The 72,089-nt window shown below is 35.2% G+C and overlaps 3 protein-coding genes and 2 non-coding genes across 5 annotated transcripts; 2 read left to right on the top strand and 3 right to left on the bottom strand.

Annotated features, from left to right (window-relative positions):
* Nucleotides 1-15,758: 15,758 nt before the first annotated feature.
* On the bottom strand, nucleotides 15,759-15,840 carry TRNAS-AGA (transfer RNA serine (anticodon AGA)). Its single transcript has one exon. It is a non-coding gene; the product is annotated as a tRNA-Ser (tRNA).
* Nucleotides 15,841-16,855: 1,015 nt separating this feature from the next.
* LOC127094978 (uncharacterized) lies at nucleotides 16,856-17,263 on the top strand. The gene has a single exon (XM_051033734.1). The coding sequence runs from the start codon at nucleotides 16,856-16,858 to the stop codon at nucleotides 17,261-17,263; it is 408 nt and encodes a 135-aa protein (XP_050889691.1).
* A 21,126-nt stretch (nucleotides 17,264-38,389) lies between these two features.
* Nucleotides 38,390-39,145, bottom strand: LOC127094977 (uncharacterized). The gene has a single exon (XM_051033733.1). The coding sequence runs from the start codon at nucleotides 39,143-39,145 to the stop codon at nucleotides 38,390-38,392; it is 756 nt and encodes a 251-aa protein (XP_050889690.1).
* Nucleotides 39,146-65,450: 26,305 nt separating this feature from the next.
* Nucleotides 65,451-65,532, bottom strand: TRNAS-AGA (transfer RNA serine (anticodon AGA)). Its single transcript has one exon. It is a non-coding gene; the product is annotated as a tRNA-Ser (tRNA).
* Nucleotides 65,533-66,854: 1,322 nt separating this feature from the next.
* LOC127094976 (uncharacterized) lies at nucleotides 66,855-67,262 on the top strand. Its single transcript, XM_051033732.1, has one exon. The coding sequence runs from the start codon at nucleotides 66,855-66,857 to the stop codon at nucleotides 67,260-67,262; it is 408 nt and encodes a 135-aa protein (XP_050889689.1).
* Nucleotides 67,263-72,089: the final 4,827 nt, after the last annotated feature.

Raw genomic sequence — 72,089 nt, 5'->3', positions numbered from 1 at the left:
AATATTTGCTTGGTTTTTCAGGATCAAAAGCATAATGTACATGGAGAATGATACAAGTTGATTTTAATTGATGTTGTGGATGTTTGTACACTAACATAACATTGTTTTGTAGGTGTTGGAGCTTGGGCTTAAGCCTTGAGCTTGCTTTGTGTTGTATTGTTTAAACTGTTTGATTGTTTGCTGTATAGTTTGTCTGATTGAGTACTAACTGTGTTTGACTGTTTCCAGGTACTTTAGTTGCTCAGTTCCTTGTGAACTATTGCTTTGCTTTGCTTAAGCAATTGGCATTGAGGTAAGTCTTTTTGACTTCATGTAGTCTGGAGACCCGGCTGTTACCGGGCCGGGCAAATAAATGTCTGAAGTCCTCCTTAAGAGGCAATGCTTGTGTATGTTTATTTTTAAGCCCAAGCAGGAAAAGTCCTTCAAGTAAGGCAATTGGTGGAAGGTAGGGACAAGCAACCTGTCCCCCACTATTCAGTTGAGTCTTCTCCTTGCTCCCATTACATGGTTGTAGCATTGAGATCAAAAGCCCAAGATCTGTTGTGTCAGAGTCATCGAGTATAGAAGGGTTCCCCTATTCTGGACCCATGCTCATTTGTCAGCTCTCCCTGGTTAGGGATAAGAGCTGTGAGGTCTGATCCTCACTTCATCCTTTCATCTGCTTCACCTTAGCCTCGTAATGGCAAGGTTAAGAGCAAAACCAGCCTGTACAGACGATTGCTTAGGCAGTCAAACCTGATTGATTGAGCCCCTTGTTTGGCTATAGTGCGTGTTATGTGGATATCTGATTGACATGCTTGTTTGAGATACCTGTTCTCATTTGATGATATATGATTGTATGCTTGTGTGCTAGCTTCTTTCCTGGTTAGGTTAGTTTGCTTATGCAAGTAGGATAGAAAACCGAACTTAGGGTGACTTTGCATGACAACATTAGGCTCGAGTCTCAGCTCCCTAGTGTCGTGTTTTCCCCTCGGTTTCTGGTTAGCAATTTAGTCCCTTTCAGGGGAACTACATCGCCCTGATCCTCGTGCCAGACGAGGTATGTAGGCAGGTGGTCGTGCGAGACCACTCCGGGCAACCTTTTTCTTTTTTGCGTGCGTTTACTTGTTATCTGACTGTACTGTTTGGTGTTTTGGTTCGGATGCCGACGTAAGGCCAGTGATTGGCTGTCGGGCTCCAAGTTTGCCGTTTTGTGCGTGTTTTGGTTCGGATGCCGACATAATTCCATCAAGTGGTTGTCGGGCTCCATGTTTGCCACCCTTGCTTGTTTGTATGTGTTGTGTTGTTTGGCGTGCGTAAGCCGAACTACAGTGGCTCTGATTCTTGTTCCAGACAAGATATGTAGGCATAAGGTGCGATACCTTATCGAGCCCGTTCCTCTTAATCCCACCTGCGTTCCCCGTGTGTGTGTGTGATGTTTAGCAACCTTTTCTTTATTCTAGGACGTGGATCCCGTCGAGTACGACGGACGTGAGGGGTGCTAATACCTTCCCCTCGCGTAACCGACTCCCGAACCTTTTCTCTCTGGTCGCGAGACCATGTCTTTCCAGGTTTCTCTGAGCGTTTCCTTTCCCTATCTTGGGATAAATAACGTTTAGTGGCGGCTCTGTGTGTTTTTATTTTTAGGCTCGCCGGTTGATTTTTCGCAGGATGCGACAGGTGGCAAACGGGCATGCCCACCCCGTTTAGGCCCGCCCCGCAAAAGCCCGCAAAAAAACGGGGCGGGGCGGGACGGTCATAGTTGAGGATGTGGGCCTAAAACTTAGACCCGCCCCGCAAAAAAGTGAGGGCGGGGCGGGGAAAGCCCGCGGGCACTGCACTATTTAAGCCTAAAAACGCAAAAATTTATGTAAATACACGTGCCCGCAAAAGCCCGCGAAAGAAACGGGGTGGGGCGGGGCAGACCCATTTGAGGGTGAGGGTCTAAATCCTTGGCCCGCCCCGCACAAAAGTGCGGGCAAAACGGGCATGCCCCGCGGGCCGAGCCTGTTTTGCCACCCCTAGTTATGCGCCGTCGGCTGTTTGAAGAGATAATGGAAGTGGTTTCATGTTTATCCACGGTCTGAGTCATATGTGGGCCTTGGGCCCAACCTTCTAGTAGCTATTTCCACACTCCCTTATCCCAGTCTGCACCCCCTCCCTGTGTGGGTTTGGCTTGATTAGGCCCATGTTGATGGACCATTTGGATTAATAGGATAATTAGGAGTAATTTCAGTAGTTAGACTTCAATTGTGGTTAATTAGGATAGTTGATGGTAATTAGTGATATTTTTTTAGAGTTAATCGTTTAGAACTAATTGTTTTAGAATTAACTTTTGATAATAGTTGTAGAATTATTTTGATAATTGTTTAATTCTAAAATTTAATTTTTGTTAATTGTTTACTTTAGACATTTGTTTAGATTTAATATTTGATTGCAATTCTCTTATTATTTCTCTTTTGATCTTGATTAACATCTAACATCTAATTCTTTACAATTCTGCATCTAACTCTAACTTCTAACTTTTAAATTCCACACCTAACTCCTAACCTTTAATTTTTGTCATTTACTTTACATTGCTTTATTTTGATTTATATCATATCATCCATTATCATTCACCTTCATCTTAAAATGAACTTAAAAATGGTAAAGACTTAAAAAATGCAAAAATACAATAACTCTCAAGCATGGAATGGACATTGGACAATGGACTTAGGGACTTCTATTAGGACCCTTGCATTGGGACTTGGACTTGTGTGATTGACCTATGCAACCTGGAGTTTTCGAGAACTTGTAATCTTTTATTGCAAGAATGGAGAGCATTAATGGCACTACCTTAGGGATACATGCTTTGTATTTCCATTATCCGATTGTTAGTTTAGGACACAATTACACACACAGGGTTTTCTCTTGGGCCACCTGACAACGAGACCTTTTATTTCATGCAATCCCTTGTACTTTTCATGTACCCCCTCCCCTTTCAGATGTATGTTTTTACTCGCTTTCTTTATTATTGCTTGTTACCTATTCGTTAGGCATTAGGAACGATCACTATTTTAAAATCAATAAACAAACCCTTGATCCAACGTCAAGCGGTCCTTTTTAAATCAAACTCAAAAACACTATAAGATACAATTAGGATTGTATGTCACGAGCCTTAAGTGGTAAAGAAGGGATGAGAATGGAGTTTTCCTACACTCGTTTTGAATGCTTCGAACATAAGACGTTTGACTTGGTAGTTCGAGGTATTCACCTTTATACATAGTCTTTAGTGCAATCCAAAATCAATAACACTTTCTCAAAACTTAAAAACAACTTCAACTCATTCAAACCTTTTGTTTGAGCCTTAGGGCGACACAATCGAAAACCCTTCTTCAAGGTAATAAAATCAAACAAACAAGCAACACTTTATACCCACGAACTACGGGGCTCTGATTTCTCACTTCAACAAGTGAGCATACGTAGGCACGAGGACCCAATCCTTGGCGAGCATACTAATTTAAAATCTACCTCCATCCCGCAAACTTTAAGCAAGCAAACATTTGATAAACAACATTCATTCAAGCGCAAACATCCTAGATGGTTCCCATGGAGCACCATGGATGTGAGGGGTGCTAATACCTTCCCCTTGCATAACCGACTTCCGAACCTGTTCGTGGTTGCGATGACCATTCTTTGGGGTTTTCTCGATATTTTCCCTTTCCTTTGGAATAAAAAAAACTGATGGCGATTCTGTATTTTTCGCATAGTGACAATAGGTTAGGATGACGGACTCATCAACCCATAGTATTCTCAAGAGAAACTCGTATGAGTGTAGTATCGCGTAACAACTGTTATCAAGTCTACACCTGAACAGTCTCCGTCATACATCCTAAATAGGCCAAGTTGGGTTAAATGTTCTATGGTCCTCAGCTTCTCGGACCCTAAATCATAGAAAGTAATGCTTATCCACGACTTACTCGTGTGACATTAGTAACTCCAAAGAGGTATCCACTGAGTGGGGGATATCATGTCAACTCTTTCAAGACTACTCCTTCAAAGCCAACATGACTATATCACCCTCCTATCTTAGATTGCACTCAAGTTCAGCTTAGAACTTATCTCACCACACAGAAATCACCAAGCACAACAAACAGAAAGTATCACACGTACAATATATACAAACATCAATAATCAACAAATATATACACAAAAAGTAGGCTAAACCCACCGAGGACTACTCCCTAGTAGAGTCGCCATTTTATTTCTGTAGCGGTAAATTCATGACCATCGAGCTATTGGTTCGCTCATCATCAATAAAACCAGAGTCGCCACCGCACTTTTTTTGTTTCCAAAGGAAAAAGGAAAAGTACGAACAAAACTCAAAGATAAGAAGTTTTCAAATCAAAACTAATAAAATGTCAGAGATTACAGGTAAGGGGGTTGGTTACACAGAGGGAAGATATTAGCACCCCTAGTGTCCTAGGTACTCCTAGGGAGCCCTTTTTGTGTGTAAGTGTTTTAGTTGAAAATGATGTTTAATAAAAAAGGAATGAGGGCATGAGGAAAGAATTCAATTATTTACAATTTTTGTGTTTGACAAGACCTTCGGTCTTATGCTTATGTACCAACATAAAAATGAGGGATCAAAACCTCATAGTTCGTGGTAAAAGTTTCAAAGAAATTGGTGGGTTGATTTTAGTAAAAGCTTAAAGATCTTTTGTTATCAGAGGGAGAATACTCAACCAAACATCCACTGATAATGAGGGCTTTACAACATTTAAGAGGGAGGGGCCCAACTTGGATTCAATCAACAGGCATGCCACTAACCCCTAATAAATGGAAAGACTTATAATCAAAACATCATGGAAATGGGAGAATTATATCTCAACCAAAGATAAGTCAAATCTAAATACTCTCTTTTGAAAAGTTTAAAATAAAAAGGCACAAAGTGGCCAAAAGAATTAGATGAGGTTGTTAGTTTTTTTTGTCCTTTTGAAAATAAAGTCAATATGGTTAAATTCATTTACAAGTTTGATTTAAGAAAATATTTTGAAAATTCAATGGCATGAGGCCAAGGTTTTTACTCATTAAAACATGTCTAAGTTTGAAATCACAAGCAAAGAAGATTTTGCAATGAGGGAGAGATTTTGAAATTAAAGAAGTGGGAGGAGATGAAGGGAATATCCTAGACAAGATTTAAAAGTTTATAGTTGAAAAGATCTAACCAATGGGAAGCAATCCATAAGACACGAATGTCAGATAAAAACCTATTTTCTTTGGACTTTTAAGCAAGCAATAAGCATAATCATCCAAGCAATTAATATGAAGAAAAAAATGGCATCAAATAAAGATAGTCAAAACATCCAAGTAAGCCCTCTAAAAGCAAGCAGTCTTCAATGTCTTCAAATATATCAGATGAATATTCCTTGACACAAACTCATAGAGACAAGCATCAGGTATAAACAAAAAGATCATAATAACAACTTGAGAACATAGACAAAGTGTAATAGATAAACCAATGGAGTTGTTCTTGTCTTGTATCAGATGAATCGCATTGGCCAAGTCCTTCAAAGCATAAGGGTGTTGCCTATTCTAAGTCAAAAAGTTCAGATCAACTCTCAAATAGAGGTCCAACAGTCCACCAATGTATTTTTTAGGGTTTTTGTTGTTATTAAGTATTTTAGGGTCCTAAGACCACAAACAAATAAAAATCACAAGGACAATATAATACAAACATAAAGTATGGCTCAAGTGAGCAAAGAGAAAATGACTGAAACATAAACAAGTTGCATGAAATATAAATGATAATGAATGATAAAGTGCATAATTTTAAATTGCATTAAAATAAAGTCAATACAAAAGATGTTAGTCAATGTTAGTGGAAATAGAAAATTGTTTTAAGTCATTCTTTGGAGAACACTCAACCATCCACTCACAAGCATGAAGATGTGACCCAAGACATCATCCATGAGAAGGGCTCCAACTTGGATAAATTAAAAAGTATGCCACTAGCTCTTACAAATGGAAAAAAAGGTTAAACCTTCACACAATACCATGAGGAATAGGAGACTTACAATCTCACTTACAAAAATGCTATGCCTTTGGGACAAATTTAGCTCTATGTTAAGCAATCGTAACTGAAATTATGTAGAAGTCACAACTATCTGAGGTCGGGCAATAAAAATATTGGTGTTAATGCATGCTAGAGACAAGGTATAATGAACAAGCTCCTAAAGAATACCACACACAAAAAATAAAAAAGGATGGACCTATCTCAATCAGGCTCATGTTGATTCATTTGACACAAGGTCATTGATGAATCAACTAGCATTTGAATATTTGAGAAGTCATTGGTCAATGAAGGATTGGGGAAGAAGGAGATGAAGATGAGAAGATGAAGTGAAAAGAAATCCCAAATTGATCAAGGGATGAACTTCATTTGATCAATACCATCCATTCATTTTGGGGGATGAAGTTCAAACTTCATCACCCCCAAAATCCAATGGTTTTGATCAAACTAATGTCCAATTCAACCAAGATCAAGGCCAAATAGAAGATGAGTCAACACAAAGTCAATCAAATAGCTCAACATAATTTTATGCACTTAAACAATTTAATTTTAATTTTTAAATGAATAAAAATGCATTTAAAAAAATGAAAAACCTCAAGTCCCTTCAAATCACCAAAGAAATGGCCAAGGGATTTATCATAGGTCAAACAAAGTCAAAGGACCTTTGACTAATTTTTTTGGGAATTTTTCAAAGTCATAAGTATTTAAAATCAATTAAAACAAGTTAAAAATCATTTAATTCACTAAAAATATCAAATCTAATCCAAAAAATAATTTTAGTTCAGAAAATGGAAGAGGGAATAATTTAAATGTTTTGGTGAAAGTCTCATATTTTTTGGATTAAAATTGGGTTTATACTGAATTAAATAAGAAAATGATAATTAAAGTATTAAAACAGAAAATCAGTTAATTAAAAAAAACGGGGGCCCCCAGATCTCCCTCATTAATTGAGGTGACATATCTGATGGTCACGCGCATCATGTCCATGGTGTTCCAAAGTCAGCGCGTGTGTACATGTGGTAATCAGATTGAATGGATGAGATTAGAACATAAGAACCAGATCAGATGGCTTGGACATTGCCAACGCACCATCGAAGCCCTAGCTTCGGTCATCTTCTCCGGTCACCCTCGCCGGGCTGGTCCAACCACAACGTTCATAGAAATGAAAGATCCATACACTATTTTGAAGAGAAAAATGCCAGGAGTTTGAATCTGACCTCCATTTTCTCCAATTCTCACTATTCAGAAAGATATGTGGAATTGAAAAATGGGGTATGCAAACTGAGTTGCTTCGATTTGGCCTCAAAGCAACTCAATCTTGTTGTCTACATTGGTAGGACTTCAGCCAACCATAAATCAAGCAAAATTATGGAGAAATGAGAGAGAATCAAAGACTTGAAGTTTGAGAAATTTCACCTTCGGGTGATGAATTTGAGCTAGATCTTGATGCAAATTCAATTGTCCTTGCTTCCTCTTACTTGCAGGAGATGTTTAAGATGAAAATGGTTGTGAATCCTTGGAGTTTTAGCTAAAAAACAGACGGTGAACTAAAACTCGATTTTAAAGAAATCTCCGAGGTTGTTCTATCAATGGAAGTTAAGGGATTTGCAGATCAAAGCTTGGGCAAGGGTCCTCCAATTCTGAGGCAATGGACATGTACTTATATGCTTATGAATTCATTTCCAGACCAATTCAAAGTTTAGCCAAAAATAGCAATGTTGTACATGAGCACATGGGCATGGAATTAGACCCAAACAATAATGTAATCCACTTCCAATTCGTGTACAAAAGTTGTTGAAGTCATTACATAGAAGCATGCAAAAGGAATTATCACTTGAGTGCAAAGATTGCCAAACCAAAACAAACAAAGGAACCATGTGAAAGTCCCTCAATATTTGTCCAAATGCAATGATCTTGGATTCTTTGGAAATCTAGCATGAAGAGGAACAACTTTAATGTTGGAAAATTTTCCATTTGAAGCTTGGAACTTGATAAATTTTGGTGTTGAAGTTGGAGGAATCAAACATACTTGAAAATTTTCTAAGTTAAAAGTCAAATGATCCATTTTTCCAACTTGAATAACTTTTTCTATGAGCTTCAAATGACTTTGGTTCCTTCTACAAAGTTGTATCTCTTCCAATCATCTTAAATTTGGTCACAAATTTGACACCGTTTGGATCTTGCATGATGGAGTTATGGAATTAAGAAGCATTAGGAAAAATGTTTGTTCAATGATGATGACCCAAAATGACCTATAATGTTTCCTCATGGCACATGTCCTTGGAAGTGGAATTTGACATTTCTCAAACAAGAAAATTTGGAGAAGACATCTTGAAATTTATCATGAAACTTAGATCATATTCATATCATAAAAATTGATCAAGTTATGGTTCTTGGAAGTTGACCTTCTATCTAGGGCACAGACGAAATGACCTTTAATCTTTCACCATAAACAAACTTTGACATTCCAAAATCAATGTCTGTATATATATAAACAAGTTGATGATACTTATAAATTAACCATTTAAATTTTTTTAAGTACACTAAAACTCTTTTGCTTTCTATTTTTCTTTTTTCTTTATCAAGTCAGACATTATTTCTCACCATTTATTTTTCTTAATGAGGTACCATAGAATATTTTTCCTAAAGTATACTGTGGTCGATGAGAATATATATTTTTTTAACTTATATAATATATTATTCTTTATCTGGATAAGTTTAAATTAATTAGTATATGATAACTATATATAAATATTTTCTCAATCCATCTTATATATATATATATATATATATATATATATATATATATATATATATATATATATATATATATATATATATATATATATATATATATATATATATATATATATATATATATATATATATATATATATATATATATATATATATATATATATATATATAATCTAGTTTATAAATATGTATATGTTATTTATATTATTTAGTGTAAATACAAAAATGAATATTGTTTTATATATTATATTGTATATAAATTTGTAAAATTAGTTTTAAAAACATATTATATATTTTTATAAAAGAATAGATTTTAAAAAACAAATTATATATTAGTATACCCTTTTTATTTAGAAAGTATGTAATATATTTTAGTAATATATTCATAAAAGTATATAATTTGTAAGTTCAAATATATTTAGAAATGATATAAATTTGTAAGAAAAAAAATATATTTATTTTGAAAACATTAAATTTATATTAAATATATGTATTAAAAAATATAGAATTTTTTTAGGAAAAATATATTTTAATTAAAATAATAATTAAATTTAGTAAAAAATATATAACAGAAAAGTATACTCTATTCTTATTATTTTATCTCTAATAACAAAATAATTAACCCATAACATAATCTACACAATCTACACAATCTCAAATCACAATATATCAGTTACATTCTCACACCAACTCATCAATCACAACTCATTCATAGTATATCTCATCACAATCTCACATCCAAAATCATTAATCAATCACAACTCAACATTTATGTAGATAACTCATTATACAATGCCACTCGACTATGCAACTCTATACATATGCATGTGGTACCAACTCAACATTTGGTTCTCTCTAGAACCGGGTACCCTCTAGAACCGGGTCCCCTCTTCTGAACCCCTGAGCCCCATCTTTTGAGCTCCAAGCCCCCTCTCTGAGCTTGAGACAAGCCACTAGTACCTTCTTTTGAACGAACGAACATGCCTCTCGACACAACTCTTATGATTCATGACCACATCATCAATATCAATGCGTTAAGACCCCTCTTAAATCCTAACATAAATGCATTGACAACTCAAGTAATCCCCTATTTGGATTACATCACACCAAAATCTCAAAATGCACATTATCAATCAACAGTGCAACACAAACATGCTAATAATTCATCTCAACAAAATTATATTTCAAACAACACATTAATTTAATCAACTCATTATGCAAACATAATGATCATAATAATTAATCATACAATGTTCCATAAATAACATCGAAACATAAATAACATATAACAACATAGTCAGTGGCGGAGCCAGATAAAAAATATTGGGATGGCCGCTAACGTAAAATAAAGATTATAAATAAAATGTAAATAGTATTTTAAATAAAACATTAAAGTTAAAATAAATACAAAGTTAATTACTAAAAATTTAAATTACATGACTTAAAACTACCTTAAAGTAATGCTTTACGCGTTCCGAGTGACATGAAATCGTCAATAATTGACTCCGAACGAATGCTTGCACTAATCTCCGTTTCAATATATACTGCCATGCTATCTCCAAGAAACCCATCATCCATCTTGTTTCTCAACTTAGTCTTAATAATTTTCATTGCTGAAAAAGACCTCTTAGTTGTGGCCGTAGGAACGGGAAGAGTAATGATAAGACGAAGTAGTCTATCAATCAAGAAGTAAGTTTCAGCCTGTCCAGATGCAACCAAACATGAACATAGTTCTTGAATAGTTGATAAATTATTCAAGTTTGATGCTTGACGAGCCACAAATAGAAAATGTTGGAGTTGAAATTGCAAATTATTCTTCTCTAGATCACTAAAATCCATAGGATAATATTTTTCAACTAAAGAATAAATAGTATCAATGCTAAAAGCTTTATATTCATCCTTAGGAGATAAAGAACAAGAAAGAGTTAACAAATCCATTGCCTGCTCACTGAATCTGCTATTCAACTCTTGTAACTGTTTGTCAATGGTAGTGAAAAAGATTTCAACTTTAAAGTAATGTTGAATTGTGACTTGATTCTCTTCAAGACGGGAGCGTCCAAATCTTGTTGTTGAATGAACATCATTAAGATCAGGAATCTCAATACCATGCTTCTCACAAAAAGATACCACTTTAGTAAACAATATATCTCAACCATTTTCTCTCAAACCTTGAATAAGATGTTTTGTTGAACGAACCAAGTTCATAGCATTAACTACATCTTGATTTTTTTTTGTAAGACTTGACAAAGCATATCTGTTATTCCCATGATTTCTTTCATCAAGTGTAAAATAAATATAAAATCAAATGCCTTCAAGTAATTGTAACAACTATCTGCATCCCCACGTGTAGCATAACTCCCTCTATCTTTTGCAAAAAAAAAATTAAAACTAAACAAGTTGCTTCATACATGTTTATCAAGCTAGAAATTGAATCGTAATGTGATCCCCAACGAGTATCGCCAGCTCGTTTCAATGTACCAACTTGATTTGCACCTTTACCAGTTACAATCTCATCAATCTCTAACAAATAAGCAATTTCTTCTAATTGGGCAGCTTGTAACTCATCATGACGCTTTGTAGAAGAACAAACAACATTCACAACAAAGATCAGCTTCTCAAAAAATTTATGAACAGGTTTGACTTCTCTTGATGATGTAACTAATGCAAGTTGAAATCGATGAGCAAAACAATGAACATAGTATGCATAAGGACAATCCTTCATAAAGAGGGCTTGTAAACCATTCCATTCTCCTCTCATATTGCTAGCACCATCATACCCTTGGTCAAGAATGTTAGAAACATCAAGGTTATGTCGAGAAAGTATATCACATATTGCTTCCTTAAGAGTTAAAGATGTAGTGTCTTTAACATGTGCCACATCAAAAAATCTCTCTTGTATTAAACCAACTTTATCAACAAATCTTAATACAAGAGCCATTTGTTCCTTTTTTGACTCATCACGAGCTTCATCAACAACGATACAAAATTTGGAATCACCAATTTCCTCACGAATACTCTTTTTCACCCTACTAGAAAGAATTTGCAAGAGCTCTTTTTGAATTTGATATGAAGTATACTTGCAATTTTGTGGAGTATTTTCCAACGCAACTTTTGCAACTTCGTCATTGTAGGATGCTAAAAGTTTCAATAACTCAAGAAAGTTACCTTGATTTCTTGATTTGCTACTTTCGTCGTGACCCCTAAAAGCACAAGCTTGTAGTGTTAACCAACGAACAGTGTCAATTGAAGTCTTGAGTCGTAACCGATTATTCATTCTTTGACTTGAACTTTGCACTTGAATAACATTTCTAATATGACCATCTTGATTCAACAAGTCTTGACAAGCTTTCATTGCATTGTTATGTGGTGAGCAGGGATCCTTCCCTATGTGTTTAAGAAAGGAACAATGTTTTCCATTCCTAACTTTCTTCCAATTTCTAAAACCCATAGAAATAAAGACAAGTGATCTGGGATGTCCACTTAGTTTTTTGCTAAAAAGGTAACATGGTAAGCAATATGCGGCATCTTCAGATGGTGCATATTCTAACCATGATGGAAATATGCTAAACCAAGTATGTTGAAACCTTCTCGGATGATCCTCGTTATCGGACAAAGGATAGTTTTCTAAATGAATTTGATATGGACCCTATTTTAGATAAGCTCTTCGTATTGCATCCACTTGATTTGGTGGATATTGCCAAATCGGAGGACGCTTTCCAGGATCGCGTTCCAAAGAATTTTCAAAACCATGATGCTCTTCAATTGTCGGATTCTCAAGAACTGTTTCAGATTCGGATGTCGGGATTATAATTTCTTCATCTCTCTCTTCTCTTTCAATTTCACATGCTTTCCTTTTGAAAAAAGAATCAATTTTCCTATTATTCATCTTTACTCTTCCTATAATATCATATCAGATCCAAAAATCAATTTAAAGAACATAAAAATTACAAGAGAAAAAAATTAATAAACTTAATTAATAAACTTTAATCCGTTTTCAAATACCGGTAACTTCACTATTAGAAATTAGCAGCAACAATGATTAAATAAACCTTATTACAGTGTATAACTATATTTGTAAATTACAGTGTTATGAATTGGCTTAATAAACCTCATATAGATTATTTTAACACATCAAGAAAGAAGAACCCTAAAAATCTCAAAAACACAAATCAAGCAATCACTTTAATTTGTTACTTTTTATAAAAGAAGAATGAATACAATTTTTTACCTGTTAGATGCCGATCACTTTAATATGTTCCAATTCCGGTGCCGGTAGCAAACCCATATGAGAAAGAAAGGAAAGGTATGAGCTTTTTACCTTATCTGTATTTTAACCTAACTTTGAATGAAAAAGAAAAAATAAAAATTAATTTTAATTTAAAATAAGGATGTTTTAGTAATTTAATATATATGAATTAAAAAAAATAAAAAGTTGAGGGGTGGCCGAGGCCTTCCCACGTCCCCCCTCAGTTCCGCCACTGAACATAGTTCTCCCTTCGAACTACCACCACCACAGCAACAATTATGCATGTCCACATACAAGCATCACACAAATTAAATATTCATACACCATATATAACCAAATTTATGCATATAAAACATCATCTTTCGTTAATCACATAACAACACCATGGATCTCAATTTATGATATTTTTCATTAGGCATGGCGGAAGTCATTAGGGTTGACGGACGTCACCCAGAACTGAGTTTTTTCTCACTGTCAGTTCGTCGCTAAGTCCCAGAATTCGTGGATAAATACACAAAATTTACTTTTCTGCATTTTCCACCATAGAAGCCCTTCCAGACCTCCGATTTCATTTCCGTAAAAAGCTTTGATCTCAGAATTCGACGTACTACAGTTATATAATGATTAAAACACAAATTTAACGCATATATTTCTCAATTTTCTCGAAAACACATTAACCCCAAAGCTCCAAACATTCGACAATGGTGGATAATATTAACAACTTCAAAACAGTAATGGTCTGTTCTGTTCTTGGTTCTCCTCTCCTTTTATGCTAGCTCTACTGAAACCTTCGACAATGGTGGAAAATATTAACCCCTCATGCATAATCCCTATTGAAAGCTATTCTCCCTCCTTACCTTGTTCTCCTAGCAACAATGGTTGGTTTTATTCTCGGTTCTCCTCTCCTTCTATGCTAGCTCTCCTCTTGCTCTTCTCTTTTCCCTAGCTCTTTCACTTTTCTAATTCACTTATTATCAAAAACTCTAACTCTCTAACTTTATTTTTATAATAACAAAACTCCTAAATTTTGGATTTACCTTTCTATCCTCACTTACTCACAAAAACCCAACAATGCCCTTCCTATTTTATTTCCTATATTTAATTACTCTATTCTTATTACTTTATCTCTAATAACAAAATAATTAAATTCACAAAAAATGCTACTACTCATATGATTTCATATAATAATCAAAGCACTATTATTTAAATAATAGAATCAAAACATTATTTCAATTAATAAAATAATTCTAAGTTATCCTATCTTTCTCTAATTACTCTCCACACTCTACTACAAGGTCAATCACCATCTCTCACACTCATATTCATTTATCCACCCATCCACAATAATAAAATAAATTAACAAATAAATATTAAATTAAAATAAAATAATTTATTAAAATTGGGGTGTCACAGGGTTGTTGGGCGACTGATGTCTTTACGTCTTAACTTACGACTGTTCCGGGTGACTGTTCTCAATATGAACTTACGAGCGATCTATTAAGTTGTTTATTCCTTTACACAAGCCCGAGTGTAAGTTATGTTTTTTCCATCATCTTATCCCGAGGTTAATATAGTAGATGTATGCCCGTAGCATACATGAAGTACATTTTCGTGTATTTACCTTCTCTGAAGTTCAATCGATGGTGTGTTCGAAGAGGGGGGGGGGGGGAATCTAACTTCATGAATCTGGATGGACTAGCCTCAAATTCGATTACATGGAAATCGATGCTGACAAGTGATAATAGTTTTTAATGCGACATTTCCAACACGTCATGCCTCTATTCGAAGGAAGGAGGTGCTCCAGTGACAACTTTATGTTTAATGTTGCCATGGTACGAATCTCATCGATGATCGATAATTGAGGTGAGACGGAATCAGAAGATTTAATTGAGCTCTTTGGTGTGATGTAGGGGGTGATTGTCTCCATCTCTAAGTGATTTCGGTAGATATCTGACTTTGGATCGAAGATGATATATCCGGGTAATTTCGTGGAAATTAGGAGTGAATTCCATAGGTGGTGCTACTGTTCTATTGCGGAACCAAAATTGGTGTTGATTGACGATGTATGACTCTATGATTAATCATGTTGATATCCGATAGGGTGGTGTAGGATGGACCTACAAGGTAAGCACTCAAACATCCAAGTCAGTTCATAGTTCAAGATGCATATAGTGAAAAATGGAGATCAAAAAGTGTTTCTTAAATCTTAAGTGTGTTGACTTTATACGTTGGATAATTTTGATTAAGCTTGCACCTAATTGAATATTTTCCCTACGCCTTTTGTCGGCCCAGAATAATTATAAAACATGACAGTTCATACATATATGATTACAAAATATGTGAAATGAGTAATGATTATACTACCTTGTAATAGTGTCATATTTTTTTTATTATAGTTAATTTTTTTTAAATATTTTTTCAATAAACATTAAAGTCTTTTATTATAAATAAACACTAAAATATTAAATACAGAAATAAAACATAAAAAATTAATATTTTTATAATTAAAATTATTATTTGATTCTTATATTATTAAAAAAACATTTAATTAATTCATAAAATAATAAATAAAATTATATAAGTGTTGAGAATTGATGAGCGTAGCTTTCAACAGTGCTTCTCTAGCATAAGCAGTTTAAATCCATAAAAGCGAGGAAACAATACGAGGAGTTTACAGCAACACTGGAGCATGGTTACTAAGAAATAAATAAAGAATAGAAAAATCGTGGACGGCAGGATTCGAACCTGCGCGGGCAAAGCCCACATGATTTCTAGTCATGCCCGATAACCACTCCGGCACGTCCACTCATATGATATTCTAATCTATTGTTTTAATCTTTCTATATGATTCAGTTTAGTAAGTTAACACAATTTAATTAAGGTTAGTTTGTTAAGTTTTTTTCTCTCTTCTATGAATAGGAGGAAACTGCATCAATTATACAGTATGTATTCATATAATATAGACTAATCCTCATTGGTGGAACCAAAGCAATTCAAGTCAAATATGTGATTTAAGAATTATAAATAGAAAAATACTAAACTGCATGACAAGTTTATTCGTGTCAATTGTACGAATGAATTTTTTAAATGTCATTTGAATCTCTTTTCACTTTGATTTAACTCAAGTATTGATATAGTTTTACAAGTCTTTTTGTTTATGAGATCAGTCACAAACGCTTTTATTTGTCTCTGCTTTTTCATTGATCTATGAAAATGATAATTATTTGAAAAAGTCCCGCACACATGGCTAAATGTTTATTGTATCATGGTTTGTACGATATTTTGAAAAATTAGTATAAGTTAACTCCTAGTAACATGTATCGTGCAATTCGTGTGTGGCATTTGTTGTGCCATATAACAACACTTAAATAATATGTATATCTCCGATCAATATCTATTTGTCATGGATGAGATTTTGCAATCTCCAAATAATTGCAAGAGATTTTGTAATCTGTCATATAGAATCTTTCCTATCTATCTGAGCTATGCATTTGTTTCATTCTTTTCCACGTTGTTATGCGACAACCTCAATGTTATTTATTTGTCACATAACCCTGTCCTACAAAACAGGTTAAGTTTATTTTGTGCATTAATTCAAACTTAGTTAGTTAGTTAATTACTATTTGTATATATATAATAATTATTTGTGTAGTTTTGTAATAGTCACTTTATAACTAAATTTCTCCCATTCAATATTCATTATTCTCTCTTCTTCCCTTCATTCCAATACTCAGAAGACCCTATTTTACATTCACTAATGTGTTGAAGCGGAGGTGTTTGATAAAATAGCTCATGCTGCAACTTCGAAAGAAGCATGAGATATGCTGGAAAAATACTATGGTGGAGATGCCAAGGTCAAGAAGGTGCACCTCCAGTCTTTGAGAAAGCAGTATGAGATGCTGCATATGAAAGAGGGTGAATCGATATCAAATTTCTTCACAAGGATTCAAGATTTAACCAATCAGATGAAGAGTTATGGAGAGACTTTGATACAGCAAATGAAGGTTGAAAAAGTACTTCAAAGTCTCACTCCTCAATATGATATGGTAGTAGTAACAATGAAAGAAACCAAAGATTTGGAAACGATGAAGATGGAGGATCTGCAAGGATCTCTAAAAGTCAGAGAACTGAGACTGAATCAAAGAGAGACAGATGAAGATTCTGAACAGACCCTGATTGCTCATTCAAGAAAGCAAAATTCTGATGACATGAAGAAAAGGTGGAAGTAAGGAAAAGGAAAACACCAGAGAGAAGTTGCTCCAGATAACAAAGAGAAGAAGAAGTTTAAAGAAAGATTTGAATCCTATAAAGGAGGAGAAGAAGGATATAGCAAATTTTTGAACAAGAAAAATTTTCAAGACAAGAGAAAGATTCGATGCTTCAATTGTGAGAAGTATGGTCACTTTGCTTCAGATTGCTGGTTTAGAAGGGGGAGGAAAAAGAGTGGTGCAGAGGAAGATAACATAGTGCAAGATGACTTTGCTTCAGACCCTGTCATGCTGATGATAACTACCCCTGAAGGGGCTCCAACCTCTGATGTGTGGTACTTAGACTCTGGTTGTTCTAACCATATGACTGGACACAATGGGTGGTTGACAGACTTTAACTCAAACAAGAAGACAAGTGTGAAGCTGGCAGATAGCAGAAGCTTAATAGTAGAAGGCATGAGCAATATTGTCATACAAAAAAGGAAGGCAAAACAAAATTGATAGAAGATATGTTATTTGTCCCTGGTATGCAATATAATTTGATGAGCATTAATCAGATGGTAGAGAAATGATTCTCAGTAATCATGGAAGGAGGTTCACTGAAGCTATATGACAAGAAGAAAATAATGGTTCTAAAATCAACTTTAACTAGAAACAGAATCTGGAAGGCTAGTTTGAAGGCCTCAGAATCACACTGTCTTTATTCATCAATTCCTGATTAAGAAAACTGGCTTTGGCACAAAAGGTATGGGAATTTGAACTTTAGAATTCTAGGTAAGCTAAATACTATGAATTTATTAGAATGATTGCCTAAGACAGTGACACCTGATAAAGCATGTGACATGTGCATGCTTGTGAAGCAAAGTAGGTTACCTTTTGTGAAGCAACTGTCAATGAGAGACAAACATGAACTGAATGTAATTTCATATGACATTTGTGGTCCTTTTGATACTCATCTCATTTGTAGATGAATTCAGTAGAATGTTGTAGGTGTACCTGATAAAGATCAAAGGAGAAGCTTTAAACATGTTCAAAAGGTTTAAGACTATGGCTGAAAAACAAAGTGGAAGACTGATTAAGATACTCAGGACAAATGGAAGAGAAAAATATAATTCTCATGAATTCAAGCAATTATGTCATGAAAATGGCATCTTACATATAGTAAATCCACCCTACACACCTCAACATAATGGTATGGCTGAAAGCGGGAATAGAAGCTTGGTTGAAATGGCTAGAACCGTGCTAAAACAAAAGTCATTGCCTCATCAGTTCTGGGGTGAAGCAATGTCTACTGCTACTTATGTTCTAAATATATGTATTACCAAGAATTTACAGAATTAGGTGTCAGAAGAATGTTGGCCATGAAGCAAGAATTTCATCACTCATCTTAAAGTATTTGCATCATTATGCTATAGACATGTGCTAGATGAAAGAAGAACCAAACTTGAAGATAAAAGTCAACCTATGATATTAGTTTGTTACCATCCAACTAGAGCATATAGGTTATATAATACAGTTACTGAGAAATTGGTGGTTAGTAGAGATGTAATCATCAGAGAAGCAGAATCCTGAGATTGGAACCAAGTTGGAGAAAGAACAAGAGTGGTTCCAATGCAGGCTCCAATGCAGTTTGATTCTGATGAAGTGAATCCAGTATTTACTGTGACTCTACTTGATGCAATGGAGTATACTCAATGGGAAAGACCAACCAGAAACAGACAGATACCTGCAAGGATGAATAATTATGAAATTGATTTTGATAATTCAGTGGATGAAGAAGGATAAATAATAAATTTGGAAATGTTAGCAGGTGTATAACCACTAAATTAACAGGATGCATTGCAAGACAAAGTGTGCAAAGATTCAATGCAGGCTCCAATGCAGTTTGATTCTGATGAAGTGAATCCAGTATTTACTGTGACTCTACTTGATGCAATGGAGTATACTCAATGGGAAAGACCAACCAGAAACAGACAGATACCTGCAAGGATGAATAATTATGAAATTGTTTTTGATAATACAGTGGATGAAGAAGGATAAATAATAAATTTGGAAATGTTAGCAGGTGCATAACCACTAAATTAACAGGATGCATTGCAAGACAAAGTGTGGAAAGATGCAATGAAGGAGGAATTCAATTCAATTGAAAAATGTGGCACATGGAAATTGACTCAACTACTAGAAAGAAAGAATTCAATTGATATGAAGTGGATTTTCAAGGTAAAGCTGAGTCCAGAAGGAATAATAGTGAAACACAAAGCAAGACTTGTGGAAAGGGGTTTCCTTCAAAGAGAAGGTATGGATTACTCTAAGGTATTTGCACTAGCAGCAAGGGATGAGCCTATAAGACTTGTACTGACATTAGTTTGCAATAGAATATGAACTTTGTCACACATGGATGTAAAATATGCATTACTAATTGGTCCTCTTCATGAAGAGGTATATGTATCTCAACCTTCGGGCTTTGAAGTAAATGGAAAAGAGAATATGGTGTATTGACTATACAAGGCATTGTATGGTTTGAAGCAGGTACCAAGAGCCTGGAACAAGAGAATTGATGTTTCATTCATCAGTCATGGCTTTAAAAGATGTTCAGTTGAGTACGGTGTGTATGCAAAATACAAGCAAGTTGAAATACTATTGTTGGTATGTTTACATGTGGATGACCTCTTGATAATTGGAGAATCTCAACTGGAAATTGAAGACCTCAAGAGTAAAATGAAGTCAAAATTTGAAATGTCAAATTTGGGTAACTTGTCCTACTTCCTTGGTATGGAGTTTCTATATAAAGAAGGTGAAATAATCTTGCATCAAACAAAATATGCTACTGACATGCTGAAAAGGTTCAACATGCTGAACTGCAATGTTGTTGTGACTCCTGTTGAATCTGATCAGAAGCTTGAAGAAGATAAAGAAAGTGTAGATGCCACTCTGTACAAGTAGATGATTTGATCATTGGGGAAGAAGGAGATGAAGATGAGAAGATGAAGTGAAAAAGAAATCCCAAATTGATCAAGGGATGAACTTCATTTGATCAATACCATCCATTCATTTTGGGGAAGAAGGAGATGAAGATGAGAAGATGAAGTGAAAAGAAATCCCAAATTAATCAATGGATGAACTTCATTTGATCAATACCATCCATTCATTTTGGGGGATGAAGTTCAAACTTCATCACCCCCAAAATCCAATGGTTTTGATCAAACTAATGTCCAATTCAACCAAGATCAAGGCCAAATAAAAGATGAGTCAACACAAAGTCAATCAAATAGCTCAACATAATTTTATGCAGTTAAACAATTTAATTTCAATTTTTAAATGAATAAAAATGCATTTAAAAAAATGAAAAACCTCAAGTCCCTTCAAATCACCAAAGAAATGGCCAAGGGATTTAACATATGTCAAACAAAGTCAAAGGACCTTTTGTCGCATCTCGGAAAATACGATTCCTCGCGATGGTCGCGGAAAAAATTACGTTCGAACAGAGTCGCCACCAAACTTTATTTATCCCAATGAAGGAATAGGAAAATATCGATAAAACCTTTGAAAAATAGAATAATGGTCGTTGCAACCATATTCGGGTTCGGGAGTTGATTACGCAAGAGGAAGGTATTAGCACCTCTCATGTCTGATGTACTCAGCGGGAACCTTTTAGTTCTAATTTGTGTTTCAAATGTTAATTTATGTTTGTTTGTTATCTTTGGGTCATAAAATGTTGAAAATAGAAATGGATGAGAACCTCATAAAGGAAAAAGGGGAGGTTTTTTATTAGTGTGCTCGCGAAGATACAACAATATCCTGCCTACGTATCCTTATGGTGTAATAAGGAAGTCAGAGCATTCGTAGTTCGGGAAACTACGGTTGGTTGGCGTCTTTTAGTGAACAGTTGTTTAGATCGTGTTCTAAAGGCTAAACGTCGGCTTGTCTACTCTCGGCGGAGGCTTAAGCATTGATTTGTTATGCGCATTAGAAAGGATTAAATGGTGTTCTTTTTGAAAAGAGTTTTGGTCACACGGAGGTGACAAGTTGGATTAATATGTTGGATGTTTTGATTAGTTGAGATGTTTTTGTTTGGATGACGATTACTCGGATAGTCGAGTAAGACAACTCGTATCCTAACAGTCGAAAAAGGGAATAGAAGACTCTAGACCACTTTCTTTTTCATCCTTAATTATAGAAAGGATTTGATAATAGTTAAGGTGTTTTGAACGGATGACGAATACTCGGATAATCGAGTAAGACAACTCGTATCCTAATAATTGGGAAAAGGAATAGAAGACTCTAGACCGCTTTCGGTTTCATCTGAATATTTATAAAAATAAGATTGTATATGGTTGACGTATTTTAGAATGAACGACAAGTACTTGAATGGATGAGTAAGACAACTCATATCCAAGCATTTGAGAGGAGGAATTGAAAACTCAAGACCATCTCTCTTTTCGTATAGTTTTGATTGAGAATGATTTGACTTACGGTATGAGTTGGTGAAAAATGACAATTGTTCGACTGGTCGAGTAAGAGAACTCGTATTCAAACAATTGGGGAGAGAATTTGAAAACTCAAAGTCATTTCCTTTTTCATTTAGCTTATTATGAAAGTATTTTGATTTAATCGGGGTTTGGAAGTTTGTAGAGGAACGACAATTGTTTGACTAACCAAGTAATAGAACTTGTATTCAAATAATCGAGGAGAAACATTGAAGACTCAAAGTCATCTCCCTTTTCGTTTCTTATTATAAAAGAATTTGATTTATTTGTTCTTAAGGGGATTAGAAATGACGATTATTCGGTTAACCGAGTAAAAGAATTCGTGTTCAAATAATTGAGGAGAGGAGTTGAAAACTCAAAACCATCTCCTTTTTATTCCTAAATGAAGTAGTATTTAATTGTGATTAGATATTTTAATTTAATATTCGATGTCAGATCGAGGTTTAAAATTTGTATTTTGTGAATGAATTGGATTTATTTAGTGAATAGTTCATCTAATTGATTAATTAAAATCGACTAGGTCTCATTGTAAGAAGGCCCAAGAGTAAGCCATGTGAGGTTGATGGTGATGCTTTTAAGAGCGATCGACTTACAAAGGTGTTTGAAAATGGGCTCGACTTTGACTCGAGAAATATGTGATTTATTTTCGAAATTGGTTTGAATGATCTTAAATCGGTGAAATCGACACAATCTTGTCACAATTATAACACGTCATACATATGCATTCAAGACTTGGTACAAATAAGTAGATACAAAATAATAATGCACACACATTCCACAAAAAATAAGTAATTATTTAAATTATAAATGATAGTAATAATAATATTATTAATTAATTAAATAATTAATGGAATATTTGAATTATAAATGATAGTAATAATAATATAATTAATCAATTAAACAATTAACGGACTATTTGATTTAAATAATAAGTAATTAAATAATAATGATACAACCAAATACTTGAATAATTACCATTAAGTATTATTAATAATAAAAACAAAAAATATATATATATAATTTTGAAAGAAAAGTAAATGAAATAAAAATATTGTTTTTTATAGTCATAATATTCTAATATATATATATATATATATATATATATATATATATATATATATATATATATATATATATATATATATATATATATATTACGTATATAAAAAAATATAATAAAGAAAACTAAATAAACAAGTCAAAAAATAAAAGAGAATGGGCTGATATTAGGGGAGGATTTAAATAATAAAAGGTAGTCTTTGGGCCCAATCTGGATTGGCCCAAAACGAACCCAGCAAGGCCCTTAAGGGCTGGTCAACTGTTGACCTCCTATGGAGGCGTCTGGATCAATAGATCTGGAGACTTGACCCAGTCAACAGATCAAGCGGATGGGTTGAGAGGGTGCACCATCATACGATGGGGGGGATCCACACAGGATCCCTTGGTTGACTCAGTAGTCAACTACACGTGCCGCCCTCTAGAGAGGCCATTTGGCCTCCACGCATCCACTCCATCCACCATATAAAAGCAAAACTTGAGAGAGAAAGAGAGAGAGCATCATTTGTTAATTTTCCTTCTCTCTCCTCAATCAAAACCCAGAGTTGCTCTGCAACTCTCTCCTCTTTCTTCCGTCATCTCCACGGCCACCACCTGCCGGAGAAGATGGTGGCGGCCGGCCAACCGTGGCGGTGCCGCCTTCTTCTCCGGCGAGCCACCTCTTAAACCAATAAACTTCCAACGCTAACCCCATCTATTTTTGGCTTCTGAATCCAAATTCGGCCTAGTTTCTCCCAAAACCTCTCTCAAATGGCCGGATCGGCGCTCCAAAAAATCACAAATCTAAAACCTAACCTAAAACGTTCTCTCTCTCGCGGCCAACGAACCCTAGTTCGTTCTAACAACGAAATATAACCTAAGCATCAACCATCATATGTTGAAACCCTAACCCCTAGATTTGAGATTTAACCTTTTGATCGGAGTCAATCGTCGGCGATGCCTCCCCATCGCGTTTGAGATAAGTCCCTTCTTCCTTTTAACTCCTTCTTCTGCTTTTGTTCTTCTCTCAACACTCTTCTGTTTGGATGCTGTCGCATCTCGAAAAATACGATTCCTCGCGATGGTCGCGGAAAAATTAATGTTCGAACAGAGTCGCTATCGAACTTTATTTATCCCAATGAAGGAATAGGAAAATATCGATAAAACCTTTAGGAAATGGAATAATGGTCGTCGCAACCATATTCGAATTCGGGAGTGGATTATGTAAGGGGAAGGTATTAGCACCCCTTACGTCCGTTTTACTCAACGGTAACCTTTTAGTTCTAATTTGCGATTTGATTGTTAATTTATGTTGTTTGTTATCTTTGAGTAATTTAGAGTTGATAATAGATATGGATGAAGACCTCAGAAGGGAGAAAATGGAGGTTTTTTATTAGTGTGCTCGCCAAGATCTTGCAATCTCGTGCCTACGTATCCTTATGGTGCAATAAGGAAGTCAGAGCATTCGTAGTTCGAGGAACTACGATTGGTTGGTGTTTTTTATGAACAACCGTGTAGATCGCGTTCTAAAGGCTAAACGCTGGCTTGTCTACTCTCGGTGGAGGCTTAAGCACTAGTTTGTTGTGCGCATCAGAAAGGATTAACAGTGTTCTTTCTGAAAAGAGTTTTGGTCACACGGGGGTGACAAGTTGAATCAATACGTTGGATGACGATTACTCGGATAGTCGAGTAAGATAACTCGTATCCTAATAATTGGGAAAGGGAATAGAAAACTCTAGACCACTTTCTTTTTCCTCCTTAATTATAAAAGGTTTTGATAATAGTTAATGTGTTGTTGAATGGATGACGAATACTCGGATAGCCGAGTAAGACAACTCGTATCCTAATAATCGGGAAAGGGAATAGAAGACTCTAGATGGATTTCTTTTTCATCCTTAATTATGGAAAGGATTTGAATGATGGTTAAGGTATTTTAAACGGATGACGAATACTCGGATAACCGAGTAAGACAACTTGTATCCTAATAATCGGGAAAGGGAATAGAAGACTCTAGACGACTTTCTTTTTCATCCTTAATTTTGGAAAGGATTTGAATGATGGTTAAGGTATTTTAAACGGATGACGAATACTCGGATAACCGAGTAAGACAACTCGTATCCTAATAATCGGGAAAGGGAATAGAAGACTCTAGACCACTTTCTTTTTCATCTGAGTGATTACGAAAATAAGTTTGCGTATGGTTGATGTATATTTATAATGAACGACAAGTGCTCGAATGGTTGAGTAAGACAACTCATATCCAAGCACTTGAGAAGAGGAATTGAAGACTCAAGACCACCCCCTTTCATATAATTTATTATGAAATGATTTGATTAATTTATTAATTGGCGGAAAAATGACAATTGTTCGACTGACCGAGTAAGAAAACTCGTATTCAAACAATTGAGAAGAGAAGTTGAAAACTCAAAGTCAGCCCCCTTTTTATTTTGTTATTTATGAAAATAATTTGATTTAATCTTGATTTAGAAGTTTTTAGAGAAACGACAATTATTTGACTGACCAAGTAAGAGAACTTGTATTCAAATAAATCGAGGAGAAAAAATTGAAGACTCAAAGTCATCTCCCTCTTCGTTTCTTATTATAAAAGAATTTGACTTGTTTGTGCTTAAGTGGATTAGAAATGACGACTATTCGACTAACCGAGTAAGAGAACTCGTATTCAAATAATCGAGGAGAGGAGTTGAAGACTCAAAACCATCTCTTTTTTCATTTCTAAGTGAAATAGTAGTTGATAGTGATTAGGTATTTTAATTTAATTTTAATAAAGAATACTCGATGTTGGATGGAGGTTTAAAATTTATGTTTACGAATGGATTGGATTTAATTAGTGAGTAGTTCATCTAATCGATTAATTAAAACCGAATAGGTCTCATTGTAAGAAAGCCCAAGAGTAAGCTATGTGAGGTTGATGGCGATGCTAAAAGCGATCGACTTACAAGGGTATGGAAATGGGACTCGATTGAATCGAGAATTGTTTGATCTTTAAATGATTTTACCGTGGTTTTAAATTAATGATGAAATTGAAGTGATTTTTGTAAATGAGTGTGAAATTGTGATAGTGTGAGAAATCGGTCAACTTTTAATTATCAAAATTAATTGATTAAAATTCGGTTAAGCTGTCTAATTAAGGTAATTAAAAGTAATTATCCAAAATTATTTGATCAAAAAAATTAATATAATCAAAGAACTAAGTTAATTAAACTTAGTTAACAAAATCATCTAACTTAATCAAAATCTTAATTAATTAATTTTAATAAAAATGACGATTTTGAATGAAAATAATTGAATTAAATCGGCCACCATGTGCTCATAAGTCGGTTTGTGTGAAATGCCAACTTGATTAATGTCATCCGCAAGATCATAACGCGGTGAGAATATCGTATTGTTGTATAAACACCTTAGTGACATAAAATCATCAATACCATGCAAAATTTGATTTTAGCACAATGGAATTGAAAAAACAATTTATTTACGACATATTGTAAGAGTCCATCAAAACAGAATGATAATATATACACATGTCATTTTGGTTAACACATGTTAATCTTAAAATGGCATAAAACTGTTTTAATGAGATATACAATAGCTATCTATTAATAAATATATAACCAGTTTTTAATCCATAAAATAAACTACATTAATATTAGAAATTATTTTTAAATGGATAAAAGATAATTATTTACGACATATTGTAACAGTCCATCAAAACAGAATGATAATATATACACATGTCATTTTGGTTAACACATGTTAATCTTAAAATGGCATAAAACTGTTCTAATGGAATATACAATAGCTATCTATTTATAAATAAATATATAATCAGTTTTTAATCCATAAAATAAACTAAATTAATATTAGAAATTATTTTTAAATGGATAAAAGATAAAATTGAAAGCATAACAGGTGGAGAAGAATTTAGTTACAGTATTGTTTAGCCTTCCTCTCTTTTCTCTACATTTGACCAACTTAAATGCCCCTTTTTGTTTAAGATTTTTCAGGCAAAACCGATGGGCTACCATAGCAGTATCAGTATGAATTGTTATCACACAATTGACATAAAACAAATCAACGATAACATAGGGGCCATATTTAAAAAAAATTGCTACAACCTGTTACCGAAATTAAAGCATCTGCATCTAAAACAAAATCCTACAGCCTCCTAATTGAAACAGAAACGGCAAGCGGATTTATTTAATTTTCAAGGCTAATCATTTAACCCTAACATGAACAAACCCTCAAAAGAACGCAAATACGGATCGAAAAAGAACATATAAACAAGAACATCAACCACACATTATCGAAAGCAAGTGAGAAAGGAAAAGTTACGAACCAACCGACAAAGCTGATGAACACTATTCAGTGCAATCCATCCACTCCTCTTCGCACTTGACTTCGATATTCCGGCAACTGTTTGCGGTGGTACGGTGTGGAAAATGCTGCCCTAGACGGCGAGCGGAACTCTTTCTCAATTTCGAAATCATAAAAAAAAACCAAAACTTATAACGGGAATCATCGGTTTCAATCTGGCGTAGATTTGGGTAAGAACTACTACTTCTTCTCAACCGGATAACACTGGTAACCGGCGATTGCAACCGGTTCGGAGTTTCGTCACTAGAGAATCCAAACCATTTCTGCGATTCATAGCCACCAGTTTCAACTCTATGAGAGGATACCGAAACTCTTCGGAAGGTAATGTTTTGATCGGGAACAGCATCGGTGGGGCTTTGCTGCGGTGACGATTCGTCTTCGTTTCATCTAGCGAAAATGCCGAACAGGATGGCGACAAAGACGAGGATAATGTTGAAGGAGTTCCAGTTCCAGTTCCAGATGGTTTTAACGGGGGAGTGTTGGAGGATGTTGGTGAGTTTTGTGCGTCAGCGGAAGGTGGGGGAAGGGTTAGTGTAGTCGCCGGAAAGGAGTGGCGATTTGGGGGGTTTGGTTTGAAGGTGAAACGGTGAGAACGACGGAGGTTGAAGAAGACGATCTCAAGGCCCTTTCTCTGTTTTTTTTAATTTTATTTTCTTTGCCTTTTTCAGAGAGAGAGAGTATTGAATGGGGGAATAGTGTTTGTGAGGAAAAAGATCTCAAGAGAAGCTTTTATTACTTTTCTTTTCTTTTTTTTAATATATTTATTTTGTTACCGTTGGAAGAAGAGAGTTTTCTTTTATTTTTATTTTTTTAATTATTATTCAATTTATTTCTAAATTCTGAGTGGATAATAAAATGTACATGGATTGTGAACTTAGACCCTTAATTTATTTGAATCAACGATTCAGATCGAATCAAAGAAGCACACCAAGAAACACACATTATTTAAATAAATCAAAATGTATATAATGCATTTTTTAGATGACTTAATCGATTTAAAACAATTTTAATCAATTGAATCAAATAAATTCACAACTTTTTAAATAACCTTGATAAAATTAAAATAATAACATAGAATATTTTATTTATTCAATCTGACTATTTTGACGAAAGAACAAAATTAAAACGACTAAAAATGAATAAAATTCGGACAAAAATTTGCTCGAAAAATTAAATCGGATGCATGAGAATGATCAGTGCAAAATATACTTATTGAAAAAATACAATGTTTCTTCAAATTCTGAAATAAATTTTCACCGGTTAAAAGGCTCAGGCGGATCAAAACACAACTGAAACATCTACTGAAAAATACAACGAGCACACTAGGTTAAACTACATGAACTGTAGATTAATAATACTAGTGTCTGTAATTTTAATTCTGAAACTTTTTACCCGCTGATTTTACATGTTCTTGAGAAATGATTTAACCAATTTGTCTGTATCTTCAATAAATTTATTCTGAATGATATTTTAGGTTTTACTCATGACGAAATGCATGTCATGTTGTGCGTATGATGCAAATTAAAAATGAAATCAGATTTACGAAAATTGAAATATGGTCGGATAAAATTGGGGTATGACAGTTGCCCCTATTTATTTAACCTTAACCAAAAGGTAAGAATGACAGCAGTCTTCATACATTCGTAGTGGAAGGTAATTAAATACGAAAAGACCCAAATTTTGTCCTTTGAAATGCAAGGAAGAAATACAAAAAAGAAAATGCAGTGAGAAATACAGTAAGAAAAATTATCAAAAAGGTAAAATGAAACAGTCGAGACTCTCTGGGAATCATCAGAACAGTATCTTGGATGTTATAATCGAGATATTCCGGTAATGGAATGATACCTCAACTAAATCTCAAGACTTTTCCAGGATGCTAGAGCAGTATCTCTAAAAAGTCTGGCATGAGACTCTTCATATTGATGAAGCAGCATCTCAACAGTAAAAATGAGATTCTCTGTATCGAGTCGAAACAGCATCTTATATGATAGAATTAAGATATTCCAGCAAGGGAAAGATACCTTAATTGAATCTAAGACTCTCCGAGGATATTAGAGCAGTATCTCCAAAAAAAATCTGAAATGAGACTCTTCATTTTAATGAAGCAACATCTCAAACAGTAAAAATGAGATTCTCTGTATCGAGTCGAACCAGCATCTTATCTGATAGAATTAAGATGTTCCAGCAAGGGAAAAATACCTTAATTGAATATAAGACTCTCCGAGGATATTAGAGTAGTATCTCTAAAAAATCTGAAATGAGACTCTTCATATTGATGAGGCAGCATCTCAAACAGTAAAGATGAGATTCTCTGTATCGAGTCGAAGCAGCATCTTATATGATAGAATTAAGATATTCCAACAAGGGAAAGATACCTTAGTTGAATCTAAGACTCTCCGAGGATATTAGAGCAGTGTCTCTAAAAAAATCTGAAATGAGACTCTTCATATTGATGAAGCAGCGTCTCAAATAGTAAAAATGAGATTCTCTGTATCGAGTCGAAGCAGCATCTTATATGATAGAATTAAGATATTCCAACAAGGGATGGGTACCTTAATTGAATCTAAGACTCTCCGAGGATACTAGAGCAGTATCTAAAAAAAAAACTGAAATCAGACTCTTCATATTGATGAAGCAGCATCTCAAACAGTAAAGATGAGATTCTCTATATCGAGTCGAAGCAGTATCTTATATGATATAATTAAGATATTCCAGCAAGGGAAAGATACCTTAATTGAATCTAAGACTCTCCGAGGATATTAGAGCAGTATCTCTAACAAAATCTGAAATGAGACTCCTTATATTAATGAAGCAGCATCACAAACAATAAAAATGAGATTCTCTGTATCGAGTCGAAGCAGCATTTTATATGATAGAATTATGATATTCCAACAAGGGAAAGATACCTTAATTGAATCTAAGACTCTCCGAGGATACTAGAGCAGTATCTCAATTTTTTTTTGAAATGAGACTCTTCATACTGATCAAGCAGCATCTGAAACAGTAAAGATGAGATTCTCTATATCGAGTTGAAGCAACATCTTATATGATAGAATTAAGATATTCCGAACAAGGGAAAGATACCTTAATTGAATCTAAGACTCTTCGAGGATACTAAAGCAGTATCTCAAAAAAAAATCTGAAATGAGACTCTTCATATTGATGAAGCAACATCTCAAACAATAAAGATGAGATACTCTATATCGAGTCGAAGCATCATCTTATATGATAGGATTAAGATATTCCAGCAAGGGAAAGATACCTTAATTGAATCTAAGACTCTCCGAGGATATTAGAGCAGTATCTCTAAAAAAATCTGAAATGAGACTCTTCATATTGATGAAGCAGCATCTCAAACAGTAAAAATGAGATTCTTTGTATCGAGTCGAAGCAGCATCTTATATGATAGAATTAAGATATTCCAACAAGGGAAAGATACCTTAATTGAATCTAAGACTCTCCGAGGATACTAGAGCAGTATCTCAAAAAAAATCTGAAATGAGACTCTTCATATTGATGAAGCAGCATCTCAAACAGTAAGAATGAGATTCTCTGTATCTGGTCGAAACGACATCTTATATGATAGAATTAAGATATTCCGAACAAGGGAATGATACCTTAATTGAATCTAAGACTTTCCGAGGATACTTAGAGCAGTATCTCTAAAAAAATATCCAAAATGAGAGTCTTCATATCGCTGAAGCAGTATCTCAAACAGTAAAAATGAGATTCTTCAGATAAATGAAGCAGTATCTCGAATATTCGCCTGTTGGGGGAATTTTTGAAAAGACTCCTTTTGAGGGAGATTTACTAGAAATGCTCTGCAGGGGAAAAGCTCATAAGAGGCTTTTTAGGGTAACCTCTGCTTGGGGAGCAATGATTGGAAGAAGAGAGTTTTCTTTTATTTTTATTTTTTTAATTATTATTCAATTTATTTCTAAATTCTGATTGGATAATAAAATGTACATGGATTGTGAACTTAGACCCTTGATTATATTGAATCAACGATTTAGTTTGAATCAAAGAAGCACACGAAGAAACACACATTATTTAAATAAATCAAAATGTATATAATGCATTTTTTAGATGACTTAATCGATTTAAAACAATTTTAATCAGTTGAATCAAATAAAATTCACAAATTTTTAAACAACCTTGATAAAATTAAAATAATAACATGGAAAATTTTATTTATTCAATCTGACTATTTTGACGAAAGAACAAAATTAAAACGACTAAAAATGAATAAAATTCGGGCAAAAATTTGCTCGAAAAATTAAATTGGATGCATGAGAATGATCAGTGCAAAATATACTTATTGAAAAAAATACAGTGTTTCTTCAAATTCTGAAATAAATTTTCACCGGTTAAAAGGCTCAGGCGGATCAAAACGCAACTGAAACAGCTGCTAAAAAATACAACGAGCACACCAGGTTAAACTACATGAACTGTAGATTAATAATACTGGTGTCTGTAATTTTAATTCTGAATCTTTTTACCCGCTGATTTTACATGTTCTTGAGAAATGATTTAACCAATTTGTCTGTATCTTCAATAAATTTATTCTGAATGATATTTTAGGTTTTATTCATGACGAAATGCATGTCATGCTGTGCGTATGATGCAAATTAAAAGTGAAATCAGATTTACGAAAATTTAAATATGGTCGGACAAAATTGGGGTATGACAGATGATGTGTGCTATTGTTTTCTTTGAATGTTTATGTGTTTGGTGTTTAAAATTTATTTTTGCTTGTTTCTTCTTTTTTGATTCAAAAACCGTGTCCTACTGTTAACCTGTTCTGGATATATATCCTTTTCATCATGAATTTTTAGGTTTTAAACTTATTTGCCAGTCTTGCTTTTCACTCCAGGTTTTATGGGATTGTTGTTCTGTGGATTTAAAGTTGTTTTAATTGGTGTTCGTTATGGCCTCTTGTGCAAAGCTTTAATCTGAGCATTTTATTAGTTATCTTTCAGTTTTCTTTAAGCGCTTATTTGATAAGCCCTTTTAATCTCCGAGTTGGTTTTTGCAGGTTTACAAAAGGTGAAGAGGCCTTGAATTGAAAGGAAGTTTGCGCCTGTTTTGGAGTTTGGATTTGGGGGCGCTGTGAATTTCAAAGGAGTTTTGGCAAATGGATTGAGGATGCCACTTCAGACTGCTGTATATGCAGCTAAATTCAATTTTTTTCCAATTTACTTTGATGTACTTTGGACTTTTTTGGATAATTATGTAAACACTTTTGGACTATCATGTAAACTTTTGGAATTATTTGTAAGATTTTGGATTAAAAATTCAATTATGCAATTAATCTTTTTTAAACATTTTAAGCTTTATCTCAATATTTTATTTGTGTTAATAAAAAATGCTTAAACTTTATCTTAATCTAAAAAATGATTTGGGCCATAATGCAATAAAATGGACTCTTAATTTGGTTACCCTTAGCATGTTACTATTAACCAAAATAAAATGTGACAAAAGGTCTAAAATAAAACATGCCACAAATATTGCAATTTCAACCTTAATCACAAAATCAACACATACACATACATATGGTGACTTGATCTAAACCAACACACGCATACTTAAAAAAATGCAAATTTAGTTTAAGGATTTATGAATGGTTTAGAAATTTGGCACATATATTTGAGATGTGAAAATGAGCTTAATAACAAGTGATCATAAAAATAATCATGTCTCTTAATACTTACTGATAATCAAATGGACTTTGGATCAGTGATGTAAAAAGATTTGAACCACACTTTGCAATATTAATTATGGACATGTTTATGTGAATGAGCTTTTTTTAAACCAAGAGATCTCATGGATAAACCAAAATGGGCCTTGTTAACCAAAAAGTCCCAAAATGCACATACCATCCCATGCTTCAGTTAATAGCAATAAGAGACAAATGCAACATATGTCTTCTTAAGGATCTCAACAGATGAAAATGTCACTGAAGACTTGATGTCACTAAGGGCTGAGAAACCCTAAGATAGAACTTACGCCTTAAGATAGAGTTCATGCCTTATGACATCTGGTAGTGAATGTTGGTGAAAAAGTTTTCCTTACCCGAACAAAATTGGGGTATGACAGCTGCCCCTATTTAATTACCTCGAACTGGAAAGTAAGAATGACAGCAGTCTTCGTACATTCGCGGTGGGAGATAAATAAATACAAGAAAGACCCAAATTTTGTCCTAGGAAATGCAAAGAAGAAAATACAGGAAGAAAGTGCAATGAGAAATTATCCTAAAGTAAAAATGGAACAACCAAGACTTTTTGGGAGTTGTCAGAACAATATCTTGGATGTCATAGTCGAGATATATTAGTAATGGAGTGACATCCCTATCTAAATCTCAAGACTTTTTCCAGGATGCTAGAGTAGTATAAAGAAAATCTGGCATGAGACTCTTCATATTGATGAAGCAGCATCTCAACAATAAAAGTGAGATTCTCTGTATCAAGTCGAAGCAGCATCTTATATGATAGAATTAAGATATTCCAGCAAGGGAAAGATACCTTAATTGAATCTAAGACTCTCCGAGGATATTAGAGCAATATCTCTAAAAGAAATATGGAATGAGACTCTTCATATTGGTGAAACATCACCTCAAACAGTAAAAATGAGATTCTTTGTATCGGGTCGAAACAACATCTTATATGATAGAATTAAGGTATTCCAGTAAGGGAGAAATACCTTAATTGAATCTAAGACTCTTCGAGGACACTTAGAGCAGTATCTCTAAAATAAATCTGAAATGAGACTCTTCATATTGATGAAGCAACATCTCAAACAGTAAAAGTGAGATTCTCTGTATCGAGTCGAAACAACATCTTATGTGATAGAATTAAGATATTCCAGCAAGGGAAAGATACCTTAATTGAATCTAAGAATCTCTGAGGATATTAGAGCAGTATCTCTAAAAAAATCTGAAATGAGACTCTTCATATTGATGAAGCAGCATCTCAAACAGTAAAAGTGAGATTCTTTGTATCGAGTTGAAACAACATCTTATCTGATATAATTAAGATATTCCAGCAAGGGAAAGATGCCTTAATTGAATCTAAGACTCTCTGAGGATATTAGAGCAGTATCTTAAAAAAAATATGAAATGAGACTCTTCATATTGATGAAGCAGCATCTCAAACAGTAAAAGTGAGATTCTCTGTATCGAGTCGAAACAACATCTTATTTGATAGAATTAAGATATTCCAGTAAGGGGAAAAATACCTTAATTGAATCTAAGACTCTCCGAGGATATTAGAGCAGTATCTCTAACAGAGAAATGAGATTCTTCAGATAAATGAAGCAGTACCTCGAATATTAAAAATTAGATTCTTCAGATAAATGAAGCAGTATCTCGAACACTAAAAATGAGATTCTTCAAATAAATGAAGCAGTATCTCGAATATTCGTCTGTTGGGGGAATTATTTAAGAAAGGACTCCTTTTGAGGGAGATTTACTAGAAATGCTCTACAGAGGGAAAAGCTCATAAGAGACTTTTTAGGGTAACCTCTGCTTGGGGAGCAATGATTGTAAGGGAAAATGCTTGGAATATCTTTATTAGTCATAAAGTTGAAAAGTGATTTGTTGAGAAATAATTCCACGAGCATATGCAGGGTAATAACTTCATTCAGAAATGAGAAATGTCCAAGATATACATGAATGACCTTGGATCCTGATATTTTAGAATTGATTTTTGTATGATGTTCCACTTTAGTTGGGAATTCCATGCATGGGGTGATGCATGGGATGTATACAAGCATGCAATTTGCTAGGGATATTTAGGATGTGCATGTAGGAATGTGAATGATTTTTATTTTGTTGAAACTCCCATTTTATGGAAGTGTTATGCATGAGTATGTTGATGACTGGTATGATTATTTCTTGGTGAATTTTCCTATTTGGTAGGGAGATTATGTATGTAATTGATGTACATGGCGTATGTGATGTATGCGGGTATGCAAATGGGTAATTGGGATATGCCCCAGTTAAGACGTTTTTGCTTTGAGGAATGATGCCAGTAGTGGACTTTTGTTATTGGGGTGATCTAATGAAGATCAAGCTTTGATGCCCCATTAGGTGATTTTGGAAAATATTTGGGTTGCTCCAGGCCACTGAAGGGTTCAGACTTCTCAACACGCGATACTCCATCCATGATTTATTAATGTTTCTGCTGGAAATACAATGGAGACTTGCCCCGGTTTGGCTATATCATGAGTACATTTATGAGAGGTGTGAATTAGTGGTTGAAAGGAACATAGGTGTCAGCAAACAGTCCTACACCCCTGTGAAAAACGAGGGTGAACTTAGAGACTAAGGGATTCGCCCGCTTACTGTTTCAAAGGCAATTTTACCACTTTATTCAAACATGTGTTTTATTTTCTCCAATAGTTTTAAAAGTGTTGTTTATAAAAAATAAAGGTGCTTCGCAAACAAACAGATAAAATACAAAAAATGATTTTGGTACACTTTTGAGAAAAATTCTCTTTTATTGATTTGACCCTTAAATGGGCGATTGTACATAAAGATGCAGTTCCTTAATGAGGTCATTGTTGTGCATAGAAATAAAATGGCAATGAAAATTGAGTTCTTATTGAGTTTCCACACTGCTATGATCTTTATGTCTTTGATAGTCCAAGCACTTTACTTTTGAAAAGTGTGGTAGATTGATTCTTTGTCTTCGAGGGATGTGTTAGATACCTGAAAGTACAACTCTTCGCCTTGGAATTAATCCCTAACTTTTGCCTGGACCTCCCTTTCGGGTTTTCGATCCACCGGGATACCCATTTTGATACACCTGTTGTTGCCGCATTGGCTGTTGATACGGTATGGGTACCACAACGGCGACTTGGCCATATGAAGCATGTTGCTTCCCCTTATAGCTTCTGGATATAGCGTTTGTTTCACAGCCTCCAGAATACTTCTTCGGTGCGCTAGGGGATGCCACAACTCCTGGAATCTTTCCATCCCTCAACCCTTTCTCTATGCGATCTCCAATTGTGACTAGATCTGCAAAGTTGGACGTTGCACTACTCACCAATCTATCAAAGAATGGATCCTTCAAGGTGTCTACAAATATTCCGGTCATTTCCTTTTCAGACAATGGTGGCTCTACCTGAGCAGCCAACTCTCTCCACCGCTGGGCGTATTCTTTAAATGACTCATTTTCTTTCATGGTCATCCCTTGTAATTGCATTCGGTCGGGTGCCATATCTAAGTTATATTTGTATTGACGGAGAAATGCGTCAGCCAAATCCTCCCAACTTTGAATCCACCCCTGCTCTAAACTCATGTACCATCTCAGAGATGCTCCACTTAGACTGTCTTGGAAACAATGTACAAGTAGTTTGTCGTTTTCGGTATGAGCAGCCACTTTCCTGAAGTACATTACCACGTGACTTCTTGGACAAGTCTGTCCTTTGTATTTCTCGAAATCAGGAGTTTTAAATTTAGCCGGGATGACTAAATTTGATACCAAACGCATGTTCATGGCAGAGGCACCGAATATATTATTCCCCTCTTTAACTTTGATCTTCTTTTCCAGGGTACGGAGCCTATCTGCAGCAGGATCTGGAAGTATCTTACGCTTCGGTTGATCAGGCACATAGAAAGCATCATACTGGTCATCTCCAATTTCGGATCCATGATGAGTAGACGTATCAGAAGGCTCTGCATGATCCCCATCTCCTTTGCCTCCTACCGGTATCTGAACCAATCTCTTCTTGGTGGGGACGTAACTCTCGTCTTGGGGGTTTAAACCTGGTGTGGCATCATTCCTTTTTGCCCTAGCTTCTTCCTCCTCAATCCTCTCTCTTTGAGAAATTGCGAGCATTGTCTCCAAAAGTTGATCCATTTTCTCTTGGATCGTATTGATGTCTGTCCTCATGGTAATTTGGTTAGCCTCAACTTGCTCTAACGTCATCTTGTAGTTGATTCGTGTCTCGTATCGGTGTTGATTAGTCAGTGTGGCTGGATAAAGGGTAAAAAGGTTGGGTATGTTTTTTTGAATTTTTATGAAGCGTGATGCATAATGAAGATGCGAAATGTTATGCATATTTTATTTTCAGGGAATCATTCAAGTTCTATTAGTTGTTAGTAATTCGAAGAAACAAGAAATACTTAGAATAGCAATAATGGAGTAATTTTTAAACGTCATTCATTCAAGTACATAACATAGGGATCCAAAAAGGCCATAGTTCAAAATACATTTGTTAAAGGAACAAAATATAAGACATAAGAAAATTAAACTGCAGGCTTTCTGGTTTGAAGCTCTTCTAGTTCCTCCTTGAATCTCTTTAGCAACCTTTTATAGAGCAGAATGAAACTGATTATGGCTGGAGGAGTGCTATCTTCCTTCAATTCTTCGAATGCGTCTCTTAACTTCCATGGTAATTCTTTAGCCGCCCAATTACAGAACCCCACTAGCCCATCGAGCTTTGCACGGAACTTATCCCTATCTCCTTGCAAGAAGTCTATGGTCTTCTTAAATGATTCATAATCTTCAATCACATAGTCTCGCTCCTTCAACCATATCGAGTTGTCTTGGTGTAATGACTCTAGCTGGTTCTTCCAATAGCTGGTAGACTCTTTTACGTCTCTTACTTCTCGACACTTCTCCTCCCATATTATGGGTGAAACCCTAGAAGCTTAGGTGGCTACATTCTTGAGTCGGCGCTCCTGATCTACTTCAGCCTTTGCATGATGAACAAAATTTGTGAGTTCTTTTATCTGAGCCCCAAGTGTATCTCTTATCGTCTTGTTTTCCTTCGTGGCTAGATGCCACCAACGCTCATTGTCTTGACATTCTTTCTGAGCTCGTCGTAATTGACCCTTAAGAGTATCTAGGCAATGGTCATCTTGTTCTAGTCCCACTTTGATCTTTTTCCTCTTATGCTCCTCTTTGTTGAATTTTTCCACATGTGCCTGAAGTTGTGCCTCTTTTCTCTCAAGCTCCCACTTCATGGTGTTTTTCTCATTGATGATTTGTTGGAGTTTTATCTGCAACTCTTCATTCTCTTTTTATAGCTTTGCCATGGTGGTGTTGAGTTCCTCCACTTATTCAATAGGGACATGGGTGAGCTTAGGTTCAGGAAGAGGTACAGGTGCCCGAATGACGAATGGCATTTTGATCATCTCCACCCTTTCCTTTACCCACTGAAAATATGGTTCTTTTGTAATCCCATTTTCTCTCCCCAAATCAGCTTTCCCTTTTCGATTGACATTCTTCTAAGCCTCTTTGATTCGTTGGGACAAGCTAGGATTCTCAACCCCAAAGTCAAGTAACAAGAAAGCTTCCAAAGACCTCGCCTCTGGAGGGCCTTCCATTGGGTAGCTAAGTTGTCTGAGTGATAGAACTGGGTTAGCATTCATACATCCTTGAGTTCCAATAAGTGGTAGATTAGGGAAATCCCCACAGCTGAATATGATGTCCATGTTGATGTATTCTTTTGAATACCAAGAAAGATCTTCAGATCGGAGTGATCCCAATCTTTGAGGCCAACTAACATCTGTCTGTTCAACCCAAGCACCTGTCTTTGGAAGATGCTCAAGAAACCACTGATATAGTAAAGGAGCACAACAAGCAATCATTCCTTTCTTCTTAGTGTACTTATGGCTCATGTAATAGTAAACATCAGCTAACAAGGTAGGTACTGGGTTTCCAGTAAGGAAAACACAAATAGCAGCCATGTCTATGAAACCATCCATATTTGGGAATATGACGATGCCATTGATGGCTAACGCAATAGCAGAGTAACAAGCGTCCAAACTTTCTGCTTTTAATAGGGTATGAGCTCTTTCCAAGAGAAAATTTAGCGAAAATCCTTTGGTATTCCCTTTGGTCTCCAGGTTAGCCTCTACTTCTTTTTCATCCATGTGAAGCGTGCTACCAATGATATCAAGGGGAAAAGATTCATCTATCCCTTCAAATAGTGGCTTGTTCTTCATAGGAATCCTAACAATACGCTCGAATTCTTTCAACATTGGTGCTAGCTGGAAGTCTTGGAATGTGAAGCATCTTAAAGGTAGGTCATAGAATTAGGCCAAAGTGACCAAAGCTGTATGGTCCACTCGTTGGTTAAGGATGTTGAGCAAATTTCCATAATTCTTCCCAAAGTTGATTCTGTACACCGGGTGCATCTGAGAGACCAAGTCACGTAAGCTCCTTAGATCGGGATCTTTGAACTTGAAAGAGTAGATGTTTCTTTTGCTTGATTCCATGTTTCTTGAATTCCTGCAACTTATGACACTCAGATTCCTTGGAAATAAAATAATATGAGTGTTATGTTATGAGTGATGTTATGCATGCCACAGGTAGGTCAATATACAAGCCGTAAGAGTGGGTATTCTTGGTTACTAAACAAAACCCTTTTGGGAGGATGCTAAAGTTAAAAGGTTCCCAAAGTCATCAATCACTATTTAGGAAAGTTATTGTCATGACGAAAACTCATCTGTCAATAACATCCCCAAACAGAGTCTCGTTTGGGTGAGGCCTTCGTATGGTCCCAAAGAGGAAAACTCCTAGTGCGTCCATACTACACAACTCTCGAGTCCAAGGTTCTAATAAGGTTCTCAGAGTCATTGATCGAGGTTGGGAATACTACTGTAAGGTAGTAATACGCCCAAGGGATCTCATCTGATTGGGGCTTTCGTATTAACCCAATAAGTCTGAGACTTTTCAGGTAAATATTACATAACCACCAGATATAATGGATTAAAAGGTCCCTAGAGTCATTGATCCAACTCGAGAATACTATCGTCGTGATGAAAACTCGTCGAACAATAATATCTCAAGAGAATCTCCTCTAGGCGGGGTCTTCGTATCTTCCCAACAAGGAAGACTCCTTGTGGGCGCCCACTACGCAACCACCAACTTAATCTTATGGTTTTTCTCAGACTCGGGTGGAGAGCCTATCTCACAAAGTATCACCAACCAGAGAACCCCAATAATACATAGCCAATAAAACATCATACAATAATCATGACAACATAATAATAATAGAATAAATAATAAACAGATAAACAAAACTAACACACAATACATCAACTGAACTAAATTAGGCTTCACTCTCTTTTGCTTGGGGTTTCCCCAGCAGAGTCGCCATCTGTCGCATCTCGAAAAATACGATTCCTCGCGATGGTCGCAGAAAAAATTACGTTCGAACAGAGTCGCCATCGAACTTTATTTATCCCAATGAAGGAATAGGAAAATATCAATAAAACCTTTGAAAAATAGAATAATGGTCGTCACAACCATATTCGGGTTCGGGAGTTGATTACGCAAGAGGAAGGTATTAGCACCTCTCACGTCCGCTGTACTCAGCGGGAACCTTTTAGTTCTAATTTGTGTTTCGAGTGTTAATTTATGTTTCTTTGTTATCTTTGGGTCATAAAATGTTGAAAATAGAAATGGATGAGAACCTCATAAAGGAGAAAGGGGAGGTTTTTTATTAGTGTGCTCGCGAAGATACAGCAATCTCCTGCCTACGTATCCTTATGGTGTAATAAGGAAGTCAGAGCATTCGTAGTTCGGGAAACTACGGTTGGTTGACGTCTTTTAGCGAACAACTATTTAGATCGCGTTCTAAAGGCTAAACGTCGGCTTGTCTACTCTCGTCGGAGGCTTAAGCATTAATTTGTTATGCACATTAGAAGGGATTAAATGGTGTTCTTTTTGAAAAGAGTTTTGGTCACACGGAGGTGACAAGTTGTATTAATATGTTGGATGTTTTGATTGGTTGAGATGTTTTTGTTTGGATGACGGTTACTCGGATAGTCGAGTAAGACAACTCGTATCCTAACAGTCGGGAAAGGGAATAGAAGACTCTAGACCACTTTCTTTTTCATCCTTAATTATAGAAAGGATTTGATAATAGTTAAGGTGTTTTGAACGGATGACGAATACTCGGATAATCGAGTAAGACAACTAGTATCCTAATAATCGGGAAAAGGAATAGAAGACTCTAGAACGCTTTCGGTTTCATCTTAATATTTATAAAAATAAGATTGTATATGGTTGACGTATTTTAGAATGAACGACAAATACTTGAATGGCTGAGTAAGACAACTCATATCCAAGCATTTGAGAAGAGGAATTGAAAACTCAAGACCATCTCTCTTTTCGTATAGTTTTGATTAAGAATGATTTGACTTACGGTATGAGTTGGTGAAAAATGACAATTGTTCGACTGACCGAGTAAGAGAACTCGTATTCAAACAATCGGGGAGAGAAGTTAAAAACTCAAAGTCATTTCCTTTTTCATTTAGCTTATTATGAAAGTGTTTTAATTTAATCGGGGTTTGGAAGTTTATAGATGAACGACAATTATTTGACTAACCAAGTAAGAGAACTTGTATTCAAATAATCGAGGAGAAACATTGAAGACTCAAAGTCATCTCCCTTTTTGTTTCTTATTATAAAAGAATTTGATTTATTTGTTCTTAAGGGGATTAGAAATGACGATTATTCGATTAATCGAGTAAAAGAATTCGTGTTCAAATAATCGAGGAGAGGAGTTGAAAACTCAAAACCATCTCCTTTTTATTCCTAAATGAAGTAGTATTTAATTGTGATTAGGTATTTTAATTTAATATTCGATGTCGGATCGAGGTTTAAAATTTTCATTTTGTGAATGAATTGAATTTATTTAGTAAATAGTTCATCTAATCGATTAATTAAAATCGACTAGGTCTCATTGTAAGAAGGCCCAAGAGTAAGCCATGTGAGGTTGATGGTGATGCTTTTAAGAGCGATCAACTTACAAAGGTGTTTGAAAATGGGCTCGACTTTGAATCGAGAAATATGTGGTTTATTTTCGAAATTGGTTTGAATGATCTTAAATCGGTGAAATCGACATAATCTTGTCATAATTATAACACGTCATACATAGGCATTCAAGGCTTGGTACAAATAAGTAGATACAAAATAATAATGCACTCACATTCCACAAAAAATAAGTAATTATTTAAATTATAAATGATAGTAATAATAATATTATTAATTAATTAAATAATTAATGGAATATTTGAATTATAAATGATAGTAATAATAATATAATTAATCAATTAAACAATTAACTGACTATTTGATTTAAATAATAAGTAACTAAATAATAATGATACAACCAAATACTTGAATAATTACCATTAAGTATTAATAATAATAAAAACAATATATATATATATATATATATATATATATATATATATATATATATATATATATATATATATATATATATATTAGAATATTATGACTATAAAAAACAATATTTTTATTTCATTTACTTTTCTTTCAAAAAATTATATATATATATATATATATATATATATATATATATATATATATATATATATATATATATATATATATATATTACATATATAAAAAATATAATAAAGAAAACTAAATAAACAAGTCAAAAAATAAAAGGGAATGGGCTGATAGTAGGGGAGGGTTTAAATAATAAAAGGTAGTCTTTGGGCCCAATCTGGATTGGCCCAAAACGAATCCAGCAAGGCCCTTAAGGTCTGGTCAACTGTTGACCTCCTATGGAGGCGTCTGGACCAATAGATCTGGAGACTTGACCCAGTCAACAGATCAAGCAGATGGGTTGAGAGGGTGCACCATCATACGGTGTGGGGGATCCACACGGGATCCCCTGGTTGACTCAGTAGTCAACTACGCATGGCGCCCTCTGGAGAGGCCATTTGACCTCCACGCGTCCACTCCCTCCACCATATAAAAGCAAAACTTGAGAGAGAGAGAGAGAGAGAGAGAGAGCATCATTTGTTCATTTTCCTTCTCTCTCCTCAATCAAAACCCAGATTTGCTCTACAACTCTTTTCTCTTTCTTCCGTCATCTCCACGGCCACCACCTGTCGGAGAAGACGGTGGCAGCCGGCCAACCGTGGCGGCGCCGCCTTTTTCTCCGGCGAGCCACCTCTTAAACCAACAAACTTCCAACGCTAACCCCACCTATTTTTGGCTTCTGAATCCGAATCCGGCCTCGTTTCTCCCAAAACCTCTCTCTAATGGCCGGATCGGCGCTCCAAAAAAACACAAACCTAAAACCTAACCTAAAACATTCTCTCTCTCGCAGCCAACGAACCCTAGCTCGTTCTAACAACAAAATAGAACCTAAGCATCAACCATCATTTGTTGAAACCCTAACCCTAGATTTGAGATTTAACCTTTTGATCGGAGTCAATCGCCGACGACGCCTCCCCATCGCGTTTGAGATAAGTCCCTTCTTCCTTTTAACTCCTTCTTTTGCTTTTGTTCTTCTCTCAACACTCTTCTGTTTGGATGCTGCGTGGTATTGTTTTCTTTGAATGTTTATGTGTTTGGTGTTTAAAAATTATTTTTGCTTGTTTCTTCTTTTTTGATTCAAAAACCGTGTCCTACTGTTAACCTGTTCTGGATATATATCCTCTTCATCATGAATTTTTAGGTTTTAAACTTATTTGCCAGTCTTGCTTTTCACTCCAGATTTTATGGCATTGTTGTTCTGTGGATTTAAAGTTGTTTTAATTGGTGTTCGTTATGGCCTCTTGTGCAAAGCTTTAATCTCAACATTTTATTAGTTATCTTTCAGTTTTCTTTAGGCGCTTATTTGATAAGCCCTTTTAATCTCTGAGTTGGTTTTTGCAGGTTTACAAAAGGTGAAGAGACCTTGAATTGAAAGGAAGTTTGCGCCTGTTTTGGAGATTGGATTTGGGGGCGCTGTGAATTTCAAAGGAGTTTTGGAAAATGGCTTGAGGATGCCGCTTCAGACTGCTGTATATGCAGCTAAATTCAATTTTTTTTAAATTTACTTTGATGTACTTTGGACTTTTTTGGATAATTATGTAAACACTTTTGGACTATTATGTAAACTTTTGGAATTATTTGTAACAATTTGGATTAAAAATTCAATTATGAAATTAATCTTTTTTAAACATTTTAAGCTTTATCTCAATATTTTATTTGTGTTAATAAAAAATGCTTAAACTTTATCTTAATCTAAAAATGATTTGGGCCATAATGCAATAAAATGGACTCTTAATTTGGTTACCCTTAGCATGTTACTATTAACCAAAGTAAAATGTGACAAAAGGTCTAAAATAAAACATGCCACAAATATTGCAATTTTAACCTTAATCACAAAATCAACACATACACATACATATGGTGACTTGATCTAAACCAACACACGCATACTTAAAAAATGCAAATTTAGTTTAAGGATTTATGAATGTTTAGAAATTTGGCACATATATTTGAGATGTGAAAATGAGCTTAATAACAAGTGACCATAAAAATAATCATGTCTCTTAATACTTACTGATAATCAAATGGACTTTGGATCAGTGATGTAAAAAGATTTGAACCACACTTTGCAATGTTAATTATGGACATGTTTATGTGAATGAGCTTTTTTTAAAACCAAGAGATCTCATGGATAAACCAAAATGGGCCTTGTTAACTAAAAAGTCCCAAAATGCACATACCATCCCATGCTTCAGTTAATAGCAATAAGAGACAAATGCAACGAATGTCTTCTTAAGGATCTCAACAGATGAAAATGTTATTGAAGACTTGATATCACTAAGGGCTGAGAAACCCTAAGATAGAACTTACGCCTTAAGATAGAGTCCATGCCTTATGATATCTGGTAGTGAATGCTGGTGAAAGATTTTTCCTTACCCGGACAAAATTGGGGTATGACACCTTTGACTATTTTTTTGGGAATTTTTGAAAGTCAGAAGTATTTAAAATCAATTAAAACAAGTTAAAAATCATTTAATTCACTAAAAATATCAAATCTAATCCAAAAAATAATTTTAGTTCAGAAAATGGAAGAGGGAATAATTTAAATGTTTTGGTGAAAGTCTCATATTTTTTTGATTAAAATTGGGTTTATACTAAATTAAATAAGAAAATGATAATTAAAGTATTAAAACAGAAAATCAGTTAATTCAAAAAAACGGGGCCCACCAGATCTCCCTCATTAATTGAGGTAGCATATCTAATGGCCACACGCATCATGTCCATGGTGTTCCAAAGTCAGCGTGTGTGTACATGTGGTAATCAGATTGAATGGATGAGATTAGAACATAAGAACCAGATCAGATGGCCTGGACATTGCCAACGCGCCATCGAAGCCCTAGCTCCGGTCATCTTCTCCAATCACCCTCGTTGGGCTGGTCCAACCACAATGTTCATAGAAATGAAAGATCCATACACTATTTTGAAGAGAAAAATGCCAGGAGTTTGAATATGACCTCAGTTTTCTCCTATTCTCACTATTCAGAAAGATATGTGGAATTGAAAAATGGGGTATCCAAACTGAGTTGCTTCGATTTGGCCTCAAAGCAACTCAATCTTGTTGTCTACATTGGTAGGACTTCAGCCAACCATAAATCAAGCAAAATTATGGAGAAATGAGAGAGAATCAAAGACTTGAAGTTTGAGAAATTTCATTTTCGGGTGATGAACTTGAGCTAGATCTTGATGCAAATTCAATTGTTCTTGCTTCCTCTTACTTGCAGGAGATGTTTAAGATGAAAATGGTTGTGAATCCTTGGAGTTTTAGCTAAAAAACAGATGGTGAACTAAAACTTGATTTTAAAGAAATATTCAAGGTTGTTCTATCAATGAAGGTTAAGGGATTTGCAGATCAAAGCTTGGGCAAGGGTCCTCCAATTCTGAGGCAATGGACATGTACTTATATGCTTATGAATTCATTTCCAGACCAATTCAAAGTTTAGCCAAAAATAGAAATGTTGTACATGAGCGCATGGGAATGGAATTAGGCCCAAACAATAATGTAATCCACTTCCAATTCGTGTACAAAAGTTGCTGAAGTAATTACATAGAAGCATGCAAAAGGAATTATCACTTGAGTGCAAAGATTGCCAAACCGAAACAAACAAAGGAACCATGTGAAAGTCCCTCAATATTTGTCCAAATGAAATGATCTTGGATTCTTTGGAAAGCTAACATGAAGAGGAACAACTTTAATGTTGGAAAGTTTTCCATTTGAAGCTTGGAACTTGATAAATTTTGGTGTTGAAGTTGGAGGAATCAAACATACTTGAAAATTTTCTAAGTTAAAAGTCAAATGACCCATTTTTCCAACTTGAATAACTTTTTCTATGAGCTTCAAATGACTTTGGTTCCTTCTATAAAGTTGTATCTCTTCCAATTATCTTAAATTTGGTCACAAATTTGACACCGTTTGGATCTTGCATGATGGAGTTATGGAATTAAGAAGCATTAGGAAAAATGTTTATTCAATGATGATGACCCAAAATGACCTATAATGTTTCCTCATGGCACATGCCATTGGAAGTGGAATTTGACATTTCTCAAACAAGAAAATTTGGAGAAGACATCTTGAAATTTATCATGAAACTTAGATCATATTCATATTATAAAAATTGATCAAGTTATGGTTCTTGGAAGTTGACCTTCTATCTAGGGCACAGACAAAATGACCTCTAATCTTTCACCATAAACAATGACTTTGACATTCCAAAATCATAGTACACTAAAACTCTTTTGCTTTCTATTTTTCTTTTTTCTTTATCAAGTCACACATTATTTCTCACCATTTATTTTTCTTAATGAGGTACCATAGAATATTTTTCCTAAAGTATACTGTGGTCGATGAGAATATATATTTTTTTAACTTATATAATATATTATTCTTTATCTGGATAAGTTTAAATTAATTAGTATATGATGACTATATATAAATATTTTCTCAATCCATCTTTTATATATATATATATATATATATATATATATATATATATATATATATATATATATATATATATATATATATAATCTAGTTTATAAATATGTATATGTTATTTATATTATTTAGTGTAAATACAAAAATGAATATTGTTGTATATATTATATGGTATATAAATTAGTAAAATTAGTTTTAAAAACATATTATATATTTTTATAAAAGAATAGATTTTAAAAAACAAATTATATATTAGTATACCCTTTTTATTTAGAAAGTATGTAATATATTTTAGTAATATATTCATAAAAGTATATAATTTGTAAGTTCAAATATATTTAGAAATGATATAAATTTGTAAGAAAAAAAATATATTTATTTTGAAAACATTAAATTTATATTAAATATATGTATTAAAAAAATATAGAATTTTTTTAGGAAAAATATATTTTAATTAAAATAATAATTAAATTTAGTAAAAAATATATAGCAGAAAAGTATACTCTATTCTTATTATTTTATCTCTAATAACAAAATAATTAACCCATAACATAATCTACACAATCTACACAATCTCAAATCATAATATATCAGTTACATTCTCACACCAACTCATCAATCACAACTCATTCATAGTATATCTCATCACAATCTCACATCCAAAATCATTAATCAATCACAACTCAACATTTATGTAGATAACTCATTATACAATGCCCCTCGACTATGCAACTTTATACATATGCATGTGGTACCAACTCAACATTTGATTCTCTCTAGAACCGGGTACCCTCTAGAACCGGGTCCCCTCTTCTGAACCCCTGAGCCCCATCTTTTGAGCTCCAAGCCCCCTCTCTGAGCTTGAGACAAGCCACTAGTACCCTCTTTTGAACTAACGAACATGCCTCTTGACACAACTCTTATGATTCATGACCACATCATCAATATCAATGCGTTAAGACCCCTCTTAGATCCTAACATAAATGCATTGACAACTCAAGTAATCCCCTATTTGGATTACACCACACCAAAATCTCAAAATGCACATTATCAATCAACAGTGCAACACAAACATGCTAATAATTCATCTCAACAAAATTATATTTCAAACAACACATTAATTTAATTAACTCATTATGCAAACATAATGATCACAATAATTAATCATACAATGTTCCATAAATAACATCGAAACATAAATAACATATAACAATATAGTCAGTGGCGGAGCCAGATAAAAAAATTTGGGATGGCCGCTAACGTAAAATAAAGATTATAAATAAAATGTAAATAGTATTTTAAATAAAACATTAAAGTTAAAATAAATACAAAGTTAATTACTAAAAATTTAAATTACATGACTTAAAACTACCTTAAAGTAATGCTTTACGCGTTCCGAGTGACTTGAAATCGTCAATAATTGACTCCGAACTAATTCTTGCACTAATCTCCCTTTCAATATATATTGTCATGCTATCTCCAAGAAACTCATCATCCATCTTATTTCTCAACTTAGTCTTAATAATTTTCATTGCTGAAAAAGACCTCTTAGTTGTGGCCGTAGAAACGGAAAGAGTCATGATAAGACGAAGTAGTCTATCAATCAAGCAGTAAGTTTCAGCCTGTCCAGATGCAACCAAACATGAACATAGTTCTTGAATAGTTGATAAATTATTCAAGTTTGATGCTTGACAAGCAATAAATAGAAAATGTTGGAGTTGAAATTGCAAATTATTCTTCTCTTGATCACTAAAATCCGTAGGATAATATTTTTCAACTAAAGAACAAATAGTATCAATGCTAAAAGCTTTATATTCATCCTTAGGAGATAAAGAACAAGAAAGAGTTAACAAATCCATTGCCTGCTCACTGAATCTGCTATTCAACTCTTGTAACTGTTTGTCAATGGTAGTTGTAAGACCCCAATTTTGAACCTAAGATCCCTCATGGCATCATAACATTGCATTTGCATAGCCTCAAGGATCATGAGCATCTTGGTTCCCTTTGCCTTTGGGTGGAACTCCTTGTGATTGGTTTGAGATCACCAAGCATGCTTGAATTATACATCATTGTTTCTCTTACTTTTGTTTACTAAAAAAAAAAAAAAAAAAACCAAAAAAAAGAAAAGTAAAAGTAAAAAAAAAACGAAAAAATAAATAAATAAAGAATAAATAAATAAATAAAATATAACAAAAAAAAAATTGGACTTGGGCCTCTCTCATTTGAGCCCACAACTCGACAAAAACCAGGTTATAAATTCAGAGTTTCAGTGAAACAAAAGGACAAGCCATTCCTATTACCCTTGCAGGAAAAAGAAAGTGAGAGAAGAGCTAACAGAGTTTAGAGCAACCTCCAGGGGCTGAATGGAACTCATCGGCAAAGAACCAATTCCCTCTCATATAAACCCTCAGATTGCTCTGCAAACCTCACGGGTGCAACTCAATTTCAATCGATCCTCCCCAATCAGGTATGCCCTATTTCCACTACTTTATACTTTCAACCTGAAATTATTTGATACCCTTTTGATGCATGTGTTTGACAGGAGGTTTAGGCCTCCTACCCTTGGTTGCTTTTTGTGAGTTTTTTTGTGAATCTTAAGGGCATGATTCATGTGGTTACATTTTGATTTGGAGGCAACCCTTGATTACCCTATTTTCTTCTCTAACCTGTTTGTTGAGTTTTTTTTGTGAGGGCTCACATGACTCTTGCAGAGATGGTCTGGTGTTCCACTTTATTTGTGGGATACCCCCTGGAGGTTTATTCCGATTACCTGTGCTTAATGGCTTGAGATATTTGTTTGTGACTGCTTATTCCAAAGGATGGGAGCTACTTGGATCATCAATATGATCTCAAGAGGGGAACTCCTAATGTGGTTTTATTTTCTTTTCCCTTATCTCTTGTATGTTTAGGAATTTAACCCTTCTTTTTTTTCCCATTCTAACCCAAGCCAAAACTTTTTGTGCAAACAATAACTTTTGTTTTCAACATTAGAAACCTAAGCCTTATGCTTTTGATTTTCAAAACTTATTTTTCATGACACTTATTCTGAATTGAACCTTTTAATCCACTTTCACCATATTTTTGTAAATACTTTTAATTGGTAAATATAACCCATTCAAATACTTTTTGTGGTTTCAATGGCCACCTTCTTAATCAAACCCTTTTTTTATAACCATTAGCTATTAGGTTTGAATTATCCTTGAGGTAGATATAATACTCACCTTTATCCTTAGTGATGGACAATGAGTCTTCCATGCTTATTATAGGGTTAACCCCTCACTAGCATGTTGAAGCTATCCTCACATGGTGGATTTGTGGTTTTAGGTTGAGTTTTCTCCCTTTGATAACAAAAGACCTTAAGGTTTTTGGACCAATCAATTCACCAACTTTTTTTTGAATTTTTTTACCCCGAACTACGAGGTTTTGATCCTAATCTTTTTTTAAGATGGTACGTAGGCAATGGGTTCATCCATTCAAACACAAAATGTAAATAAATTTGTATATTCTTTTCTCATCCCTTCAAACATGTTTGCACAAATAAATTTTTACAAAAAAAAAAAACAACCTTACAACAAATGGGAAAAGGGCTCCCTAGGAGTACCTAGGATGCTTTGGGTGCCTAACACCTTCCCATTGCATAACCAACCCCCTTACCCAGATCTCTGACATTTTTACTAGTTTTTGATTCGATAAAACTTTTAGGTTTTTGTTCGCTTTCTAACCATTCCTTTGGATAAATAGAAGTGCGGCGGCGACTCGACTTGTATGGTTTACCTTGGATTTAGTCAATATCTCCAATGGTAACGAATACCCCGCTACAGAAAAGTGGCGACTCTGCTGGGGAAGAATACTTTGCCTAGTGGGTTTTGCCTACTTTTCATATTTGTTGTATTGTATTGTATATTTTTTTGTGACATATTTTTGTGCAATTTGGGATTACTGTATTGTATGTAATGATTGAATTGTTTGAATATTAATTCCTTGTATGCTTGGTGATCTTCGTGAGATGAGTTCTATACCCGAACTCGAGTGCACTTAGGATAGGAGAATGACATAGTCTTGTCGACTTGTGTGGAGTTATTCCTTAGCAAGTTGACTTGCAAGTCCATTCACTTGGTGAAGGTTATGTTGGGATCAATAATGTCACACAAGTAAGTTGTGGTTAGACATTACTTTTCCAATATAGACCTTAGAAGCCAAGGACCTTAGTTTACCAAACCTATCTTGACCTATGCTTAGGATGTAGTGCGAAGGTCGTTCAAGTGTAAGATTTGATACGATTGTTACGCGATACTACACTCATAAGAGTCTCTCTTGAGAATATTTTTGGAATACGAGTAGTCGTTTCTCCGATAATATCCAAAAGATGGGATGATGACTATGGGAACCTCTTGTAGAACATGTTTGGCAGGTTTAAACCTTAGTACACTCCCTTTTGGGTGGTTCTTAACCTAAACTCCATGCTCGTGACTTGCAACAAACCCTTGATTCATGGTTGATCCGTTCAGGTATCCTTAATATCAATGGAACTTGGGTGTTGATAAGGTGTAAACCATAATCCACCAAAATGGATGGTTGATATTAAGGATAACATGATCCATCCCATGACCTTTGTTTGGTGTGCTTTGCTTGATCCTTGAGTGTGATTGTTGCATTCATGCATTCATGCACCCATTTGCATTCATATCATCAAAATAATAAGAAAATTTTCAAGGAACTTAAGGGGGTTTATTTGCAAAATTTTCAGACATGGAAAGACAAAGAAGGAATACAAAGAAGTACAGTTTCAGACAACCAGACTTGAAAGAGTTAAGGAATTTGACATCTTATGTATTAGATCCCTTGGGTTTCAAGGCTCGTTTCGGGAAGCTTCTTCCTCTTCTGACCACTCAGGTGGATGAAGGATTGATGAGTGTATTGGTGCAGTTTTATGATCCCTTGTACCGTTGCTTCACGTTTCCGGATTTCCAGCTTTTGCCTACCCTTGAGGAGTATGGTTATCTTGTGGGTATACCTATTCTGGATCAGGTGCCGTTCAATGGGTTGGAGAGTATTCCTACTTCTCAAGAGATAGCTGACATGTTACACATAGATGAATCTCTGGTTGGTGCTCATATGACTACCAAAGGTGGAATTCAAGGTCTCCCTTCTGAGTTCCTCATTGCTTAAGCTACAATGTATGGGAAGGCCATGAGTGAGGACGCCTTTGAGGCCATATTTGTACTTCTCATCTATGGGCTAGTATTATTCCCCAACATCGACAAGTTTGTGGATGTGAACGCTATTAGGATTTTCTCTACTCTTAATCCCGTTCCGACTCTGTTGGGCGATACCTATTTCTCTTTGCATATGAGGAATGCAAAGGGTGGTGGCGCCATTGTGTGTTGTTTGCCTCTGTTGTATAAGTGGTTTATTTCTCACTTACCGTAGACGGTCGCCTTCAAGGAGAATAAGGGATGTCTACGGTGGTCCACGAGACTCATGTCTCTCACTAATGATGATATCTCTTGGTATAACCGTGTGTATGATGGTGTGCAGATTATTGACTTTTGTGGCGAATTCTCCAATGTACCTCTTCTTGGTACATGTGGTGGGATTAACTACAATCCTGTTTTGGCACGTCGGCAGCTTGGGTTCCCCCTAAAGGATAAACCCAATAACATTCTGTTAGAGGGTGTATTCTTTCAGGATGGTAAAGATCCCCAAGGCTTGAAAGCTAGGATGGTCCGCGCTTGGCACAAGATTCATAGGAAAGGAAGGAAAGAGTTGGGTCCTAAGAATTGCATCGCTATGGAGCCTTACACTGTTTGGGTTAGGAAGAGGGCGTCTGAGTATCTCATGCCTTACGAGTATCCAAAACCTACACCTATGATTATGGATGGGCCTTCAACCCTCCCTAATTAAGGAGTAGAGGAGTTGAGAGACGAAGACCGTTCACGTGCCTGGATCCGTGAACGTGAAGAGTTGCTTCAGCAGATTAAGGAGAAGGATGCGTTGATTGAGTTTCTTGAGCATCAGGTTATTGATGACCCTGATGATGTATGGACTTCTCTACTTCCTCAGTCTTCTAAGTTCTGGAAGAGGAGGTATGATCGAATCGCCAAAGAGAAGGCCGATTTGGAGGCAGCCTACGAGAGGGAGGTGAAGAGGCTTCGCGCATCTTATCTTCCTGTGTCCCGAGCTTTAGATGATTGTTTCTAGGGATCCGTAAGACGAATATTTTCCTTTTCTCTTGTATATGATTAACAACGCTGCACTTCTTTTCCCTGATATTATTTGATGAGATATTTCCATATGTGATAAAATGCTTAATATTTCCAGAATTTGCAAATAAAACTCTAAAGTTCCTTTGAAATAAAAAAAACAAATCATATGCACAAGCATTGCATGCATCATATGTATAAGCAGGTTTTGTTTCCGGTCCCTGGCCCTGTGGTCTAACTCTGTGTCCTTCATTTATTTTGAAGACAAGCTGACTCACCGGTACTACACTAAAGACAACATTTTCAAGAGTGGAGGTTTTATCCACACTGGTCTAGATGAGGAGGCTGCTGCCATCTTAGAAGAAGATACAAAGGATTTTGGAAATTTCATCATCCCTGGAGGGGTCTGCAACAATTGGGTCGCTGTGGATATTCCAACAGTTGTCCATAAGTCAACGTAATGATCACTTTGTTTAAAAACCCTTCTCCCATGCCAAAAGGAGGAGTGATGACATTGTTGGCGCATAAACACAATGATATTTTCATTCAATAAATTCATGTTAAATGTTTGTTTTTCCATTTATTTTCCCTTTTCGCTTTTGCATGAAATTGGTGATCACATAAAACCTCTAAATAAGAATAAAATCAATCTTTTCATCTGCATAATGATTTGCCTTGTTTGAATTCTAAAGCTTTTCATATCCAAAAATCATTATGCAGGTTGATTTCTAGACCCATTGAACATAATGACCCAACACCATCTCCCAATTTTGAATTCCCTATATTTGAGGCAGAGGAAGATGATGTTGAAGAGATTCCTGATGAGATCACCCGGCTACTTGAGCATGAAGAGAAGATCATTCAGCCGCATCTTGAGAATCTGGAAACAGTCAACTTGGGGTCTGAAGATTGTGTGCGAGAGGTAAAGATTGGGGAAATTATGGAAGAATCTGTTAAGAAGGGGTTGATTAAGTTACTACGAGAATATGTTGACGTCTTTGCCTGGTCATATGAAGACATGCCTGGTCTAGATACTGATATTGTGCAACATTTCCTACCTCTAAAGCCTGAGTGCATGCCTGTAAAGCAGAAGCTCAGAAGAACACATCCTGATATGGCAGTGAAGATCAAAGAAGAAGTTCAGAAGCAAATTGATGCGGGGTTCCTGGTGACTTCTACATATCCTCAATGGGTGGCCAATATTGTGCCCGTGCCTAAGAAAGATGGAAAAGTCCGAATGTGTGTGGACTATAGAGACTTGAATAAAGCTAGTCCGAAAGATGATTTCCCTCTACCACACATTGATATGTTGGTAGACAATACAGCTAAATTCAATGTCTTCTCGTTTATGGACAGATTTTCCGGATATAATCAGATTAAGATGGCACCCGAGGATATGGAGAAGACAACATTCATCACACCTTGGGGAACATTCTGTTATCGAGTGATGCCCTTCGGTTTGAAGAACGCCGGAGCCACGTATCAACGAGTTATGACTACCTTGTTCCATGACATGATGCATAAGGAGATTGAGGTATACGTTGACGATATGATCGCTAAGTCAAGATTGGAGGCGGTACTCCCAGTAGAGGTGGAGATCCCATCAATGAGAGTCTTGATGGAGGCCAACTTGACTGATGCTGAATGGGTTCAGAGTCGTTATGACCAGTTGAATTTGATAGAAGAAAAGAGATTGACTGCCATGTGCCACGGTCAGTTATATCAGCAGAGGATGAAGAAATCTTTTGATAAGAAGGTCAAGCCTCGTGTGTTCCGAGAAGGTAACCTTGTGCTCAAGAAAGTTTTGTCTTTCGCGTCCGATTCCAGGGGCAAGTGGACTCCGAACTATGAGGGTCCGTATGTTGTTAAGAGAGCCTTTTCAGGCGGTGCTTTGATACTTACAACTATGGATGGGGACGATTTCACTCGTCCTGTGAATTCAAATGCAGTCAAGAAATACTTCGCCTAAAAAAATAAAAAATAAATAGCTCGCTAAGTTGAAAACCCGAAAGGGCGGCTTAGGCAAAAATGAGCGTCTCGGTGGATTGAAAACCCGAAAGGGCGATCCAGGCAAAAGTTAGAGACACAAAAAATATATAATAATGATATATGTATCCTGCTAGATTGAGTACCTCATCCTGGGGAAATCTAGGCAAAAATTAGGGATTTGGCAAGTAACTGCATCCTGACAAGACTTTGTTCTACAACTGTCGTCTGTCAGAGATCCTTGCTCATTATCAGCCAAAGCTTCAAATACATCGGATTCAGAATTGGTGGAGAAATGGTCATTATATTCAATGTAGCCCTTTTCCAATATATATCACGAGTTTTCAAATTTGTAAAGATCTATGGAGTCTTGCCATTCGCAAACTACCATTCTATCAAATAAATTTGAGCCTTTTATCCAATTATTGGCGCTCTTATCTGTTTCTATTCAACAAATGTTTTACATGTTTTGATTAAGAAAATATCATTGTTTTAAACAATCAAATTTTTTATAATTGTTTTTAAACAAAGTGAACATTCACAATGACGAAAGGATACTTAGGAGATCCTCAGTGCTCTCCCAAGGGTGGTACGATCCCCAACAGGGTAAGATTTTTGTCCATATTCCTGGCATGACTGTATCTCCTCCCTCCGGAACCTTTTGTGGTTTATCCTACCAAGTGGATTGCTTGTTGAGAGTCACCTCTCTTCCCTTCGGCAGAGTAGCAATCTTTCTTCCTCAGCAGCTTGGATCTCTTTGGGCAAGAGCGGTATTTGGTGGTTGATCCCGATAAATCCTTTATCTCCTCGGATAGATTCCCCAGTAGAGTTGTTGGTGTGGTGGACCTTGTCTGTGATAACTCTCGTCCCCAGCTGGAATGATTGATGATTCATCCCTTTCAGAGTTCTTTGCTTCCTGGTATCTCTGATCCCCAGCAGATTGGATACTCTCCGGTGAACTTGGCTTTCTCTCTTGAGATGTAGTACCGGGTGGTTAATTCCTGGACCTGGTTGTGTTAGATATGTCTGTTTGTCAGCATACATCATACATAAACCACACATATTCATGCATAATTATAACATTCAGGTATTCATGTTGCATTCTTTTCCATATATCGTTGTTTGTTGTCTCTTGCTATTTGGTGATATACTTCCCCAAGCAAACGTGTGTGTCTGATCTCTCCATATAGAGTCAGCTCCATAAGCAGAAAGCGTCTATCCTTTCTTCCATATTCCCCACCGGGTCATATCCTCGTGGATGTTGATTGTTTTTGTTCCTTCCTAACACATATACTGGGATGGTTTTCCCCATTAAGTTATATCCTCACCGGGACAAGTCTTGATTTGGTGTGCCTATCTAGTTTGATCCTAGATCGGTCTCTTGAGACTCTTTTCCTGTTTCCCCGTGGTAAATGAATAATCGCTTAATAATTAGTAATTATTATCCCGACGGAGTCTGTGGTTCTCTACCCTCATACCGGTAGTTGTAAGTCATATTTCTATGGTCTACTACCCAGTAACCGGTAGTTGTAAACCCCATTTTGTCCCCGTGCAGAGTTAAACCTTGATTGTTGTTCATCCTAACCGATGACGGGTACTCTCTTTTGTGGTTCTCTACCCTCATATCAGTAGATGTAATTCCCTCGTTGTTGGTTATCTTTATACAAAATTCAATATTGACATTCCTTAATTTTTTAGTATACCACCCAGTAACCGGTGATATATCTCTTGGATAATTGCTCTAATTACGCAATTTATCCCCAGCGGGTCATCTCTCGTCTATCTTGTTGTTGTTAGTAACGATTGTTCCTCCCCTGAATTGGTCATCATTATATGCCTAGTTTCGGTATCCCGATGCCTTTTCTTTTCGGTCGATTTATCCTTTATTAACCCAGTAACCGGTTGTGGATAATCGTCCATGCGAGTATATTATCTACGTTCTGACGGTAATAGATAGTATATCTCATGCACTCTTTGGTCGAAGTCTTTTGTTCTTCCCCAGTTGAGTAAGATTCATACCCCCTTTTCGGAGTCGAATGTCCATCCCATAATCGAGTTTGCTTTTTGCCCTCATTTTGGATGATGAGTGTTTTGGGAATATTCCCCAATTCACGCCTTGATTGGTCATCATTATATACCTAGTTTCGGTATCCCGATGCCTTTTCTTTTCGGTCGATTTATCCTTTATTAACCCAGTAACCGGTTGTGGATAATCATCCATGCGAGTATATTATCTACGTTCTGACGGTAATAGATAGTATATCTCATGCACTCTTTTGGTCGAAGCTTTTGTTCTTCCCCAGTCGAGTAAGATTCGTACCCCCTTTACGGAGTCGAATATCCATACTATCATCGAGTTTGCTTTTAGCCCTCTTTTGGATGATGAGTGTTTTGGGAATATTCCCCAATTCACGCCTTAGTTGGTCACCTATTATATGCCCAGTAACCGGTATCCCTGGTGTTCCCTCCTCTCTGCTCCCTATTATGACTTTTTGTCCTCTGTGGAGTCAGATTTTCCTGAGTTGAGATATACCTTTTTAGGTCTTCCTCAGATGATTTGATTGATTGATATCTCTCACCCTTATACCGGTCTTAGATATTCATTCTTCCCGAGTATGTTGTATCTCACCTTCATACCGGCGATCAGATCACATGTCTCCTTGAGCTTATTACCCAGTAACCGGTAATACCTCGTCCCGCTGCTTCCCCAGGAGTGTCCTTTTAGGCATCCCCAGCGAAGTCCCTTAGTGGATTGTTTTCATCCGGATTTTTATCCGAAGTATCCGTTGTGGATAGTTTTTGCTGTATTGGCATATTCCCCAATACATGCACCTTTGAGTCAGCTCGGGTCTTTCCATTGAATATTTTCCCTTTGAAATTCTGTTCCCCAAGCGTTGAGTCGTGACCTGCTCACGCATTTTATTCCCTCTCCTATCCCCATAAGAGTCCCCAGAGTCTCTGTCCCATTGAGTGTATTTCTCATATGGATTGTCAGTTTCTCCGGATGTCTTTTCTTCTTTGTGGACACATATCCCCATAGAGTTCGTACTATTTGCATACATACATCTGCATCATGAGGTCTCTTAGGGACCAAAATTTGTCTCTTTGTTATTATTTAAGCCCATTCTACCTCGTCGAGACGAAGATTTTAACCTTCACTTCTCCGGCTAGAATGACCTTAAATAGGGGCATCTGTAAGACCCCAATTTTGACCCTAAGATCCCTCATGGCATCCTAACATTGCATTTGCATAGCCTCAAGGATCATGAGCATCTTGGTTCCCTTTGCCTTTGGGTGGGACTCCTTGTGATTGGTTTGAGATCACCAAGCATGCTTGAATTATACATCACTGTTTCTCTTACTTTTGTTTACTAAAAAAAAAACGAAAAAAAAAACGAGAAAAAAAGAAAAACGAAAAAAAAAATATAACAAAAAAAAATTGGACTTGGGCCTCTCTCATTTGAGCCCACAGGTCCACAAAAACCAGGTTATAAATTCAGAGTTTCAGTGATACAAAAGGACAAGCCATTCTTATTACCCTGGCAGGAAAAAGAAAGTGAGAGAAGAGCTAACAGAGTTTAGAGCAACCTCCAGGGGCTGAAGGGAACTCATCGGCAAAGAACCAATTCCCTCTCATATAAACCCTCAGATTGCTCTGCAAACCTCACGGGTGCAACTCAATTTCAATCGATCCTCCCCAATCAGGTATGCCCTATTTCCACTACTTTATACTTTCAACCTGAAATTATTTGATACCCTTTTGATGCATGTATTTGACAGGAGGTTTAGGCCTCCTACCCTTGGTTGCTTTTTGTGAGTTTTTTTGTGAATTTTAAGGGCATGATTCATGTGGTTACATTTTGATTTGGGGGCAACCCTTGATTACCCTATTTTTTTCTCTAACCTGTTTGTTGAGTTTTTTTTGTGAGGGCTCACATGACTCTTGCAGAGATGGTCTGGTGTTCCACTTTATTTGTGGGATACCCCCTGGAGGTTTATTCCGATTACCTGTGCTTAATGGCTTGAGATATTTGTTTGTGACTGCTTATTCCAAAGGATGGGAGCTACTTGGATCATCAATATGATCTCAAGAGGGGAACTCCTAATGTGGTTTTATTTTCTTTTCCCTTATCTCTTGTATGTTTAGGAATTTAACCCTTCTTTTTTTTCCCCATTCTAACCCAAGCCAAAACTTTTTGTGCAAACAATAACTTTTGTTTTCAACATTAGAAACCTAAGCCTTATGCTTTTGATTTTCAAAATTTATTTTTCATGACACTTATTCTGAATTGAACCTTTTAATCCACTTTAACCATATTTTTGTAAATGCTTTTAATTGGTAAATATAACCCATTCAAATACTTTTTGTGGTTTCAATGGCCACCTTCTTAATCAAACCCTTTTTTTATAACCATTAGCTATTAGGTTTGAATTATCCTTGAGGTAGATATAATACTCACCTTTATCCTTAGTGATGGACAATGAGTCTTCCATGCTTATTATAGGGTTAACCCCTCACTAGCATGTTGAAGCTATCCTCACATGGTGGATTTGTGGTTTTAGGTTGAGTTTTCTCCCTTTGATAACAAAAGACCTTAAGGTTTTTGGACCAATCAATTCACCAACTTTTTTTTGAATTTTTTTACCCTGAACTACGAGGTTTTGATCCTAATCTTTTTTTAAGATGGTACGTAGGCAATGGGTTCATCCATTCAAACACAAAATGTAAATAAATTTGTATATTCTTTTCTCATCCCTTCAAACATGTTTGCACAAATAAATTTTCACAGAAAAAAACAACAACCTTACAACAAATGTGAAAAAGGGCTCCCTAGGAGTACCTAGGATGCTTTGGGTGCCTAACACCTTCCCATTGCATAACCAACCCCCTTACCCAGATCTCTGACATTTTTACTAGTTTTTGATTCGATAAAACTTTTAGGTTTTTGTTCGCTTTCTAACCATTCCTTTGGATAAATAGAAGTGCGGTGGCGACTCGACTTGTATGGTTTACCTTGGATTTAGTCAATATCTCCAATGGTAACGAATACCCCGCTACAGTAGTGAAAAAGATTTCAACTTTAAAGTAATGTTGAATTGTGACTTGATTCTCTTCAAGACGGGAGCGTCCAAATCTTGTTGTTGAATGAACATCATTAAGATCAGGAATCTCAATACCATGCTTTTCACAAAAAGATACCACTTTAGTAAACAATATATCCCAACCATTTTCTCTCAAACCTTGAATAAGATGTTTTGTTGAACGAACCAAGTTCATAGCATTAACTACATCTTGATTTTTTTTTGTAAGGCTTGACAAAGCATATCTGTTATTCCCATGATTTCTTTCATCAAGTGTAAAATAAATATAAAATCAAATGCCTTCAAGTAATTGTAACAACTATCTGCATCCCCACGTGTAGCATAACTCCCTCTATCTTTTGCAATTTTTTATAAAACTAAACAAGTTGCTTCATACATGTTTATCAAGCTAGAAATTGAATCGTAATGTGATCCCCAACGAGTATCGCCAACTCGTTTCAATGTACCAACTTGATTTGCACCTTTACCAGTTACAATCTCATTAATCTCTAACAAATAATCAATTTCTTCTAATTGGGCAGCTTGTAACTCATCATGATGCTTTGTAGAAGAACAAACAACATTCACAACAAAGTTCAGCTTCTCAAAAAATTTATGAACAGGTTTGACTTCTCTTGATGATGTAACTAATGCAAGTTGAAATCGATGAGCAAAACAATGAACATAGTATGCATAAGGATAATCCTTCATAAAGAGGGCTTGTAAACTATTCCATTCTCCTCTCATATTGCTAGCACCATCATACCCTTGGCCAAGAATGTTAGAAACATCAAGGTTATGTCGAGAAAGTATATCACATATTGCTTCCTTAAGAGTTAAAGATGTGGTGTCTTTAACATGTGCCACATCAAAAAATCTCTCTTGTATTAAACCAACTTTATCAACAAATCTTAATACAAGAGCCATTTGTTCCTTTTTTGACTCATCACGAGCTTCATCAACAACGATACAAAATTTGGAATCACCAATTTCCTCACGAATACTCTTTTTCACCCTACTAGAAAGAATTTGCAAGAGCTCTTTTTGAATTTGATGTGAAGTATACTTGCAATTTTGTGGAGCATTTTCCAACACAACTTTTGCAACTTCATCATTGTAGGATGCTAAAAGTTTCAATAACTCAAGAAAGTTACCTTGATTTCTTGATTTGCTACTTTCGTCGTGACCCCTAAAAGCACAAGCTTGTAGTGTTAACCAACGAACAGTGTCAATTGAAGTCTTGAGTCGTAACCGATTATTCATTCTTTGACTTGAACTTTGCACTTGAATAACATTTCTAATATGACCATCTTGATTCAACAAGTCTTGACAAGCTTTCATTGCATTGTTGTGTGGTGAGCAGGGATCCTTCCCTAAGTGTTTAAGAAAGGAACAATGTTTTCCATTCCTAACTTTCTTCCAATTTCTAAAACCCATAGAAATAAAGACAAGTGATTTGGGACGTCCACTTGGGTTTTTTTCTAAAAAGGTAACATGGTAAGCAATATGCGGCATCTTCAGATGGTGAATATTCTAACCATGATGGAAATATGCTAAACCAAGTATGTTGAAACCTTCTCGGATGATCCTCGTTTTCGGACAAAGGATAGTTTTCTAAATGAATTTGATATGGACCCCATTTTAGATAAGCTCTTCGTATTGCATCCACTTGATTTGGTGGATATTGCCAAATCGGAGGACGCTTTCCAGGATCGCGTTCCAAAGAATTTTCAAAACCATAATGCTCTTCAATTGTTGGATTCTCAAGAACTGTTTCAGATTCGGATGTCGGGATTATAATTTCTTCATCTCTCTCTTCTCTTTCAATTTCACATGCTTTCCTTTTGAAAAAAGAATCAATTTTTCTATTATTCATCTTTGCTCTTCCTATAATATCATATCAGATCCAAAAATCAATTTAGAGAACATAAAAAATTAAAAGAGAAAAAAATTAATCAACTTTAATCCGTTTTCAAATACCGGTAACTTCACTATTAGAAATTAGCAGCAACAATGATTAAATAAACCTTATTACAGTGTATAACTATATTTGTAAATTACAGTGTTATGAATTAGCTTAATAAACCTCATATAGATTATTTTAACACATCAAGAAAGAAGAATCCTAAAAATCTCAAAAACACAAATCAAGCAATCACTTTAATTTGTTACTTTTTATAAAAGAAGAATGAATACAGTTTTTTACCTGTTAGATGCCGATCACTTTAATTTGTTCCAATTCCGGTGCCAGTAGCAAACCCATATGAGAAAGAAAGGAAAGGTAAGAGCTTTTTACCTTATCTGTATTTTAACCTAACTTTGAATGAAAAAGAAAAAATAAAAATTAATTTTAATTTAAAATAAGGATGTTTTAGTAATTTAATATATATGAATTAAAAAAAATAAAAAGTTGAGGGGTGGCCGAGGCCTTCCCACGTCCCCCCTCAGTTTCGCCACTGAACATAGTTCTCCCTTCGAACTACCACCACCACAACAACAATTATGCATGTCCACATACAAGCATCACACAAATTAAATATTCATACACCATATACAACCAAATTTCTGCATACAAAACATCATCTTTCGTTAATCACATAACAACACCAAATAACATTATCGATTTAATTATAATAATTAAATAATTTTTCTAAATCAGTTATTAACACTCAACAATCCAATGTAATCATTCAATTAATTAATTAAAGTCACCCAAAACATGTCCAACAACAGTTAGCATGAATCGCATGACAACGCAACACATAAAATCCAACTCAGCAGCTAGAAACACAACCACTGACATGACACCTTAATTAAAATAGTATATTCACATTATTAAGTGCATATTTAGTCTCTTAAGGCATCACCATGAGATAGTACTATGCGTTAGGTTTCCAACACTTTGAACCGTGTCCCAAACAAAGTCATGGATCTCAATTTATGATATTTTTCATTAGGCATGGCGGAAGTCATTAGGGTTGACGGACGTCACCCAGAACTGAGTTTTTTCTCACTGTCAGTTCGTCACTAAGTCCCAGAATTCGTGGATAAATACACAAAATTTACTTTTCTGCATTTTCCACCATAGAAGCCCTTCCAGACCTCCGATTTCATTTCCGTAAAAAGCTTTGATCTCAGAATTCGACGTACTACAGTTATATAATGATTAAAACACAAATTTAACGCATATATTTCTCAATTTTCTCGAAAACACATTAACCCCAAAGCTCCAAACATTCGACAATGGTGGATAATATTAACAACTTCAAAACAGTAATGGTCTGTTCTGTTCTTGGTTCTCCTCTCCTTTTATGCTAGCTCTACTGAAACCTTCGACAATGGTGGAAAATATTAACCCCTCATGCATAATCCCTATTGAAAGCTATTCTCCCTCCTTACCTTGTTCTCCTAGCAACAATGGTTGGTTTTATTCTCGGTTCTCCTCTCCTTCTATGCTAGCTCTCCTCTTGCTCTTCTCTTTCCCTAGCTCTTTCACTTTTCTAATTCACTTATTATCAAAAACTCTAACTCTCTAACTTTATTTTTATAATAACAAAACTCCTAAATTTTGGATTTACCTTTCTATCCTCACTTACTCACAAAAACCCAACAATGCCCTTCCTATTTTATTTCCTATATTTAATTACTCTATTCTTATTACTTTATCTCTAATAACAAAATAATTAAATTCACAAAAAATGCTACTACTCATATGATTTCATATAATAATCAAAGCACTATTATTTAAATAATAGAATCAAAACATTATTTCAATTAATAAAATAATTCTAAGTTATCCTATCTTTCTCTAATTACTCTCCACACTCTACTACAAGGTCAATCACCATCTCTCACACTCATATTCATTTATCCACCCATCCACAATAATAAAATAAATTAACAAATAAATATTAAATTAAAATAAAATAATTTATTAAAATTGGGGTGTCACAGGGTTGTTGGGCGACTGATGTCTTTACGTCTTAACTTACGACTGTTCCGGGTGACTGTTCTCAATATGAACTTACGAGCGATCTATTAAGTTGTTTATTCCTTTACACAAGCCCGAGTGTAAGTTATGTTTTTTCCATCATCTTATCCCGAGGTTAATATAGTAGATGTATGCCCGTAGCATACATGAAGTACATTTTCGTGTATTTACCTTCTCTGAAGTTCAATCGATGGTGTGTTCGAAGAGGGGGGGGGGGGGGGGGGGGGGAATCTAACTTCATGAATCTGGATGGACTAGCCTCAAATTCGATTACATGGAAATCGATGCTGACAAGTGATAATAGTTTTTAATGCGACATTTCCAACACGTCATGCCTCTATTCGAAGGAAGGAGGTGCTCCAGTGACAACTTTATGTTTAATGTTGCCATGGTACGAATCTCATCGATGATCGATAATTGAGGTGAGACGGAATCAGAAGATTTAATTGAGCTCTTTGGTGTGATGTAGGGGGTGATTGTCTCCATCTCTAAGTGATTTCGGTAGATATCTGACTTTGGATCGAAGATGATATATCCGGGTAATTTCGTGGAAATTAGGAGTGAATTCCATAGGTGGTGCTACTGTTCTATTGCGGAACCAAAATTGGTGTTGATTGACGATGTATGACTCTATGATTAATCATGTTGATATCCGATAGGGTGGTGTAGGATGGACCTACAAGGTAAGCACTCAAACATCCAAGTCAGTTCATAGTTCAAGATGCATATAGTGAAAAATGGAGATCAAAAAGTGTTTCTTAAATCTTAAGTGTGTTGACTTTATACGTTGGATAATTTTGATTAAGCTTGCACCTAATTGAATATTTTCCCTACGCCTTTTGTCGGCCCAGAATAATTATAAAACATGACAGTTCATACATATATGATTACAAAATATGTGAAATGAGTAATGATTATACTACCTTGTAATAGTGTCATATTTTTTTTATTATAGTTAATTTTTTTTAAATATTTTTTCAATAAACATTAAAGTCTTTTATTATAAATAAACACTAAAATATTAAATACAGAAATAAAACATAAAAAATTAATATTTTTATAATTAAAATTATTATTTGATTCTTATATTATTAAAAAAACATTTAATTAATTCATAAAATAATAAATAAAATTATATAAGTGTTGAGAATTGATGAGCGTAGCTTTCAACAGTGCTTCTCTAGCATAAGCAGTTTAAATCCATAAAAGCGAGGAAACAATACGAGGAGTTTACAGCAACACTGGAGCATGGTTACTAAGAAATAAATAAAGAATAGAAAAATCGTGGACGGCAGGATTCGAACCTGCGCGGGCAAAGCCCACATGATTTCTAGTCATGCCCGATAACCACTCCGGCACGTCCACTCATATGATATTCTAATCTATTGTTTTAATCTTTCTATATGATTCAGTTTAGTAAGTTAACACAATTTAATTAAGGTTAGTTTGTTAAGTTTTTTTCTCTCTTCTATGAATAGGAGGAAACTGCATCAATTATACAGTATGTATTCATATAATATAGACTAATCCTCATTGGTGGAACCAAAGCAATTCAAGTCAAATATGTGATTTAAGAATTATAAATAGAAAAATACTAAACTGCATGACAAGTTTATTCGTGTCAATTGTACGAATGAATTTTTTAAATGTCATTTGAATCTCTTTTCACTTTGATTTAACTCAAGTATTGATATAGTTTTACAAGTCTTTTTGTTTATGAGATCAGTCACAAACGCTTTTATTTGTCTCTGCTTTTTCATTGATCTATGAAAATGATAATTATTTGAAAAAGTCCCGCACACATGGCTAAATGTTTATTGTATCATGGTTTGTACGATATTTTGAAAAATTAGTATAAGTTAACTCCTAGTAACATGTATCGTGCAATTCGTGTGTGGCATTTGTTGTGCCATATAACAACACTTAAATAATATGTATATCTCCGATCAATATCTATTTGTCATGGATGAGATTTTGCAATCTCCAAATAATTGCAAGAGATTTTGTAATCTGTCATATAGAATCTTTCCTATCTATCTGAGCTATGCATTTGTTTCATTCTTTTCCACGTTGTTATGCGACAACCTCAATGTTATTTATTTGTCACATAACCCTGTCCTACAAAACAGGTTAAGTTTATTTTGTGCATTAATTCAAACTTAGTTAGTTAGTTAATTACTATTTGTATATATATAATAATTATTTGTGTAGTTTTGTAATAGTCACTTTATAACTAAATTTCTCCCATTCAATATTCATTATTCTCTCTTCTTCCCTTCATTCCAATACTCTTTTTTATCTTTCTCTCAATTAATTTCTCATACGCAAGATGTGATAACACCAATATATGGTATCACGAGAACGGTTATGATCCAGATTGAATAGTGATTATAGTTATGGTTGGAATAGGTGACAACAACTTCCCTATAAATTTTCCAGTTCTTAATGGCAAGAACTGGGAAAAATAGTGCATTCAGATAAGAGTCATCCTCAATGTTCAATATGTGTTTGGGTATGTAACAGAGGGGATTCAACCGCTAGTAGAAAATATGACAGATGCTTAGAAGGCAACATACAAGGAATCTAAGAACAAATATCAGAAGACCCTATTTTACATTCACTAATGTGTTGAAGCGGAGGTGTTTGATAAAATAGCTCATGCTGCAACTTCGAAAGAAGCATGAGATATGCTGGAAAAATACTATGGTGGAGATGCCAAGGTCAAGAAGGTGCGCCTCCAGTCTTTGAGAAAGCAGTATGAGATGCTGCATATGAAAGAGGGTGAATCGATATCAAATTTCTTCACAAGGATTCAAGATTTAACCAATCAGATGAAGAGTTATGGAGAGACTTTGATACAGCAAATGAAGGTTGAAAAAGTACTTCAAAGTCTCACTCCTCAATATGATATGGTAGTAGTAACAATGAAAGAAACCAAAGATTTGGAAACGATGAAGATGGAGGATCTGCAAGGATCTCTAAAAGTCAGAGAACTGAGACTGAATCAAAGAGAGACAGATGAAGATTCTGAACAGACCCTGATTGCTCATTCAAGAAAGGAAAATTTTGATGACATGAAGAAAAGGTGGAAGTAAGGAAAAGGAAAACACCAGAGAGAAGTTGCTCCAGATAACAAAGAGAAGAAGAAGTTTAAAGAAAGATTTGAATCCTATAAAGGAGGAGAAGAAGGATATAGCAAATTTTTGAACAAGAAAAATTTTCAAGACAAGAGAAAGATTCAATGCTTCAATTGTGAGAAGTATGGTCACTTTGCTTCAGATTGCTGGTTTAGAAGGGGGAGGAAAAAGAGTGGTGCAGAGGAAGATAACATAGTGCAAGATGACTCTGCTTCAGACCCTGTCATGCTGATGATAACTACCCCTAAAGGGGCTCCAACCTCTGATGTGTGGTACTTAGACTCTGGTTGTTCTAACCATATGATTGGACACAATGGGTGGTTGACAGACTTTAACTCAAACAAGAAGACAAGTGTGAAGCTGGCAGATAGCAGAAGCTTAATAGTAGAAGGCATGAGCAATATTGTCATACAAAAAAGGAAGGCAAAACAAAATTGATAGAAGATATGTTATTTGTCCCTGGTATGCAATGTAATCTGATGAGCATTAATCAGCTGGTAGAGAAATGATTCTCAGTAATCATGGAAGGAGGTTCACTGAAGCTATATGACAAGAAGAAAATAATGGTTCTAAAATCAACTTTAACTAGAAACAGAATCTGGAAGGCTAGTTTGAAGGCCTCAGAATCACACTGTCTTTATTCATCAATTCCTGATTAAGAAAACTGGCTTTGGCACAAAAGGTATGGGAATTTGAACTTTAGAATTCTAGGCAAGCTAAATACTATGAATTTATTAGAATGATTGCCTAAGACAGTGACACCTGATAAAGCATGTGACATGTGCATGCTTGTGAAGCAAAGTAGGTTACCTTTTGTGAAGCAACTGTCAATGAGAGACAAACATGAACTGAATGTAATTTCATATGACATTTGTGGTCCTTTTGATACTCATCTCATTTGTAGATGAATTCAGTAGAATGTTGTAGGTGTACCTGATAAAGATCAAAGGAGAAGCTTTAAACATGTTCAAAAGGTTTAAGACTATGGCTGAAAAACAAAGTGGAAGACTGATTAAGATACTCAGGACAAATGGAAGAGAAAAATATAATTCTCATGAATTCAAGCAATTATGTCATGAAAGTGGCATCTTACATATAGTAAATCCACCCTACACACCTCAACATAATGGTATGGCTGAAAGCGGGAATAGAAGCTTGGTTGAAATGGCTAGAACCGTGCTAAAACAAAAGTCATTGCCTCATCAGTTCTGGGGTGAAGCAATGTCTACTGCTACTTATGTTCTAAATATATGTATTACCAAGAATTTACAGAATTAGGTGTCAGAAGAATGTTGGCCATGAAGCAAGAATTTCATCACTCATCTTAAAGTATTTGCATCATTATGCTATAGACATGTGCTAGATGAAAGAAGAACCAAACTTGAAGATAAAAGTCAACCTATGATATTAGTTGGTTACCATCCAACTAGAGCATATAGGTTATATAATACAGTTACTGAGAAATTGGTGGTTAGTAGAGATGTAATCATCAGAGAAGAAGAATCCTGAGATTGGAACCAAGGTGGAGAAAGAACAAGAGTGGTTCCAATGCAGGCTCCAATGCAGTTTGATTCTGATGAAGTGAATCCAGTATTTACTGTGACTCTACTTGATGCAATGGAGTATACTCAATGGGAAAGACCAACCAGAAACAAACAGATACCTGCAAGGATGAATAATTATGAAATTGATTTTGATAATACAGTGGATGAAGAAGGATAAATAATAAATTTGGAAATGTTAGCAGGTGTATAACCACTAAATTAACAGGATGCATTGCAAGACAAAGTGTGCAAAGATTCAATGCAGGCTCCAATGCAGTTTGATTCTGATAAAGTGAATCCAGTATTTACTGTGACTCTACTTGATGGAATGGAGTATACTCAATGGGAAAGACCAACCAGAAACAGACAGATACCTGCAAGGATGAATAATTATGAAATTGTTTTTGATAATACAGTGGATGAAGAAGGATAAATAATAAATTTGGAAATGTTAGCAGGTGCATAACCACTAAATTAACAGGATGCATTTCAAGACAAAGTGTGGAAAGATGCAATGAAGGAGGAACTCAATTCAATTGAAAAATATGGCACATGGAAACTGACTCAACTACTAGAAAGAAAGAATTCAATTGATATGAAGTGGATTTTCAAGGTAAAGCTAAGTCCAGAAGGATTAATAGTGAAACACAAAGCAAGACTTGTGGATAGGGGTTTCCTTCAAAGACAAGGTATGGATTAATCTAAGGTATTTGCACTAGAGGCAAGGCGTGAGCCTATAAGACTTGTACTGACATTAGCTTGCAGTAGAAGATGAACTTTGTCACACATGGATGTAAAATATGCATTACTAATTGGTCTTCTTCATGAAGAGGTATATGTATCTCAACCTTCGTGCTTTGAAGTAAAGGGAAAAGAGAATATGGTGTATTGACTATACAAGGCATTGTATGGTTTGAAGCAGGTACCAAGAGCCTGGAACAAGAGAATTGATGTTTCATTCATCAATCATGGCTTTAAAAGATTTTCAGTTGAGTACGGTGTGTATGCAAAATACAAGCAAGGTGAAATACTATTGTTGGTATGTTTACATGTGGATGACCTCTTGATAATTGGAGAATCTCAACTGGAAATTGAAGACCTCAAGAGTAAAATGAAGTCAAAATTTGAAATGTCAAATTTGGGTAACTTGTCCTACTTCCTTGGTATAGAGTTTCTATATAAAGAAGGTGAAATAATCTTGCATCAAACAAAATATGCTACTGACATGCTGAAAAGGTTCAACATGCTGAACTGCAATGTTGTTGTGACTCCTGTTGAATCAGGTAAGAAGCTTGAAGAAGATAAAGAAAGTGTAGATGCCACTTTGTACAAGTAGATGATTGGATCATTGGGGAAGAAGGAGATGAAGATGAGAAGATGAAGTGAAAAGAAATCCCAAATTGATCAAGGGATGAACTTCATTTGATCAATACCATCCATTCATTTTGGGGAAGAAGGAGATGAAGATGAGAAGATGAAGTGAAAAGAAATCCCAAATTGATCAAGGGATGAACTTCATTTGATCAATACCATCCATTCATTTTGAGGGATGAAGTTCAAACTTCATCACCCCCAAAATCCAATGGTTTTGACCAAACTAATGTCCAATTCAACCAAGATCAAGACCAAATAAAAGATGAGTCAACACAAAGTCAATCAAATAGCTCAACATAATTTTATGCAGTTAAAAAATTTAATTTCAATTTTTAAATGAATAAAAATGCATTTAAAAAAATGAAAAACCTCAAGTCCCTTCAAATCACCAAAGAAATGGCCAAGGGATTTATCATATGTCAAGCAAAGTCAAAGGACCTTTTGTCGCATCTCGGAAAATACGATTCCTCGCGATGGTCGCGGAAAAAATCACGTTCGAACAGAGTCGCCACCAAAATTTATTTATCCCAATGAAGGAATAGGAAAATATCGATAAACCTTTGAAAAATAGAATAATGGTCGTTGCAACCATATTCGGGTTCGGGAGTTGATTACGCAAGAGGAAGGTATTAGCACCTCTCACGTCCGATGTACTCAGCGGGAACCTTTTAGTTCTAATTTGTGTTTCGAGTGTTAATTTATGTTTGTTTGTTATCTTTGGGTCATAAAATGTTGAAAATAGAAATGGATGAGAACCTCATAAAGGAGAAAGGGGAGGTTTTTTATTAGTGTGCTCGCGAAGATACAGCAATCTCCTGCCTACGTATCCTTATGGTGTAATAAGGAAGTCATAGCATTCGTAGTTCGGGAAACTACGGTTGGTTGGCGTCTTTTAGTGAACAGCTGTTTAGATCGTGTTCTAAAGGCTAAACGTCGGCTTGTCTACTCTCGGCGGAGGCTTAAGCATTGATTTGTTATGCGCATTAGAAGGGATTAAATGGTGTTCTTTTTTAAAAGAGTTTTGGTCACACGGAGGTGACAAGTTGGATTAATATGTTGGATGTTTTGATTGGTTGAGATGTTTTTATTTGGATGACGATTACTCTGATAGTCGAGTAAGACAACTCGTATCCTAACAGTCGGGAAAGGGAATAGAAGATTCTAGATCACTTTATTTTTCATCCTTAATTATAGAAAGGATTTGATAATAGTTAAGGTGTTTTGAACGGATGACGAATACTCGGATAATCGAGTAAGATAACTCGTATCCTAATAATCGGGAAAGGAATAGAAGACTCTAGACCGCTTTCGGTTTCATCTGAATATTTATAAAAATAAGATTGTATATGGTTGACGTATTTTAGAATGAACGACAAGTACTTGAATGGATGAGTAAGACAACTCATATCCAAGCATTTGAGAAGAGGAATTGAAAACTCAAGACCATCTCTCTTTTCGTATAGTTTTGATTGAGAATGATTTGACTTACGGTATGAGTTGGTGAAAAATGACAATTGTTCGACTGGCCGAGTAAGAGAACTCGTATTCAAACAATTGGGGAGAGAAGTTGAAAACTCAAAGTCATTTCCTTTTTCATTTAGCTTATTATGAAAGTGTTTTGATATAATCGGGGTTTGGAAGTTTGTAGAGGAACGATAATTATTTGACTAACCAAGTAAGAGAACTTGTATTCAAATAATCGAGGAGAAACATTGAAGACTCAAAGTCATCTCCCTTTTCGTTTCTTATTATAAAAGAATTTGATTTATTTGTTCTTAAGGGGATTAGAAATGACAATTATTCGATTAACCGAGTAAAAGAATTCGTGTTCAAATAATTGAGGAGAGGAGTTGAAAACTCAAAACCA

This window comes from Lathyrus oleraceus, chromosome 6 (genome assembly GCF_024323335.1).
Source record: "Lathyrus oleraceus cultivar Zhongwan6 chromosome 6, CAAS_Psat_ZW6_1.0, whole genome shotgun sequence".
In the NCBI taxonomy this organism is placed as follows: Eukaryota; Viridiplantae; Streptophyta; class Magnoliopsida; order Fabales; family Fabaceae; genus Lathyrus; species Lathyrus oleraceus.
Note: the sequence above shows the minus strand (reverse complement) of the source record. Positions and strands in the feature narration are given on the sequence as shown.

What these genes read in the sequence shown, in the direction of transcription:
- LOC127094978 (XM_051033734.1), top strand. Translation starts at nt 16,856, where the DNA reads ATGCTGGAAAAATACTATGGTGGAGATGCCAAGGTCAAGAAGGTGCAC.
- LOC127094977 (XM_051033733.1), bottom strand. Translation starts at nt 39,145, where the DNA reads ATGTTGAAAGAATTCGAGCGTATTGTTAGGATTCCTATGAAGAACAAG.
- LOC127094976 (XM_051033732.1), top strand. Translation starts at nt 66,855, where the DNA reads ATGCTGGAAAAATACTATGGTGGAGATGCCAAGGTCAAGAAGGTGCGC.